Source organism: Pavona decussata, unplaced genomic scaffold (genome assembly GCF_977016875.1).
Source record: "Pavona decussata unplaced genomic scaffold, jaPavDecu1.1 SCAFFOLD_72, whole genome shotgun sequence".
Classification (NCBI taxonomy): Eukaryota; Metazoa; Cnidaria; class Anthozoa; order Scleractinia; family Agariciidae; genus Pavona; species Pavona decussata.
This window is the reverse complement of record NW_028145491.1, coordinates 2,005,483-2,077,316: the sequence shown is the minus strand read 5'-3', so window position 1 is coordinate 2,077,316 and position 71,834 is coordinate 2,005,483. Positions and strand designations below refer to the sequence as shown.

Genomic DNA, 71,834 nt, shown 5'->3' with positions numbered 1-71,834 from the left:
ACCGCTCTACCTGTCCACTGTGAAGTCAATGAGAACAGTGTCACAAAGCCGGATCAATTGTGGATCACGTTGTCTCAATTTTTTCATATTTTTCACTTTCATACATAACCTTTTTAAAATGTCTATACCCCATGGCGTTTCTATGAACTCCCTTTTAACTATCCCTCGATGATCTTTTCTCGTCTCACGCAAACTCTCCCCTTGTTTCTTTCGCTTTCTTGTCATTTAATAATTTTCATAACAGAGAGAATACTTTGCACATACACACATATGTTGTGGTTGAGGCACTTTTATCTTTGGGTCGATTTTGTTTCGCATTTTTTGTGTAATTATAAACAAAGGGAAACAAAAATTGAACCATCACACATACACGCTCACGCAAATTTCTCTTTCTATTTCGTTTTTTCTTTCTTTTTCCCAGCTTTCTTTATTTTTTTCACAAGAAGCTTATGAAACTACAGCAGTTTTTATTTAAAAGCCAGTGTCCTGATTAAATGTGCCCGTAATGTTTCGTCTTAGCTCTAATTTCTCTTTGAGAATCATCTTCATGAGGAGATTGCTTCCATGCGAACGTTTTAAAAAGTTTCTCTTGCACTTCACTGGCTTATTATGAAATAAGGTCTGAAGGATAGAATCAAACCGACTGTTAAAAACAACACCCGTGCTTTTATGGGCTAAACGACAGAAGCACTCCTCACATAAAATAATAAATGGAAGCTGGTTCGAGTGGGTTTATATGAGTGCATAAATGATCATTTCAACTCTGTATTTATTATTGAATCAATGGTAGGACCCGCATTACCACCAAGAGACCGATCGAAAGTTAGTTTGCCCTACAGCTGCTATCGGATTAATTATTGGCATCATCTCACTCTTCAAAGTCGTATACGAATCGCTGAAGGCTTTCACAGCCAGGGTTCGCTCAGTTAGCTTTCATAAGTCTCACGCACCTGTGAACAGTCCATTAATCTCCATAATCACGCGTGAGAGTTGCCCAACTACTGATAATTAACTCACTGTTAGAAAAAATGGTGGCAGATTATCAAACAAATGGTGACAAAATGGTGATAGATAAAAGCATAATAATGGTGTAAATTGATGATAATGGTTCTCTAATAACCTTGGATATCACACTGCCTTTTCGTTAAGTGTTATTTTTTTCTGATTTTTGTTCAGCTGCCCTTCCCTTTCTCTGCTTTGTGTTTAGTGTCAACTGTTTATTCACAATTTTTTTAGGGAAAGGTGAAAAGAAGATAAGAGAGGTTTTATCCCTTTCTAGTTTATTTCCTTCCTTATCATAATAAAAACATTAACAAATAATACATTTCAAACTACAAAATACTAATACTACTACGCTTAACTTAATGTTCACCGGAATCACTCGTTAGATAACTCCTTGGCCTGGTTTAAAAACATTCAAATTTTCCGCCTCAGCAAATTTATTTTGGTTAGTTATGCCGAATATCAATTATGCTTATAAGAAAAGGAATGTTTAAAACTATTCATTGTAGCTGAATAAAGGTTTTATTTTTATTTTTTCTTCAAAATCGAAGTGTTATGTTAGAGGGAATATAGGGTTCAAGTTATCTACGAAAGTGAGACGTTTTAAACACCGAGACTGGTTTATACTGTGCTTTAATTGATTGTTTTCGAAATGTTTGGAATCTCTGATGAAGCACGAAGCACGAGTTGTCGATATAAACTCTCAGCAAATACGCTTCTAGTGATTGGAGAACAGTGATTGATTGCGTGCAAAGAATCTTCGCTGAATAGTTACGTGATTCCAATGATAATTCCCCGTTTCTGAAACCTCCTGGGAACTCAGGAAAAACAGAAAGAGCAGTGCTTGCATGTAGGACGCGTCAAACTAACCTCGTTTACAGTCAGTATGTCCACACAGGAGTGACTTTAAAGCGCCTGTTTCGTAAAGGTATTCGTTCTAAGAAACAATTTAACAGTGTATCATTGCTGGCGGACAAAATGACAAAAGCAGTAATAAAGGTAACATAGGTATAAACTTGAGTACAGTCAAACCTCGTTATTACGGACACCAGGGGGAAAGGAATAAGTGTTCGCATTATAGAGGTGTCCGTTTTAGAGAAGTACGCCTTAGGTGTATCTGGATTTCGGTCTCTCAGGGACCAAGTGAACTGTCCGTTATAGAGAGGTGTCCGTAGTGAAGAGGTGTCCGTGAGGAGAGGTTTCACTGTATAACCAAAATAGAACGAATGTTTGTAGTGAAAGCAATCAGACGAGAGTCTGAAATTGTTTCCTTCTCTTCAAAGTATCAGTCGTAAACATTCAGTTGAAATGTTTTACACATGCTGCAAGTAAACATGTTTCACGGCGAGAGAAGAATACAATCAGATTTGGAAGGTGTTTTGAAGAATAAGATTTTTAAAATGCTAAAACATTTCTATCTTGAGCAAAGAAAGAAGCAAAATAACGACTGGCTATATGTATGGACTAATATGAAACAGTTTACGCTCGAAAGTTTTAACTTTTATACCCTCTTACGGTAGGTAATGACAAGGGGTGACAGGCCACACAATCTTCACTGGTGTGAAACATTTTGAAAACCTTTTATGTTTTAGCTCTAACGAGTATATCTTTTAAGGACTTTCCTTCTTTTAAAAGATATGATTGGTGGATCTTTAAAGATATTTCTGACTACTGGTTGTTTCTGTATTACGTGCCATTTTTCCATTAAAACTTGTCTGATGTTTGGCAGCGATGGCTCGTATTTTGTAATAAGGCAAAATGTCTTTGAGAAGTTTTATTTTCTTGTTTAAGCGCTAGCACCCTTTCACGGCGGGAATTCTATTTGCGATAGTACTTTTTCTGCCAGGTTGTGTGGATAACCTCTTGCCAACAACCTTGTTATACAATTTGAGGTGTTCTCCTCAAAACTAGATTTTGACGAATTTGTTTTTAGGAGCCCGATGGCTTCGCCCTTCACAAGTCCTACTTTAGCACTTGGTGGGTGACAAGACTCGTGAACAGTTCAAATCGTTTAGATTTGAACGTCAGATGATGAAAGAAGGATATCATTAGAAACTTTCAAAGTAGCGCATTTTGACTTCATTTTAACTGCCTTTGTTGGGTGTCAAAAATATTAACTGAGAAGGTGTTTCGTATCCTTGAAGCGTTAATGACGTTAGACAGTATAGCACGTTTTTTTTTTTTTTTTCGCGATCAACAATCTATACGAGCCCGATAATACGGTAACATGGCTCGCACCCTCGATCGTCAACTAACTTGCTGTTTTAACTGTCCTGTTGTTTCTGTTTTTTTCTTGTGTTTTTTTGTATCTTAATGGTCCACTATAATTGGTGAAGCTATTGTGGTCTCCCTGTCTACACGACAATTATTTTTCTTTTTTCTTGGGCCTTTAGGCGAAGCTCGAAGTCATGCTCGTTTAATTCGCATGACTTGTTTATTTTACTATTATTATTATTTTTTTTTTTTTTTTTTGACGGTATTTGGTTTTCCTTTGTTTCGCTTTATACCTCCAGTTCAAACTGAAAAACAAATATGGTTGATGGATCTGCGATCTGCAATGCAAATGGTGAAAACGACTAATTAATTCTTTGGTGACTTTGATCAATAGCTGTTGTTGAAGGACATAATAATTATTAAAAAGAATGAATTATTCATCAAAAAAGAAGTTCGTGTTAAAAAGTAACCATTTTGACAGAAAGGCAGAATTTACACGTGTGGATGATCAGTTGAATGAAAATCTGCTTTTTCCCAAGTACGGTTAAGACTATCTCGTTTACACGATCGCGTTACTGTGTCCCCGGCCACTCAGTTTATTCCAACCTACTGAGTCCACGATCAGTTTTTTTGAACTAACATTAGTATATGATTTTGTTTTATTTTATTTTTTTTAACCTTGAAAATGCTGCTTATCCAAACACAACAACTTGAACTTGCCGTCGGTATTTAAACAGGTATAGCTTCTACTCTTCATTAGTACCAATAGTTCTTTGCGAACGGCCAAAACTTATCATGTAGTTGTAAAAGATTGTGACTCCATAAAATTTTATTGCTAATAATCTTACTATCATTATCTTTATATCTGATGAAGAAACAGGAAAAAGAAAGCATATGAAAGCTGATAGAAACAGGAAGTCGCAGCTGAAAGCAATTTTTTGATAAAAACAAGGAAAGACAAATGTGAAAGAGGATATTCTAGGTTACTTGAAAATCCATTATTGCTAATTCGCCAATGGTTTCTTTGTTATTTCACTACCTGTCCTTTTTTCTGACAGTAGGTGACTAGAATGATTGGAAACAAGTCAGAGATTGGCCATACGTTAATTAGACGTTTTTACGTGTGTACGTCCGTGATGGCGTTATACAAGGGGTGTTTGATGAGTGCAACTGAAGACGAAGTGGAAGTGCTATGGCAACCTCCAGTGATTCCTGTATGGGCTAAAAGGGGGCTGATGATAACCGATGCTGCCACATAAACTGGTAACCTATATCTGTTATAATTGTTCATGTACAAAGCAGTCAGCCATATGACAACTGAACGTGACTCACTCCCGAGCAATTTTTCTCCAGCTCACTGTATTGCCTGTTGACGTCTTCGTCGTTAAACAAAGCTCGTTTATTGACTTTTTAGGCAAAGTTAGTTCATGCCAGACTAACTCTTGACTATTGAAGAAAATATTAAAAACAAAACAAACCGTTCTCAAGGCGGAGTGCGTGTAAATACGTAAAAGATATCGGTCAGTCATGAAACACCATGGGTGGTAAGTGTGAAAAAAAATACGGTTCAGTTGAGAAAGTGAAAACTAAATAAGCTCGCAAATGGTCTACGATACGCAATAGAAAGGGTACAAAGAAAATTCTCCACTGCGCGGCGTAGCTTCAAAGTAAAAGTAAAAAAAAGGAAGAAACTTTCTTTTTGTTCTGTAGCTAAAATTATCACCATATTATTTTCCGTTTTACAACTGACATATCATTAAGTCTTAATTTTTCAAGTGCCATCGTCATCCTTAAATTCGCCTTCAAAGGTGGCTCACATCTTAATTAAACTATGGTCTATGAACAATTAAATTGCCGCAGAGGAAAGAGATATAAACGGACCGAGAATAGTCCAATGACACATCAGTATTGCGACTCAGGGATCCGTGGCTGCCTCAGTGAAAATATCCTGGAATCGGCAAAATGAAATCGCAACTGCTAGCTCTGTTCATTTTCGCATTTTTTTTGGTGTCGATGGTAAAAGAGACTGATTGTCTCTTTTCTACCAATGGGAAGAAATATGAAGACAGTGATAAAGGGAAGAGGATCAAGGTAACAAACACTGAACCATCTGTCTTTAGTTTCGCATTTGTTTTCGTGTTTGTGTTTCAAACACATTGATCCCATCCCATTGCCAGTGCCGACCGGCGTGGCTCTCAAATCGGGAAATTTTACACTACTGAGTTAACTAGTATCGCCCCATTGTTCTTAGCTATATACAGTTTATGTTTGGTGCGGAGTGACATTATTTTTAGATCATTTGCCTTTTTGAATAAAGTAAGCTCAATTGTCAAACTTATTTATTTCCTATAAACATCATCTCCTTTTCAAATCAGTTAACAACTCCAACAGCTTTGAATTAAAATTTAAGAGAACTCACCCCGATGATCTAAAACACAACCGACTCCCCTTCACACAGTACATCACTCCACGCGGTTTACCTACCCATGAACTGGGCCCGCGGCCGTTTTTCGACTAGTTTTCGATACACACTTTTAATGCAACTGTGGAACTCGAGTTGCAGTTTTAAAGCGGTGCGATTTGAACACGATTTATCATCAGGATGACGCAGGGGTGTGCCGTGCTTAATGCTTAATACTGGATTTCTTAGAAAACGTACAGTGATATCGCGCTAATTTAAACCGCACTGAAATCGCAGCTGGTTTACCTGAAGTGGGTTTGAAGTTGTAATCTTTTCTCGAGAATTTTTGCAGTGAAGTGCGACAAAAGTTACATCCAAAGTCGGATTTGTAACGGACCTAAAAATGCATCCCAACAAGGGTGGAGTATTTTCCTGCTAACTGAGTACTGGACTTGTACGGAGACATGTTTCATCTTAATTTATATAGCTTTATGTAAAGCCGTTTTACGGAACACGTTTAGAGAAAAAAATCCCGTTTTTGAAAATTTTACTGAGAAACTTCTGGGTTCAAAATACATCCCTTTTCATCGGTATGATCTATATTATTGCGATGTTATTGTCCTTCGATTATGAAAAATTTTCAGGTTTTTGTTCGCGTTACATTTGAATGAATTATTACAATACAGGTGCACTATTTTATTGAACGGACGTTTAATGACCTGACAAAAATAGGTTTGCGAATTATATTACGTTGGAGAGCAACTTCAGCTATGGTTAATTATCTTGTTTTTACATCCTGGATAGATTATAAAACTTCACGTTTTAAAATTGAGGTTCCATTAGTTTGGTGATTATTAGCGTCAACTGATTATGTTAAGGTTGATCAATTATCACAAAATAAAACCCAACGCCACCAGTAAAATTGAATTTGAGGCTTCCATGTTCCTCTTTCTAAGTTAATGTTTTTTTGGATGTTACCACATGCCTATCACATAATAAAGACAGTAGGTGTGGTAAAGCGTTTTTCCGTTCATCTGTTCATTTTTATTTGTCCCTTTCCTAAAAAGTTGGATTTATTAAGATTATCGGTTGAGGGATAAAATAAAAGGATTTTATTCTAGTCGATGTTTATTGCTTATTTGTTTTTCTTTTAGAAAATGCAGTTGACCACCCGACGCAGTGTGTGCGAAGCCGCGCGCCATCTGGAGTGCGACCGAGAACTGGAAGACGAACCAGAGGACTAGTGACGAAAGTTGACGCCAACTGACTCATCAGAGGGAAATCAAGAAATACAGGAAATATGCAACTCATAATGTAGCTTGTTTAAAAACTGGAAAATAAAATAACTTGCAAGACGTATGAGATTTTCTCTTCATTTCTCTACACCTTTATCTGAACAACAAAGATTTGAAAAATAAGTCTCGTACGCGAAGATAAAGAAAATTCCCCCTTAACTAATCAAAACGAAATTTAAAAGCTTATATACTTTACCAACGCGCAAATGAAAGCACACATGTTTACTTACTTGGAAGAAATCTGAAATTCAAGTCAAAAGATAGAGACAAACTAAAACTGTTTGAACAGCTTTTTTATGTCTTTCCCAAAAGTCCGAGAGCTTCTCGGGCCGAAAATATTTTGGGGTTCTTTTCCCGTGAATTTTTCGGGTCCCGAAAAGTGCTTCTCAAAACACCCGAAAGTGTCCCGAATTGGCATCTGATATTTTCGGAGAACTTTTTGGGTTGGCTGCGATAGTGCGAGCTAGAAGGCTTTTTTTAGAATGCAGCTCTATAATTTAAATTTGCACCTTGTGTTTTGCTAATAAGGTTTCCATATTCTGTCAAACTGTCAAGCCTCATCAAAGTTCCTTGACTCTATTGGCTATTGGCTTAAATGGACTGGAAACGTCGCTGATTCAAAATACTGAGCTGAACTGTATTGGGATTTGTTCTAACAATGAGTTGTTAGCGTCCCCAGATTTTTGTTAAGGAAGGTCATTCAAAGAAATAAGTATCATTGTTTAAAGCTCATATAATGTTCCCAAGGCACTGAGCATTAAAGTGCCGTGTCCGCTGACAATTTTCAAGACCCAGGCACCAGGTGAGCTTTCTGTTTTTTTGTTGTTTCTTTCTTTCTTTCTTTCTTTCTTTCTTTCTTTCTTTCTTTCTTTCTTTCTTTCTTTTTAAGAGGAACATTGAGAGAGTGAAGGACCCCCAACATAGTCATAGTCATACAATGTCAACATAACAAGGGCTCAGTGTAACAAAGATTCCTCCAAAAGATTTTTCCCATCAAATTTTGGCTTTCTTTACTTTTCGTTTCTTTTCTTTATGGCTCTAAAATAAGCATTTAAACAGTTTCTGAAGGAGGGGGATGAAAACCTCGACTTTCGAACAACCGGGCCGTGGTCACAGACTCCTCATTACAACTTGGGATTCAAACCCACTACCATATGACATCAACTGGTCAGCAGTTATCTACGCTTTTTAACGCTCAGGTTGAGATATCATGGAAGATTCGCAAAGTGTCCTCACCAGTGATGTATAAACAAATCGTGGAATACTGACATGCAATTTGGTCAGTGGTCATTCACCCTCCCATGGCCTGGGTAGAGACTTCATGAAATGGTCACATACTACCCCACCTCATGTGATGAAAATATACCAAACTGATGGCAGGGCTGTCACTACGACAAAAAGCAATTTATTTGGGCCAATATTTCAACTAGTATCACTAGGCTTCTTCAGGACCAGAATTACAATGAGAAAATATAACTGAACGGCTCTAAAAAGTTAAAATTTGAACGTTAACATAAACGGTTAAAGGTTAGCTAGTGTATACGACATAGCGTATGCAATTGTTCATAAGATAAATTTAGGTTCAAAAATAACGGCACTAAAAAGTTTAAACGTAAACAAAAATGGTTAACGGCAAATTAGTGTACATGACATGGCGTATATTATGGTTCATAAGATGAAGACGACTAGTGGTACTAGTTGAAATGTTTCCCCAAATAAATTGCCTTTTACGGTTGTGTCAGCCCAGCAAGGAAGAAGGCCTTTACCTGAGAACATGAAGTGAGGTTTTTTTTTAATACATTAATTTTCTGTAAGAAGGTATCATTTGGTATCCAGCACATTGAACTAAAAAGCCTTTTTGAACACGTGTTTGCAAAATATTCTTGATTAAGAAGAGAGCTTTGCTGACAGGCTAGCCCATCTCTGTCATTGGTCACATCAAAGTAGAAGTCTTCCTTCAGAGATTCTTTTCATCGATCACCAAAAAATAAACCCAGTAGAACACATTTAATACAAGGAAGGTGGGCAGGAAGATTAACCGAGACCATTCATCTAAATTTCTGCTTTCATTTTCCATGATGAATTCATGCGACCCGGAGGTAGATGCTTTGCTTTCAACATCAGGCGTAGATGACTCATTGGAAAACTCTCTACTCAATGTCCTGTCAGAAGATGAGATCTCATTACGGCACGGAGATTTCTGCAGATGTAAGAACAATGGAATTATAGTTAAGAAATATAAAAAAGCTTCTATAAAGTCATGGTAAATGGATTTTATCCTAACTGGAACATTCGTAGCTCATTGTCATTTATAAATGAATGAATTGTTTATTAACAAATGCCGAAAGAAACATGCCCAGAGTCATACGTCTAGACTTACAATTTCATATAACTAACTACTATAAAAAAAGAACTAATCACAAACTATTAACAAATGTGTATAAATAAAAAATTAAAAAGTTAAAATTGAAAAGGCATCTATTCACAAAACAGCGTTTATGACGTTCAGTTCTGACACGTGGAAGGATGTAAGGGTGTCCCTTTTTCCTGAGGCTTCTTGATCTCTGGGGTGGAAGCAGTTCATGAAGGGGATGAGTATTATCAGCAGTTATCTTATCCCATAGCATTGATAGTAATTACATCAGTCATAGGTGTATATTTGCTGGTATAGCGATAACCTAGAGCCCACTTGCAAAACCGCTTGTAACACTATTTCCGTTACTCTCTCTGTGTAATGGTGAATGGGGTTGAGCCAATCAGAGCGCGCATTGTATCCTGCTCATGTCATATGAATCAAGTCTCATCTACGTGAAGAGTCACTCTTCTGTTTTTAGAAATTGTATCTGAATTGCCAACTTGACACTTAAGATGTACTCTGGTCAGTTTAGCGAAACGTCAGTCAGTAGGACTGACAGACGTCCTTCTTATACTACTGTACAACCTCGTTCCCAGGGTCTCTCCTCTTCCTAGGGAAGGAAACGAGGCTGACTCTCATCATCACATTATAGAGACTTTGCAATGAATTACTAGTCTAAATAGCACACAATCCAGTCCCCAATTTAAATGACAGTCAATGGGAGTACATGTGTCCTAGCTGCAAATTTGGAGTCGGTCGGCAACCTCGGCCAATTTGGGTGGTGCTTGGAATTGTTGTTATCCACTTATCGCCTCGGTTTTTCTTAAAGTGAGCGACATGTTCTTAAATTACATGTTAAGGTTAGAAAATTGTAACAAATGTCAAAAAATGTTCGAGGCTTTAGAAGAAATCAGACAAACTCAAATTCAGACTCAAATTTATACCAAATACTTACACTGAGGATCTTATTGGGAAGCTTGCTTCTGTAGTTGACCACAGCATACTCAGCAAAGGAGGCAAACACCAGCAAATAACATACGATAAGGTACCAGTCGAGTGCCCTGACGTAAGACACCACGGGTAAGGAACCCTGTCCGAAACCCATTATTAGCGTAGTCATCGTAAGAACTGTCGTGATACCGAGAGATACCCGAGCTGGGGCCGAGTTCTTGTCGACGAAGAACGAAAGCCAGGAGACGACAACTACCAGCATGGCGGGTATGTACACTTTCGTCAAGTAAAAACTCAAGCGTCGAGCAAACACAAAACGAATACCAAGATAAGAAAAGTCACCTAGTATTCAAAGGATTGGGTTAATTTATTTTCCAAGTATCAAAATGTCACATCTTTGACTTGAATTAATAATGTAAGGATTAAGTAAATAAATCATTTTTGCCATCTTCGGAGATGTAAACTCTAATAATACAAAAGAAGGTCAACGGTGTCCCATATCTACAGTCGAAACTGCAAAGAATACATCCGAAAAATGTTTAAAAGTGCTACACTTTTTGAAAACCTCAGAGAACTCTCACTTGAGGCAAGAATTGATCTTCAACAATAAATACACTCTTGACCTTCCATCTTCCCTCTGTGAGTACAGGAGTACAGATGACGTAAAACGAAAGACGGAAACTGACAAAACAACTCCAAACAAGACCTAACCACAATAGGTCGAAAACAATAGAAATACAATGCTCTCCGCTACCTGCAGAAGGACCCAAGATCTTTCGGACGTATTACTGCACCCATTTCCAGTTGTAAACATGCAAAGCCACTAGTGTGTGTGATATAAATGTTAAAAGCTAGAAGAATTTTAAAATCTTAATTAGCATAAATGACAATTGTACAGCAAAAGAACAAACGAAAGTGCTAATGCTTCATACCGCACTGTTCAAGGTCAACTGGAGCTCAGTGGTTATGGCGTTTGAAGATCCCTATTAACTAAAATGCTAATACACAGGCAAGCCAGGCAGTAATGATAAAATTGATTGTTTTCATTGGCGACGGAGCGATCGCTAAGTGAAGGAGGAAAAGCAGTCGATACCATTGACTTTTTTCCTTCCTTTTTGATTGGCCATCCCTTTTTTCCCCGCGAAATTTCCGTTCTTAAAATAACTGTGAATCTCCTGGGTTGTGCTTCTTCCATCCCGCGTACTTCTGTTACTAGCTAATTTCTTTTAATGTGTCAGTAGTGAGGAATCTCTTTGAGTCTGATGGTTTACTGCCTTTATTTTACAAGAGGTACGTTGATGAGCCACTAGCTATAACACCAGACACAACATCAGCGGACTAAGTTTCTTCAGATCCTGAGCCCCTGCCAAATTTGAGTTAAGAGTCTCTATGGCAATAGAGAATAATTAAGTCCTTTTCTGCCCCTGTACACAGCCATTAACAAAAAGCTCCTTGGATATAAGTTAAGGTGTTGGTCTCATTGTTGGTCACGTTGAAAAGCGTTATAAAAGAGGCCTATCGAAAACCATGCATGCTTGGTCGTGCGTATTGCTTATCTACGGCGTGTAATTTCACGCGTACGCCGTTAACGAGTTCAATCAACATTCTTAGAAGTCTTGAGCGAGGATTATGGATCTCGTTTTCGAATTTTTTAATGAGTTCTTACAAAAAGGGCCCTGTATGTAAACTACAAGTGTAAAAGAATTATTAAATTGGCCCTAGTGTCCTGGGAAATGAGCTAATTTGTCTCACCTGTAGCATATGTTCTTGTCCCGTTCAGATAGTGAAACGATTCCACGGAGAACTGAGCACTTTCTTTGTCACGGGCATACGATACAAACTCATCATTCCAACTGTAAATCAAGTCTCTTGTAGTAAAACCATCTGGAAAAAAATGCCCTTTGTATAATCAAAGGAAGTAACGGGCACAGAAAGTGTCATTGTATGGCTTTGACTGAAAAAAAAAGATGATCCAAGGCCAATAGAGTTATGTCAAAGCTAATATATGCCAATTATATGCTTATATGACCAGGTACTGAGAAAATTTTAAAAATATCCAGAGTTCAGTTTAACAGCCCATACTTACAGCTTGCAAAATACAGATCACACATTTGTTTATCCATTGGAAATTTTTTGAAGTTCATGTCACACGAACAGGAAAGAGTCAACCTAAAAATGATAAATTTTCAATCAATATTAAAGTAAGTTTGTTGTTGGACTGACATTCGACCTCCAACTATTGCATATAGCTACTAAGCGGGCGGTTATTTACCCATATCTTTTTCTAAAAATTTCCTTCACTGAGTTTCGAGCTGCCTGTTTTGTAACTCTAGTCTTGTTCATCGTGAATCTTAATGTGAAAAAATAAAAAAGAATAATAAAAAGCCTATCACCAAGAACGGACATCATTAGGCAGTTAAAAGCTATGGTACCAAGGGAGCCCCCTGAAGTTATAAAATTACTGAATGTACAAGATCGGTTTTACAACTTTGGCTTGGTATAAGAGTGGGGAAATCAAGAGATAATATCTAATGGCTTTGAACCTTACACCCGTACACCTATGCACACTTGTATAACACTTGTATAAAAAATGACGCTGTAATGAGGCCGACGTACGAAAACCTGACCACAGATAAATGTAGTAAGTTAATGGTATTCAGATGAGTACAAAATCGACGGAAGTCGAAACCATGTCCTTCTGCTCATCTGTCGGCTGCTCTAATCCACGGAGATAGAAAGAGACTCTAGCTGAGTTATTTCTTCCCAAGTTTCTACAATCTTGACGTATGGCTTTTCTATTTATTAAACATGATTCAAGACAATATCTAATTTTAAGCCGTGTTTTCCAAGCAATGATATGACTTGTTCATGGCTTTTTCAAAAAATTAATTACGGTATGGACTTTCACAGGATAAACTACAGACCTTGTGCTGACCAACACCCTTCCGTCAGGATAAAGGCGCAGATATTTGTTCAGGGTTGTCAAGTGGTGAAGTCTGCCGCTGATGCCATTTTCAAAGTAGGTGTCTGGTTCCCACAGAATGTCTGGAATCTCACCACTGAATGTAACTGATTGGTTTCAACCCGGGAAATACTAGCCTCGGGTCTTTCCAGTACTGTCGGAAATACATCTCAATTGTATACTCCTGGATATCAGATTATGGGAAAGAAACTCACTTTTACATTTTAGCCCGCAACCTTCCACCTTATGAAAGCAAAGATACCAATCACAACGCAAAACGTTTTTGTGCTGATTTAAAACGTTCAGAAGAGTATGCTACTAGCAAAACTTGATTTTTCCTGCTGTCAGTAACAAATCTAATGGAATTCCTAATGGAATCCCAGTACCCTTTGGAGCAGTCCCAATAATTAACGAGATCATTCAATTACTGAGTTACTGACCATTTTCGTATACTATCGAGTTTTACATGTCTTACCATGTCAGACTCTCTAAAGTTTCCAATATAAACAATATGAATTCCAACTCTGACGTGGACTGCCTTACCTGCAAAGAGATAAATTTTACAATATATCAAATGAATATAGTTGATGTTCGCGGGCATAAAGATGTTTTTGGCCCGACTCAGGGGCTCATTTAGGCGAGGGCTAAAATGAGTTCTAGCATCTGAGAAGGGCCAAAAACGTATTTATGCCCAAGAACATCAACTCTATTACTATTATAATAATTTCAGAGGGCATTCAGACAAGGAATCAAAGACAGTACAGTGATCCATATCTTGAACGCTGCCGCCGTCGCATCGGCGTTTATTTTATTGTATAAAAACTTTCATTGCACATCAACTTAAAACTTAGAAGAACACCGCAAAATTTTTCAAAACAACCTTTGCTCCTAAGTTTTCAAAGGAAAATTAAAGAAATCTGTAAACATCGAAGAAATAGTCATTTTTATGTGTTAAAATCAATTTTGCAATCACGACCGTTTTAATAGCATAATTGTTTGACCTGAGGGGGCTTAGAACGACGAAGAAAAACTTAAATTCACTTCGCCGCCGGTCACGGAGCTACTGCATGTATTATTTCCACCAACGGCTTCATTTAAAGAAAACGGACGACTAAGAATGCCAGAAAAAATCACGTCTTCTTGAGCTAGAGCCATCCATTTTGTAGCTCAAAATAATTTCTTTGCAGTTAGCTGCCCTTGCGGTAAACAAGCAAAAAAATGGCGCGAACAGTTGAATGGTTTCCAGTTTTGATTGGCTGGCTACGTTATTTTCTTCTTTCTTATTGGCTCAGAGCAGCGAGCTAAAAAATAATTATTTTAGCCCGCTGAATTTGAACCACTGATTTTAGCCCGCAAAGTACGCCGCAGAATTCCCGACGAAATTATTATAATGTCACATTTTGCACCACGAGATTCTGATAAACCACAGAGGTAAATAGTCAAATAAGCTGTTTTAAACTTACCTCCTGAGAGCGGCCGGATAAGTTTTAAATGAAGATTTCCTTCCATGTTATTCAACAGTTTTGTTAAATCGACGGACACATCAGTGGAATTCATGGCCTTTCTATTTGAGAAGAGAACACTACGTTTTTAAGGATTAACAAACGAAAGGTAGCGAGTGGTTAATTCGAGATCATAGACCTCTGCGAGGCGGCGAGTCTAACTGTTTTTGTGCGAGCCCAATACTTTTCTGGTCTCGCAAAAGAATCGTTACACAAAAAGGGCTTCTTGAAAAGATCGAGACTACAAGACCCCGTGAAATCTCACTAAAATTTTGTGTGTTCTTAGAAGGAAAATCACCCCTTAAACGGCAAATATGCGTACAACGGGCACCCTGCTATCATGGTCTCCCCTTTATTAACTGCGAACAGCTCTTGAAGTCCCGGCAAAAGTTCATTGCAGGAGATTTAAGCCACTATTATATAACAAAATCTGGCTGTACAGCAATTTAAGAAAGTTCTTCAATCAGTATTATGTGGCTGAAATTTCATGGGGTCCAGATGTTAGCAAATCCCTAAACTCTGTAGGTCACTTGATACTAATGTAACTAAAGGTTGATAATTTTTTATAATTTCAAAGAAATTAAATAAAAAAAAAACTCACGATCCTCTCAGTCAAATCTAACAAGATGGTAATTCGGTTACAGATGATGGCTTTTCCATCAGGATTTGTTTCGGAGACTAAAACAAGGTTGGAGCCTAATCCGAATTAAGACCTCACTGGAACATGTTATCATGGCAAGAAAGTCGTTTAATCGAGAACACAAACTGAAAATCATTTTTAAGTATTTATGTTTCTTAACATGTAAAGAGCCATTCATATGGTGCTCTATAGTACGGAAGGCAAAAGTGATGCTGAAAGGTGAATTTATTCACTGATTTCGCCAGGAAGTTAATCGAAATAGCTGTAATAAATCAATGAGCGTTTTGAGCGAGATAGGGGCTGTTTATGTCATTTAAGGTATCTGCTTCAGTATTATTTTACATTATTTATATACGCGTCAACTTCAAACAAGCTAAAGGACTAAAGGATTTCTCAAACTCATTAATAATTCATCAAGAGAAAACAAAGAAAATCACTACCGTGACCGTGGTTTGGATATGTGATCCTAATTACCATAAAATTTTGCCAACTTTAGACTTGTATTTCTCCAAGAATTATTGATCATTTGAGAAGCCAAGTCGTTTAAAAAAACTCGGCTGCGCCTCGTTTTTTCAACCTACTTCTCAGTGTTTGGATATCTGATGAAACACACCTTCTCGTGTTTGATATATTACGTAAAGCATTTTTCATTTAAATAATGTGCTACAAAGTGAATGATGGAACACTTTAAGTAGAATTTTTGTGAACACGTCGACCGGATCTTCCGGAGCAACTCGAACTTCTGATTCTAAGAGATCACCAATCTCTGTTGATTATTCCTGTTACGTAATATACACGATACACGAGTCGAGTCGCGCTTTTAAATTAAAGAGCGATAATCTTGTGACTATGCTAACACCATGATAAAAAAGAAATCTCTTGTTCAAATCCCGAGACAAAGGACTTCATGATCAACAACAAATCTCGTTAAAAAGTTTAAACTTACCCTTTTGCCCAGCCATGGCATTTGAGGACGAGCATTAACGTAATAATTGCACCACAGAAGTCCATAGCTTTGATCAAATGTATTCACCTTTGCTTCGAAATAAAAACAGTAAAGTGTTTTGTTGTAGTTTAAAGATGGAAGAGATGACATCTGGCAAATTTATATTAACAAGGCTTCCGTTCTACTGACATAGCAGGACCTCCAGTATTTGCTGTAAACCTCGGTAAATTGGTCACATTGACAGAGAAAAATATCTTTTTACAGCGTTTCATGACGTATGTAAATAATGTTCCTTTATTTTTCAATTACGAGAACTTATTACATGCACCTGTTTGCGAACGATTTCCTGAAAAAGATTGTAGATATTGTGAAATTTTCTCCATGTTTAGGTGTACAGCAGTGATTGTCTTGTTAAATTAGGGTATAGTTGAATTTCAAGTACCAGCCACTTCCACGCAGTGAAAATCTCTACAAATATTCGGGGTTTTTTTTATATTACCAGTGTTTCAACTTGTTTCTTGTACTACTGCAACGTAATAAAAATAAAATAAATTAAGTTGTCCAATTTGGACTACCCGACCTGTACGGCTTCCTAATATATCTTTTACGTTTTTGTATCGTTTGAGTCCATTCAGTTTAGAGGCCTTTCATAAAACCAGAATCTTCACCATCATATTTATTTATTTATTTATTTGTTTGTTTTTTGTTTATTTATTTAATATTAATGTTATTATTATTGTTAGGGCTTTCCAAACCCTGACCCTTTTTCAGACTTTTGCCCCAATCACACCAGGGCTTAAACACGTTTAAAAGCTGTTTAGTTAAACATAGGTTAAAATTGTTTCCTTCACAAAAGCTGCTTTCGGATTTACTAGTCAACTACAGATTTAGCATGAAAGCATACGTGTAAGTTAAAGTCCAAGTTGAATCCTATGTCAAATTAAACCAATGGTTTTACCTTTCTGTTACCAATTTTCATTTTGTTAAACCTGCATTAATTAAACATGTTTTGTTGGTGTGAATGGGGCTCTAGTTTCTAGAATGCCTACCCATTTTTTAAAATTGTTTCCTTCACAAAAGCTGCTTTCGGATTTAGTCAACTACACATTTGGCATGAAAGCATACGTGTAAGTTAAAGTGCAAGTTGAATCCTATGTCAAATTAGCCAATGGTTTTAGCTTTTCTGTTACAAATTTTCATTTTGTTAAACCCGCTTTAATTAAACATGTTTTGTTGGTGTGAATGGGGCTCTAGTTTCTAGAATCCATACCCATCTCTGTAAAATCCATACCCGTTTTCAGACTTTAAGACTTTTAAAAAACAGTTAAAATCTATTGTTATTATTAACCTGTTATTGTTGTTGTCCTCGTTATTATAAGGTGCCATCATTCGGAAGTTTTAATTGTGTCAGATTAAACGTGAGAAAACTAAGGAAGAAGAACAAGAAGGGTATGTACCATCTAATATATGAATTTCCTAAAATCGTGGCTCTTTTCTAGCGTGAATTAATAGTGCAAAAAGTTCGCCTGAGAACTATATCAAGACAAAATGGTACAGTCAAAACTTCACAGCAACTGCAACAGATCGTAATATACAATGTACGTTTGAAATTGATCTGAAAGTTTGTGCGAACGTTCATGTACAAATCAAATAAAAACAAACTAACTTTTGTCGATAAGGTGCTCAGTCAAATGATAATTCGTCGATCTTATAGGGTACCTTGTTTTTCTGACATCAAGACTACAGACTTTTTATTCAGAGATACTGCAGTCGCTTTTGGGGTTATTTTGTTAACACTGTTTTTTGCTTACCCTTTCCGGTATTGTCACTTTGATCGAAGCATTCTCATTCCAGATTGAAACGACACTGCAGAACTCAGAACCTTTTCAGTGAAGACGACTAAGTGCAAAATAAAACTGCCAAGGGTGGCAGGTGGTGAATTGTTTTAAAAATAATAATTTGTTTTCTAAATGACAATTTCGTACTGCGACCTAGGCATTTATTTCCCTCTAGTCAATAATAACCCCGCAGAAATATTTTGTGTTTCTCTCAAATATCCTGCGAAATAAATTCGTTTTGCATATTCATATCTCTGCGGCGCTTTAAAATTTTAATTTTAAATTTAAAATCAGCCTTGAAGTAAACGATTTATCTATATTGTTTTAATTAACTGTAGTATGAATATACATATGAAAAATGACAGGTTATCTTGGGGCCGAAGGAGAAAATTATTTGACTGAAATTATTCAAGGTAGAAAATAATTATAAATTTTATATTTTGTTATCGACGAGATTCCTAGCACGTTCCTTTTCAGGATGAATCAATCATAAAAAGCCTCACTAATTCAATTTTATAACATGACGGGTGTGTGATGAAAAGTGTCCCTGTTTTCTTTAGCAAATTTACGGTAGCCTTTATAGAAAAGATTCCCATGGATTTCTGTTCTGTAATTACACGCGATTAATAAGATTACCCAATAAATTAGACTCTGGATTCTGCGAAAACTCGGTACAAAAACAGAATTTCCTTCAAGACAAATCTGGATCAATCGCTTATTTAAAAATGTTCCGTTGGTCAAGATTTTAAATTCAAATTACCGAAACATATAAATCATGCTGCAACCTTTATAGAGTCCATCAAAGGTGCTACTTGATGGAATGGTATCAGGGAGAGCGGAATACTAAGCGGACAAAAAAAAATGTGATAATTATTTATAAAAAATAGAAACGCACCTTTCTTGCGCAATTTTCCATGCGTTGCTGTGTTGATTGGTATCGGACCTCCTAAATTTATAAATTTTGAATTGTCACTTCCTCCAAAAAGGCTACGCACAGTATCAAGAATTAGGTAAACAGTAAATTTGTGAGTTTGTAAGTGTTGTATGCTTTACTTATTGAAAGCTCAGTAAAATCTGAATCGAGAAATTTAGGAAAATTGCGAGTAATTATTTAATAATTCTATCTTTCCTTCTACATCTTTCGAGATTAGCTTTTCCTCTTTTCTATTGCTTGTATTGTGTTTTCTCTATGTAAAGTGCTTGAACTTCAAACTTCTCAGATTTTCAGTCAGGTAACCATTGTCACTCGTGGCTCTATCAAACTGGTAAATAAGAACTGAAGCAGGTAGCTTGTCAGTTCTTTTCTGTTCTTACACGTATAAATGTTCGATGGAAAATAATTGGGTATTTGAATAATTTAAAGCACATTTTCGAAGAGTCTGAAGATCCGAAGAGTCACTTTACAGTCACGAGTTAATGATGAGACGTACTTTTTTTCCAGCACTTGTTGGTTGTGTGTAGATTTACATCTGACATGGTGTGGGGTAGTATGTGATTCTTTCATGAAGTCTCTACCCTGTCCATGGGAGGGTGAATAACCACTGACCAAATTGCATGTCAGTATTCCACGATTTGGACAATCATCTGTTTAAAAGTCACTGGTGAGGATACTGAAAAACTAGTCAAAACTTAAGGGCAAAAATCTTTTGGCGGAATCTTTGTTACACTGAGCCCTTGCTATGTTGACATTGTATGACTATGACTATGCTGGGGGTCCTCCACACCCTCAATGTTCCTCTCAAAAAAATAAATAAATAAGTAAGAAAAACTCACCTGGTATCTGAGTCTTGAAAATTGTCAGCGGACACGGCACTTTAATACTCAGTGTCTTGGGAACATTATATGAGTTTCGCGCAATGACACTTATTTCTTTGAATAGCCTTCCTTAACAAAAATCCGAGGATGATGCTCATTGCTATAGCAAACCGGCCCCGATACAGTTAGCTCCGGATTTTGAATCAGCGACGTTTCCAGTCCATTCAAGCCAATAGCAAAAAGAGTCAAGAACCTTCAGATAAGGCTTTACAGTTGGACAGAATATGAAAACCTAATTAGCAAAACACAACTGAAGAAGAATTTAAATAATAGAGCCGCATTCTAAAATGAGCTTTTCTAGCTCGCACTATCACAGCTTACCCGAAAAGTTCCCCGAAAATATCGGATGCCAATTTCGGGTGTTTTGAGAACTCAAGCACTTTTCGGAATACGAAAAATGCACCAGAAAAGAACCTCAAAATGTTATCGGGCCCACGACAAGATCTCGGGACATTTGAGATCCGCACACCAGGAAAGACATAAAAAAGCTCTTCAAAGAGCTTTAGTTTGCTTTTATATTTGACTTGAATTTCAGATTTCTTCCGAGTAAGTTTGCATGTGTGCTTTCACTTGCGCGTTGGTAAAGTATATACAAGCTTCTAAATTTCGCTTTGATTAGATAAGGAGGCATTGTCTTTATCTGCGCGAACAAGACTGACCTAAATGCCAAATCCTCCTGTCCTCCACCCCCTTGTATTTCTGATAACATCAATTAATTGGTCGGTGCCCCTGAGTCCTAAAGATCGCAGAATTTTCTAACAATTCTCTTTTGTTCAGATAAAGGTGTGGAGAAATGAGATGAATATCTCATACGTCTTGCAAGTTATTTTATTTTCCAGTTTTTAAAGAAGCTACATTATGAGTTGCATATTTCCTGTATTTCTTGATTTCCTTCTGGTGGGTCAGTTGGGGTCAACTTTCGTCACTAGTCCTCTGGTTCGTCTTCCAGTTGTCGGCCGCACCCCAGGTGGCGCGCGGCTTCGCACACACTGTTTCGGGCAGTCAACTGCATTTTCTAAAGGAAAAAACAAATAAGCAATAAACATCGACTAGAATAAAATTCTTTAATTTCATCCCTCAACCGATAATCTTAATTCATCCAACTTTTTAGGGGAAGAGCACATTAAAATGAACAGATGAACGGAAAACTCTTTACCACACCTACTGTCTTTATTATGTGGTAGGCATGTGGTAACACCCAAGAAAAAAAAAATCAACTTAGAAAGAGGAACATGGAAACCTTAAATTCAAAATTACTGGTGGCGTTGGGTTTTATATTTTATGTTAATTGATCAAGCTTAGCGTAATCAGTAGAGGCTGATAATCACCAAACTAATGGAACCTCCATTTTAAAACGTGATGTTTTATAATCTATCCAGGGTGTAAAAACAAAATAATTAAACATTACTGAAGTTGCTCGCCAACGTTATATAATTCGCAAACCTAAATTTGTCAGATCATTAAACGCCTGCTCAATAAAATGGTGCACCTGTATTGTAATAATTCATTCCAATGTAACGCGAACAAAAAGTTACAATAACATCGCAAAAACTTAGATCATACCGATGAAAAAAAATGTATTTTGAACCCTGAAGTTTCTCAGTAAAACTCCCAAAAACGAGATTTTTCTCTTCAAACTTGTTCCGTAAAACGGCTTTACATAAAGCTATATAAATTAAGATGAAACATATCTCTGCACAAGCCCAGTACTTAGTTAGCAGGAAAGCACTCCACCCTTCTTGGAATGCATTTTAAGGTCCGTTACAAATCCGACTTTGGATGTAACTTTTGTGGCACTTCGCTGCAAAAATTCTCGCGCAAGACAGCAACTTCCAACGCACTTCAGGTAAACCACCTGCTATTTCAATGCAGTTTATATTAGCGCGATATCGCTGTACATTTTCTAAAAATCCAGTCGCGCACCCCTGCGACATCCTGGTGATAAATCGCGTTCAAATCGCACCGCTCTAAAACTGCACTCGAGTTCTACAGTTGCATTAAAAGTGTGTATCAAAAACTAGTCGAGAATCGCACGTGTAAACGGCCGCGGGCCCAGTTCATGGGTAGGTAAACCGCGTGGAGTGATGTACTGTGTGAAGGGAGGTCGGTTGTGTTTTAGATCATCGGGGTGAGTTCCCTTAAATGTTTAATTCAAAGCTATTGGAGTTGTCAACTGATTTGAAAAGGTGATCATGTTTGTACGATATAAGTAAGTTTGAAAAATGAGCTTATTTTATTCAAAAAGGCAAAATAATCTGAAAATTTTATCTCCCGCACCAAACATAAACTGTATATAGCTAAGAAAAATGGGGCGATACTGGTTAACTCAGTAGTGGAAAATTTTCTAATGTGAGAGCCATCCCGACACCGACAATGGAGCGGGATCAATGTGTTTCAAACACAAACATAAAACAAATGCGAAACTAAAGACAGATTGTCCAGTGTTTGTTACTTTGCTCCTCTTCCCTTCGCTGTCTTCATATTTTTTCCCATTAGTAGATCTGTAACAATCAGTCTCTTTTACCATCGCCACCAACAAAAATGCGAAAATGAACAGAGCTACCAGTTGCGATTTCATTTTGCCGATTCCAAGATTTTTTCACTGAGGCAGCCACGGGTCCCTGAGTCGCAAAACTGATGTGTCATTGGACTATTCTTGGTCCATTTATATCTCTTTCCTCTGCGGCAATTTAATTGTTCATAGACCATAGTTTAATTAAGATGTGAGCCACCTTTGACGGCGAATTTAAGGATGACGATGGCGTTTGAAAAATTAAGACTTAATGATATGTCAGTTGTAAAACGGAAAATGATACGGTCATAATTTTAGCTGCAGAACAGAAAGAAAGTTTCTTCCATTTTTTACTTTCAGTTTGAAGCTACGCCGCGCAATGGAGAATTTTCTTTTTACCGTTTCTATCGCGTATCGTAGACCCGGTCACTTTCTCAAACTGAACTGTTTTTTTTTTCTTTTTCTTTTTCTAACACTTACCACCCATGGTGTTTCATGACTGACCGATATCTTTTACGTATTTAAACGCACCCTGCCATGAGAACGATTTGTTTTGTTTTTAATATTTTCTTCAATAGTCAAGAGTTAGTCTGGCATGAACTTACTTTACCTAAAAAGTCAATAAACTAGCTTTGTTTAACGACGAAGGCGTCAACAGGCAATACAGTGAAGTGGAGAAAAATTGCTTGGGAGTGGGTCACGTTCAGTTGTCACATGGCTGACTGCTTTTTATATGAACAATTATAACAGATATCGGTTACCAGTTTGTGTGGCAGCATCGGTTATCATCAGCCTCTTTTAAGACAAATGATTAGACCATCAACACATTCCTGACCTGATCTTAAACTTTTAGCCAATACAGGAATCACTGGAGGTTGCCATAGCACTACCACTTCATCTTTTGCACTTATGGAACACCCCCTGTATAACGCCATTACGGACCTACACATGCAAAAACGTCTAATTAACGTATGGCCAATTTCTGACTTGTTTCCAATCATTCTAGTCACCTACTGTCAGAAAAAAAGGCGGGTAGTGAAATAACAAAGAAACCAGTGGCGAATTAGCAATAATGGATTTTCAAGTAACCTGGAATATCTTCTTTCACGTTTTTTTTTTCCTTGTTTTTAATAAAAAAAAATTGCTTTCAGCTGCGACTTCCTGTTTTTATCAGCTTTCATATGCTTTCTTTTTCCTGTTTCTTCATCAGATACAAAGATAGTGGTAGTAAGATTATTAGCAATAAAATTTTATGGAGTCACAATCTTTTACAACTATATGATAAGTTTTTGCCGTTCGTAAAGAACTATTGGTACCAATGAAGAGTAGATGCTATACCTGTTTAAATACCGACGGCAAGTTCAAGTTGTTGTTCTATTTATGGAGTGTTTGGATAAGCAGCATTTACAAGGTTAAAAAAAAGATAAAACAAAACCATATTGTAATGTTGGTTCAAAAAAACTGATCGCGGACTCAGTAGGTTGGAATAACAGTGGCTGGGGACTCACGCGATCGTGTAAACAAGATAGTCTTAACCGTACTTGGGAAAAAGCAGATTTTTTTTCAGCTGATCATCCACACGTTCAAATTCTGCCTTTCTGTCAAAACGGTTACGTTTTAACACGAACTTCTTTATTGATGAATAATTCATTCTTTTTAATAACCATTGCGTCCTTGAACAATAACTTCTGATCAAAGTCACCAAAGAATTAATTAGTCGTTTCCACCATTTGCATTGCAGATCGCAGATTCATCGGCCATATTTGTTTCTTCAGTTTGAACTGGAAATATAAAGCGAAACAAACCGTAAAAAAAATAATGAAAATAAACAAGGGATGCGAATTAAAACGAACGTGACTTCGAGCTTCGCCTAAAGGAACAGGAAAAACGACAAAATAATTGTCGTGTAGACAGGGAGACCACAACAGCTCAATCAATTATAGTGGACCCATTGGCCGTGTTTTCACGACGCCGGATGTCTCGCTTAAAATTCCTCAGGGCGCTATGTTTACAGACTTCGTTAAAGTGCCTATCGCCCCTACCCAATTCCTTTCATTCTCAAAGGTAGAGGTAGAAAGTAAGCCAAAACAAGCAAAATAATGAGATTTGAAGTTATTCTCGATTTTTAAAACGCGATCGAAATCACAATTTCCGAAGTTAAATCCGCGCCATTAAAGGACTGGCACTAGTGAGTTGTGACGTCGACGCAGGATCTCGATAACAAGCACACAACAAAACAGCACTCGGGGTGAATTCTTTGCGAGCTGTTTGGGTGTCTGGCCGATTTTTTAGCCCAAAAGCTGAACACTGACACCGAATCGGAGCTAAGCTAAAACTCAGATGATTCAGAATTTAACTGCAACCCGGCTACGTGATTGACGCGACGATCAAGCACGTAAAATAGGAATGGAAGGCTTTCACAACTCCTACTCGCATGTTTAGCGCTTCTATCTCAGTCTTTTGATCAATTTAGCTTCTTGTATGTTAACAGCGGGTTGGCATAACGATTTGAATGATTTGTATGATAATCATAGAACAAAACCATGTGCTTAACTGTAGCTTGCTTTGTATTGTGACCTCAAAGGACATTTCTGGGTTTTATAGAGTTCTGCGTTTAGCGCTAGTCTAGTTTGGCTCGTTTCAGTTCGCGGTCCGGTTACAGTACAGCTTCTAGTTAGGATTGAACCATGTGATAATCTTTAACCTCCGAAAGCGGCTCCTATTGTTGGTATCTTTGTGTAATTACATCAGTTTATCTGACAGTTTTTGTTTTGCGGGGGTTTTGCAAAAATTTTACTTCGCGGCAACATGCGGACCACCGAGGAAACATCAACTTTTTTTTCCTGGCGTAAAGTATAAGCTTGTTCAGTTGATATTTTTATTATTTTTAAATTGTTTACTAGCTGAAATTGGTCTGGTAGTAAGAGAAAGAAAAACCGCACAACATTTGGGAAGCCGTTGTGTGTGTTATTTTTCAAAACATCTCGATTTCCAGGTAAGAAAAGCCGACCTTTTGAGCAGTATTTCGAACATATCAATCGACCGACATGTTCGATTGACTCTTAATCTCGTTCTTCACAGACAAATGCAAGACTAAATCTGTTTTAAAAAGAATGATCCGTTCTTCATGGAAAGCCTACGCCCAAATTTATACACGTGGAATTGAGAAAGAAAGAGAACTAGCTTTATCATTTCACTGTGGCCCTTCATCGGATCGCCAACAGACCCAACACTGAGACAGCAGTCTCAGAAGTAAGACTCCATTCGCTTCTTCGCATTCTTGTGAGTCTAGACCAATTATAAATTAAAATAAGTTTACTATTTCAGTAGGTTTGTTTTGGCTGCACCTATAAGCTTAAAAAAATGGAGACATTTCTTATCGCTCGTTTGCGGCGATGTTTGGCACTAGTTTAAATCAGTACACCTGGACTTGTTGGTCACCGCTTTAGCATGGACAGTTGGCGTCACGTTTAAACCGATATCATCTCGTTTTAGCCTTGGGAGGATTGGCTTGTTTCTCACTTCATCAATAAATCAGAATCGACGCATGAAGTCGTCGTTCGTGAAGTGCTTGGAGCATATTGACGATTTTCCGGGTTAGCATGCTTTTGTTTCATGAAATCGATCTATTTATTTCTGCATTTCCTTGCTTCATCTTTTTCAACAGTATAGCGTGCAGAACTATACCCTTCTACATGTCTGAGAAGGCAGCACATTCACCTGCCACATACCTTCCTAACACATTTCATGTTCAGTATAGAGAATGTAGCGACAAACGAGCAATTGCTCTGTGGCTGAGATACCGGGTCGACGTCACAAGCTTTTTAGTTCCCAGTCTCTCAACTGCTCCTATTTGTATTCAATATGGTGGAAAACGGCCTATTTTGGGCGATTTTGTCGTCTGATACAAACAAAGCGAAACATGGAATACGATTTATTTCTTCGCAAAGCGTCTAAGACAGGCATAAATTTTCGAAATTCATTAAAACTGTGAAAGGGTGATGGGCACTTTAAGCGACTTAAAATTGATGGGTGTTTTCACCAGTACGATTATATTTCACTCTTGTAATTTGAGGAGAGCAGGCGCGCGAAATTCAAAATTCAGGTTGAGGAAGCCACAATTGCTAATTTTGCCGTGCTGGAGTAATAGACGGTCTTAAATGTGTAACATCGGCAACACGGATGGTCACCATAATCACTCACTTGAGATCTTGGCACGGAAAACTGCTCATCTTGTTTTGGGGGAGTCACAAAAATAGAACGCATGTTCTGTTTTTGCTTTGACAGCCTTATCAGATAAATGACCGCAAGTTCCTTCTCATTGGCGGAAATTAATTGCCGAGTCGCTTAAGCTACCTGGTTTGGTGGCTTGAATTTAATGACAATTGCATTGAAGTTTGCCGACTCGCTTAACTTTAAGCGAGTTGGAAAAGCAACTGTTTTCACGAGATTTCCCTTTGTCACTCGCTAAGCAACCTGAAAAATTGCCGATGAAAACACGGCCTTTGTGATACATCAAGTTTTGTTCTAGTAATTTAATTATTACAATTTGATGCTAAATTATGCAAATAATTACTAACCAATAATTTATTAATAATATTCTTGTAAAATTTGGATACAAAATTTATTGCTTATTAATACGATATATCGTTATCCATACCTATGAGCAATGCAAATGGTAATGACCTGTGATAAGTGAGTGCTATATAGAAATTCTCGAGTTTCCTTCAAAACAACTCAGGCAGGAAAGAGTTATTAATGTCTATGGGACTGCCCTTTCAGCAGTTTTGCATTTAATTGACAGTCACAAAGCGGGATCACCACCCTTAGTATGCCAGATGCTCATAGGGGTGTATCAGCCCCGCCCACGAAGTAGTATAATATATTGCTTCCTTGGGTTCAAATACCCACAAAGCGTTTATCTTACAAGCTGGTTGGGTCAGACTTGCTCTTACTGCCCCAGACAGAGCCTCGGGTCTAGCAGCCCGTGATCTACGCTTCAGATACTTTTATCCTGATGGAGTTCAGTTTAAACTCCCAGACCTGACTAAAACTGCCAGACAAGGCCAGGAACCAAAATCTTGTTTTCATGCTAGCTTTCGTGAAAACGAGCTCCTCTGCTTATGTAAGTGTTTGCAAGAATATGAGGCTAGAACACTGCAATGGAGGCCATAGGACCCCTCAAAACCTACCAAGCTTTTCTTATCTCATATTCGTCCTCACAGACCGGTTACCCTTACAACATTAGCTAGGTGGTTGAAAGAGTTGATGAATCTGGCTGGCATTGACACAGACTATCTTTAAGGGTCACTCTATGCGGGGAGCCGTTGCTACGGAGGTGGCTAATCAGAGTTTCTCTATCCCTGAAATTTTGCAATTTGCTGACTGATCTCAAGAGAGCACCTTCACGAGCTCTATTACAGGCCTCAATTTGCGCTACTGCAGGGAGAGCGGTTTTATCAAATGCCACCCAGCTTTAATAAAAGTACGGCTTTGAACATACAGGCTGTTTACAGCGGAAGAATCTTCTGGATTATATGAGAAATATGAGACGAGATTTAACAATGCAATCCTTACCTTGCCCCCCCCCCCCCCCCCCCCCTTGCCACTGTTATATTTTATTCTGCTTTCTTTCAAGTTAGTTTTCGTTCATGAAAAAACGAGAGCCAGAGACGGATCAGCGGCTGACAGTCGTTAGAAGTTACCGCTCTGTTTTGATTTTGTCAATAATTCTCCCTCTAAGCCTTGTCTTCTTTCGTGTTAAAACTGCTCGCCGAAAACATTCAAAAGGAAAGATGAAATTTGAAGTCTCCACTTTCATTTGAGTACGACGTGTTTTGTAATAGATCAGTCTACCATGTCCGGCATACACATTTTTGCATTTCCTAATTCTACAAGAAATATTATATTAAATGTTTCATTCTTCATAAATTTTCTTTATACATTTTGCGTTCGCTTTCTTCGCTTAAGGCTAAAACTACCTGTTTAGTTTCAAAATGAACAAACTTGGACTTGACTTTGTTTACGTTTTATTTTTATTTCACATTTCGTGACCGTAACATAAAGTAGCGAGTATTTTGATCATGTGATCTTAGTGAGTTTTCAGCGAAGCACGTGCTTGAATGTGTGTTGAGAATCTTCGCAGTTTATAAGCAAGTCGTCGTTTAAATCCGCACAAAATGTAAGTTTCTTTGCACCTTTAGTTTGTCTTTCGCCTTTTCTTTAAGTTTATTTTGTATTGTCCTTTATTTTCTTTAGTTTTCACCGGTAGTGACAATGTTGTGAAATCGCTCGCCATGATGCTGTAAACAAGTAAATGCAGAGATACATGAGAATAGAGTGTTAACAACCCAACCGCGTCGAATTATTTGTGCAAACCCAACATTGTGAAAAATTTTTGGTTAGCAAGGCGACGATTTGAAGGACATTGCCGTTTTGCTCGGCTTTTGCGAGAAGTAATGGAACCCTCGAGTGGTGGCATTGGAGAGTCGAAGACTAGTGGACCGGACCGCGGGACTGAGGATCGAGGAACTGGCCGGATTGAATCAGGTGGGGAAATTAATTTAATGGGCCTTGGAACAAACCTAATGGCTAACACAAATGAAGATTTTCCTGTTGACATCGGGGCCGCTGCCTTTGCATTACCTCCTGAGGTCTTAAGGCCCCCGCTAGCTCGAGGAGCCTTTGGTTACTCACTACGTCAAAATCCCCTTCCAAATACTCAAATAGATTTTAGTGAAGTCATCCGTCAGCGAGAAATAAGTGAACAGCACAGACTAGCATCTTCTTGGAACAAAATCGCTGACTATGTTGCAACTGAAACTCAGCAATTACGTACATGTCTCTACACTAATTGGGACGTCCTATCTGCTGGTCGAATGGTAGAAAGTGTCACTCGTGCTTGGAAATCTTTTGAGGAAATTCATTCAAGGTATCTTCCGTGCATAAATCAGAGGAAACGTCTACAAGAGGTCGAGGAAAGGTTCAGATCCCTAAAGGAGACAGTTATAAGCTTATTTGAGCTAGAAGAGCGAATGCGAACGGATCACGAAGCCCCCAAACATGACGATGAAATTTCTGTCAAAAGTGAGAAGTCACAAGGCAGCTCTGTGTCCTCTAAGGCATCATCTCGTAAGAAAGAGAAGCTAAGAGCCGCGCTTCTGGCCAAGAAGAAAGTGGAGCTAGCAAAACGAAGAGCTGAAGAGGATGCTGAGCTGGCCAGGCAAAAGGCACGAATGGAATTGAGGCGATTGGAGGACGAGGCTGCTTTAGCCGAACTGGACTGGAAGATCGAAAGGGACTATGATGAAGACACTGGTCAGCTTGAGACCGTCGACGAAATTGAGAAAACACACCTCAACAGCTGCGAAGGTCCACCCAAAGGTTCCGAGTCAGAAAGGCAAGAGCTTCCAAAGTCAACCCCACGTAAGACAGAGAAAACCTTGGGCATCTCACCTGTAGATCACTCTACCCCCTCTGATAAAATACCAACATCCTCCAAGTCGGTTCATTTGCCCAGTTACTCCACTGTAGAAGAGTCTAAAAGGGAGGTGCCGCATGTCTCCAACCATACACCCATACAACACTCGCCTCAAGGTTTATTTCAGTCCAGGACAAAGCCTGATCCAGACACCAGAAGAGAGGAGACCACCCCAAAGGACCACGTTACAGCCATGTGGAAGGTTCAACTGCTAAATGGCATTACGCCTACACAGTTTAATGGGAATCCAGCCGACTTCCCTTTCTTTCGAGAGCAGACCCGCACTCATCTTGAGAGTGAACTTCTAACCGACGCGCAGCGAATCGAGTACCTGCCAAAGTTTCTGAAAGGTGAAGCTCTGGAAGTCATCGAACGAAACAGAGGCTGCTCCTACAAAGACCTCATAAAGACTCTAGAGGATCGTTTCGGTAAACCCATCCAAGTTTCACAAGCCTGCATTGACGGTTTGGTATCTGGTCCCAAGCTTGCCCCAGGGGACAATGTGAGTTTACTGAACTTTGCTGAGAAGCTGAACACAGCGACAAAGATCCTGAAAGGTGATGTTGAGCATGAGGCTAGTGTGGCTACCAACCTGAGGAGAATTGTAAGCAGACTTCCGAACGACCTTGTTGCAAAGTGGCAAACTGAAAATTATGAGATCGTAAATCGTGGCAGGTCCGCTCGCTTACAGGATATCGCGAAATTTGTTATGAGACAAGCGTCGATAAGAAACGACCCAATCTTTGGGCCACAGAGGCAAAGGAGGGAGAATAGTGAAGACAAGGATACCCGGAACTCATCCAGGATTAAGAAACCACCACCTCCCAGGGACTCTACTATTTCATCAACTAAAATTGAAAGGCCACCAGAACCTCCCAGGGACTCCACAGTACCACCTGCTAAATCTGAAAGGCCCCCAGAGACAGGAAATCACATCAAATGCTCAATCTGCAAATCCACACCCCATCGTCTACAGGATTGCCCAATCATTAAGCAGTGCGATCGTGTAGCAGTAAGGCGACAGTATGCAGCCTCCTACGGGTTCTGCTTTAACTGTGGTTGTCACAACCCAACCCATAGTGGCACTACTTGTCCGGATCCCCCAGCCTGCTCCAAGTGTCCTGGGCATCATCTGACACTTTTACACAAGGAAAACAGCAATGGACGTCGTTTCCGGCCGAGAACCAATAATGGCGTAAGCAGTAATCACAACCAAGCAAATTCCCGTTCTGCTACGGTACCTCCACAGCAACAAAGCATGGGATCTGGTGCAGCACCACAAACCACCAACATCCATCAGGCCTCAGTGAGCACGACAGAGGTTTTTTCCCCGCAAGGTCGAGTCCTGTTAAATGTGGTTCCTGTGACTATCACGGCTGAGGATGGCAATTCCCTCTCCACGTACGGGTTTCTAGATAATGGCTGCACTGACACTCTTATTGATCGTCAGCTTGCGGATCAGCTTAATCTGGAAGGAACTTTGCAACGAATTGGCATCAAGACTATCAGGAGAAGTGAGGAATCAATAGAAAGTGAACGGGTGTCATTCACCCTCGGTCCCGTGGATGGGTGCGGTAGATGTATTGAAGTCAATGAAGCCTACGTACTCCCAGATCTCAATCAGTCAGGGCAGATTTTACCGGATTCTGTTGACGTTTCGAAGTATCCACACCTGCAAGACCTGACATTCCCAGAAGTTGACATTAAGCGAGTATCCATAATCATAGGAAGCAATGTACCTGCTGCCCATTTGCAAGATGAAGTCAGGGTCCCACCAGACAACAACGGTCCTTTTGGTTACCGGTTTCCGCTTGGCTGGAGTATTGCAGGGCCTTTAACTTGCGGCGACAAAGGGAAAACATCAGTCAACTTCCTTTCGGTGGGCATGGAAGATCAGATGGAACGCTTCTGGAAAATTGAGGATTACGGAGCCTCAAAGTCAGATGATAAGCCACTGTCAATCGAGGACAAGCGAGCCTTAAAAATTCTTGAGGACACAACAAGAATCGTAGATGGCCATTATGAAGTCGGTCTCTTGTGGAAAGAAGATCAGCCGCAACTACCAAACAACCGTACTCTGGCTGAAAAACGAGTCGAACTGCTAAGGCGCCGGCTAACAAAACCAGGAAATGAGGAAATGGCTGCAAAGTACAGAGCAGTTATGACTGAGTACATATCAAAGGGATATGCCCGCAAGCTTACCCCTGAAGAAGCAGCTAAAGAGAGCTCACACACCTGGTACTTACCCCATCATCCAGTGATGAACCCGAACAAACCTGGGAAACTTCGCATAGTCTTTGATGCTGCAGCAGAGTATGAAGGCACATCACTTAACAAAAGTCTTCTCCAAGGCCCAGACGTGACCAATAGCCTCGTTGGAGTACTGCTACGTTTTCGCCAAGGGAAGGTTGGCCTAGCTGCCGATGTGGAGGCAATGTTCCATCAGGTGCGCGTCCGCAAAGAAGATCAAGATGCTCTGCGTTTCCTATGGTGGACTAACGACTACAGTCAGCATCCAGACGTTTATGTTATGGAGGTACACATCTTCGGGGCCACTTCATCCCCATGTGTTGCCAACTCTGTCCTGAGGAGAACTGCCACTGATAACTCAAAGAAATTCAGTCCAGAAGTTGCAGCAGTTGTTGAGAAGAACTTCTATGTTGACGACGCGCTACCGTCATTTAGCAGCAACACCTTAGCAACCAGAATGGCAACAGACCTCGCCGAAATGTTAGATCATGGTGGTTTTCGCCTAACGAAGTTCATGTCCAACAGCAAAGAAGTTTTGTCCTCGATTCCTGTCCAAAGAAGAGCTACACCAAACCTGGACCTAAGGCTAGATGAATTGCCGGTGGAGAGGGCACTGGGTGTTCGTTGGTTTGTCGAGACTGATGAACTGGGGTTCGAGATCAAGAACCTGAACCGTCCTGAGACAAAGCGTGGAATCCTGTCTGCTGTCTGTTCATTGTACGACCCACTCGGATTTGCTGCGCCCGTAGCACTCACAGCAAGAGCTCTTATACAGGACATATGGAAGGCAAAGCTAGACTGGGACCAGCCATTGGAAGAACACTTCTTAAAGAGATGGAGATCTTGGACCACACAGCTGCCCTCCTTGTCCGAGCTCCGTATCCCACGCTGCTACTTCCCTCCTGGAGTGGTCCCGAAGAAATGCAGACTTCAGTTACATGTCTTCTCAGATGCCTCCGAAGTTGGATATGGCGCATCAGCATACCTGAGGATTGTAGATCCAGATGACTCCATCCATTGCTCGTTTGTCATGGGAAAGGCAAGAAATGCTCCCATCAAGTTCACTAGCATCCCAAGGCTTGAATTGCAAGCAGCTGTCCTTGCCACGCGCCTAAACAAGATGTTGAGAGAAGAGCTCGATCTGCCCATACAGCAAACTAAGTACTGGACAGATAGCGAAATAGTGCTTCACTACCTGAAGAATGAGAAGCGCCGATTCCAAACCTATGTCGCCAATCGTGTGGAAGAGATTAGAGAAAACTCACATCCTAATGACTGGAATCATGTACCAGGTGCCTTAAACCCAGCTGATGATGTCTCCCGTGGCTTGAACCCTTCAGATCTGAAATTTAACCAACGCTGGTTACGAGGACCAGAATTTCTCTGGCAGCCAGAATCCCTCTGGCCCACTGCAGACTGTAAGGAAGTCCCGGACGAAGCTTTAGAATTGAAGAAAGAAGCGCACGCCAATCATGTTGATGTAAGCATCCATTCTGTCGCTCAACAGACAGACTCCTCTGCATTGAGCCCGCTGAGCGTAACGGCCAAAGATGTCATGGATCGCATATTGAACAGTTGTTCTGATTGGAACCGGCTAAGACGTCGGGTTGCTTGGCTTATCCGCTTCGTCCATTTTCTTCGCAATCGAAAGACTACCCAGAGAGGCCACCTGACCCTTGAAGATTATGATGCAGCTACTATAGCCATCACGAGAATCGTTCAACTTTCTGCCTATCCTCAAGAAATTAAAGACCTAAAGGCCAAAGGTGCAGTGAGGCCGTCCAGCAGTATAGTTGCCCTGGACCCAATGCTTGATGACCATGGCGTTCTGAGAGTTAAAGGCCGCATAGTAAATCCACCCGTCGCTGATGCTGCTAGGAACCAAGCAATTCTACCGAGAGACCATCCCATAACAGCAGTGATTGTTCGCCATGTTCATGAGTCAATTGGCCACTTGGGGCGCGAGCACCTCATATCAAGGGTGCGTGAGAAGCTGTGGATCCCTCAGATTAGAGTTCTTGTTCGTTCCATCCTTGGGCGATGCCTTCGTTGTAAAAGGTTGAATGCCAGACAAATAGTTCAGCAAATGGCACCCCTTCCAAGAAGCCGCATGATGGCTTACCAGCCTCCGTTCTCGTACTCAGGAATGGATCTGTTTGGTCCCCTCCAAGTGAAGCATGGCAGAGGTACAGCAAAGCGCTGGTGTTGTCTGTTCACATGTTTGAATACTCGTGCTGTTCACCTCGAATTAGTCCAGTCAATGAACACAGATGACTTCATAATGTGCCTAAGGAGATTCATCAATCGCCGTGGAGAGGTTTCAGAATTAAGATGTGATAGAGGATCCAACTTTGTAGGAGCGGAACGAGAACTGAGAGAAGAGATCAAGCAGTGGGATCAGCAGAAAATTGACCGTGAGCTACTTCAGCGTGGATGCAAGTGGATTTTCCAGCCGCCAACTGCCTCTAGCATGTCAGGAATTTGGGAACGTCTTGTGCGCAGTGCTAAGACTGTCCTGAAGGCAATCCTTGGAACCCAAATGGTCTCTGAGCCGGTCCTCCAAACCCTTCTGACGGAAGTTGAGCGAGTACTAAATGGTCGGGCTCTGACAGCTAATTCTGATGACCCGAATGACCTCCAGCCACTCACGCCTGCGCACTTCCTGATGCAAAGGAAAACAATCTGCCTTCCTCCAGGTGTGTTTCAACCGGCGGACCAGTACAGAAGGAAATGGAAGCAAGTTCAATTCCTTGCCGACCTGTTTTGGAAGAGGTGGTTGCGCGAATATTTGCCGACACTGCAAGTTCGAGGGAAATGGCACAGAGCCCTACCTAACCTGAAGCCAAACGCCCTGGTTTTGTTGATGGATGACAGTGCACCTAGAGGGTATTGGAGTCTGGGCCGAGTTCTGGAGGTCTACCCTGGCTCTGACGGGATGGTGAGGACGGTTAAGGTCAAGACTAAAGACTCTGTCTATATTCGGCCGATCCAGAAGCTGTGCCTTCTGGAAAATGACCTTGATAGTGCTAAAGCTTTAACTGTGAACTAGAGACGTTGGGCGTCCTAAGTCGGATCGTCCCAAGGCGGGCGGAATGTTTAGTTTCAAAATGAACAAACTTGGACTTGACTTTGTTTACGTTTTATTTTTATTTCACATTTCGTGACCGTAACATAAAGTAGCGAGTATTTTGATCATGTGATCTTAGTGAGTTTTCAGCGAAGCACGTGCTTGAATGTGTGTTGAGAATCTTCGCAGTTTATAAGCAAGTCGTCGTTTAAATCCGCACAAAATGTAAGTTTCTTTGCACCTTTAGTTTGTCTTTCGCCTTTTCTTTAAGTTTATTTTGTATTGTCCTTTATTTTCTTTAGTTTTCACCGGTAGTGACAATGTTGTGAAATCGCTCGCCATGATGCTGTAAACAAGTAAATGCAGAGATACATGAGAATAGAGTGTTAACAACCCAACCGCGTCGAATTATTTGTGCAAACCCAACACTACCACAGGATATAACATTCTCGGGCTCAAATGTCCTGAATTTCTAGTGATGTGTTTTTTGTTATTTCTGTTTTAAGTTTTTCGTTTTCCAGCTTGCATTGAACATTGTTTGAGGCCATCCGTGCACTTTCCTGTAGCTCAGTCCAAATTTTCTAAGCCAGACACAGAAGTTTCTGATGAACTCTCTTACCCAGATGGAATGCAAGTGAAATGCTGTTCTCTGAGCAGAACTTTCCTTTAGCGCTTCTTTGTCTTGATTTTTATCATTTTTCCTCGACATTGAACATTGCTTGAGGCCTAAGCGTGCGTTCTCTTGTAGGTCCACGTTTATGTAAAAACGGGTAAGGAAAACTCTTGTTTAATGTTAACTGGGTGCTTCTGTGCTCTATCATATCATTCCTATCGTCCATAAAATTCAACTGAAGCAAGCGCCATACTCAGTCTAAACAAATAAAACTGACCGCTAAATCCCACAAAGAAACGTTAAAGAAAGTTATGCTCAGAGAACAGCATTTTTCATTTCCATTCCCTAAGGGCCAGTGAAAAGCACGTCCACTGTTCCACTGATTTCTATTCTACCACCCAATATGCAAACTTAAGGCCCGGCTCATACGTCGAACTTTACATGAGCAGAACCTAATACCTATTAAGGTCGACCTAAATAATTAAGTTCGGCAGTTGATTCAGACGTCGAACCTAACTGAAGTCGAACTTAAAGCTAAAGTGTAAAAGTAGATTTTCGAGGTCATCGGCTGTTGTTTTTTCTCAACAAGATTCAAAATGGCGGGAAAAATGAATTGTGACATGCGGGAAGAGCTTGTTTGGTAAAATGGCATTGAGGGTGGTCAATTGTTTATTTTAGTATTAGTTTTTATTGATATTTCTTATAATTCTTTATAGTTATTATATTTTTATATAAAATTTTTAAATTCATGTAAAGCGCTTTTGATCATTTTAATGTTAAAAGGCGCTATATTAAGTGAATAAATTATTATTATTATTATTTTTTATTATTATTATTATTATTATTATTATTATTATTATTATTATTATTATTAAAATAACGAAGACAGGCCAAACACGGCTCCTATTGGTCGAATATGACCTTCAATGCTAATTTGCTCTTACAAGTACGTCTTTCAAAGATCTCCCTTTTCTGTACGACAGTAGGGAAGGGTCTTTGTAGATCTCTCTTAGCAGAGATTGATTTTCTATCAAGTGCCATTTACTCATCTGAATGGTTTTAGGTTAGGCACAGAAGAACGATATTCCGTAACAAGCGGCAAAATGTTTTTAAATGGTTTTTTTTTTTTTTTTGCCGCGACATTCTTTCGCTGAGATTGACTTCTGAGAGAGTTTTATCTATAAGGTTATCGAAGTAACCTCTATAGCGTAACCTCTGTTTGAATAAAGTAATGTTTTCTTCAAATGTTGTTTTTGAAGATTTTGTTCTGAGAAGTTTTGACGCTTCGCCTTTGATATAGCCTGTATTGGAAAGTTTCTGTCGGTTTGAAGTGCGTGTGTACATCAAGAATAGAGTTTTTTTTTTAATCTTTCGCATCTCAGACAAATATATTTAGTTGTTTCTAAACAAGTAGAACAAGCACATTCCTCTTTTCCCGCCATCTTGTTCAGAACGAAATCCTTTGCGCATGCCAAGTCAATGGAACGCGCAGACCTCTGGGATAGGTATAATTTATATTATGTATACGTAAAGTATGCATTTGGTTCGGCACATGTAAAAGTTCGACGTATGAATCGAAGTCGAACTTTTGCCTTTCAGTTAGACTGGCGCAGTCGAATAGAGTGGCGGGTCGACCCAAATACATATCTGTCGATCCTAACTGATTCATACGTCGATCTTTACATGCGCCGAACCAAATGATTAAGTTCGGCTCATGTAAAGTTCGACGTATGAACCGGGCCTAAGTCAGTCACAACGACAAAACGTTCATTGAAATTCTGCTCCCCTAGTAGAGTAGTTTAAAACAAAACTAAACCACATTTAAATCAAAGACTCCTGTGAGTCAACTCGTGAATGCAGAAGTAAATAATGGCAAGGTATAAAACATTGTTCACATCAGTGTGATTGGTTGGCCAGGGACTCGAAATATAAACCATAAAGGCTTACTGAAGGAGCCTCACGGGCATTTGATTCCGCATCCTACGCCGCTTAGATTAATAGCTGTTTCTCTCAGCAAGATTGAGCTCCTTGAATAGTTTTGTATTTTTTAAAACTTTTAATTTTGAAAATTGTTTGGAGCCTTTAGAGTGGTTGGCTTTTAAAGGTGTTTCTGTGAAGGGGGCACAATCAATACAATACCTAGTGTTTCTTGAGTGTGCGTCAGAATTTGTTCTCAGAGATGCGTTTATGATCCTTTTGTAGACCAGAGCACATCGATCGATATATACTTGATTGTAAAAGGGAATCAAATTAAGGTGATTGATTATTGTTACTGTTCGAGTAGTATATCGGCTTCAAGAGTAGTAGTGTAGTAGTACGTGCGGCCCGTTTGTGCATAGGGAGAACTAACTGTGCGTTCGAAAATGGCTAACACCACAGGTCACCAAAGCGTATGTGACATAGGTCACCATGCAAGCGTGATATAAGAGTTGGTATGGCGTCAAAATTAAATCGAAATTTAGACAACCCACAAAGTGCAGTTGCGTGTGTTTTGCGTGTGTTTTGTTCTCCTAAGTCAGATCCCTCTCACTTGTTTGGACTTGTTTGCCTCATAAAAATCTAATTCACTCTATGAATTTGCCTTTATCTTAAATCCTCCAGTGTCTCTGCCGTATCAAATAATCTTTAAACTGACTCTGCTTTCCTGTGGTTTGACTTGAGTCGGATCATCTCGCATCTTTATTGCGTCCATATTGGAGTTTATACTGCACAATTTTTTTAACTAGCTTCTTCCCGACATCATTGATTTCAATTCTTTGGCTACATCCCGCGTATGGAAGAAAGAGAACATTCTAAGTTTGCATTCATTTGTTAATCATAGTGGCTAACCGGTAAAAGGTAGCTTGTACACCTTCGATCCTTCAACATGATGTTTCTAAGCTGCCGTAGTGCTTAGATAGAATGCAAATAAGAAGTCAGTGTTCTCGGAGTAGTATCACTTTCTTTGTTTTGTTTGGCGCCCTTTTTATTTGTTTTGACTTCTTACAACAATGGTTTGGAAGCAATAGCCATGAGAAGCACATATCTATGGCCAGGATGGAAATTGTTCAAATTCAAAAAAGGCGTTGAGCCGAAGGTTCCCACAAAAAAGAACATTACTTAGATTACAATGAATGTTTTGTCTATGTGACTTACTTTTAAGCTCAAAAGCTTGCAATTGGCTGATAAAATAGAAATTGGAACAGTGCACGTGCTTTTCTCTGGCCCTTAGGGAATGGTAATGAGAAAGTGCTGTTCTCTGAGCAGAACTTTCTTTGGCGTTTCTTTGTTTGGTTTAGCGCTTGGTTTTGCTCGTTTACACTGAATATGGCGCTTGTTTCAGTTGTATAGAAACAGAAACACGCGGTTAACATTAAACAAGTGTTTTCCCTATACGTTTTTCCTTATCTATTTTTCATTCCTACATATACATTTTAACGATCGCATTCGGTTTTACAATAATCGTTAATTATAAACTATGAGTTTTGATTTTGTTTATAATTCTCCTTCTACGCCTTGTAATTTTTCGTGTTAAAACTGCCCAAAGAAAGCGCTTAAAAGGTAAGATGGCATTTGAAGTCTCGTGCGTTAAGAATAGTAAGCAATTCTACATACATTGCCCATACTGGCCCTATTTTTAAGGAACTTAAACTCTTAAAATTTCATGATATCCATTCGTTTCAATTAGGTATTTTTATGTTTTCATTTAAGAGCTCTACACTCCCTTCCAAATTAAATAACATTTTTTTTTACTGAATAGTCAAATCCATAATTATAATACTAAGAATGCTCAGTCCTTCCGCTTGCCACTGTGCAGAACGAACACCAGGAAGTTTTCAATTTACTTTCAAGGTCAAAAATTTTATAATTCGCTAAATTCTGACATAACTAGTTCTCCCCCCTCCGCTTCTTTTAAAAGAAAGCTTAAATAATATTTCTTTTCTCTAGGTATTAACTTCTGTAAGGCTGTAATTCTTATGTGTACGCAGTCAAAGTTAATTACCATAAGTCCATATTGTAATATTAATATAAGATTAGTTATTTTAAGTGAGGAAGCCTGACTTGTTATAAGCCTCGTGGTTTCTTTCTGGTTTTCTCGCCATTTATTTTTTTTTTCATCAATTTTCTTCATTTTTTTTTTCACTGATCTGTAAATGTTGTGTATATGGCAAAATAAATATTGTATGAAATAAATATTGTATGAAAGTCTCCACTGTCATTTGTGTACGAGATGTTTTGTAATAGATCAGTCTATACACATTTTTGCATTTCCTAATTCTTCAAGAAATATTGTATTAAATATTTCATCCTTCATACATTTTCATTACACTGTACAGCTATTTCAATTAACTTTGTCGGATCAAAGCATGAAACTACAAGACAAGACCGCAAGGTTACATGGAATTTTTACGAATAAATTAATCAAAATCAGCTATCCTCGCCTGTTCAGTGAAGATCTACGCTGGCGAGCCATTTGGATGAAAGAAATGTTAGGATATCAAGTGGATGAGGTGGCAGCTGCTTTAGGATGCCACCAAGAGCTATAAAACGTTATGTTTCAAAAGTTTTAAATTTCGGAGAAGTGAAAGCAAATACCATTGGAAGACCGACAAAAAGTGTGGCCATGCCCCGCACGTGAAATTTTTTATTATGGAAGCAGTGCTTGAACACGCCGAAAAGAGACAACAGAACTTTTAAAAGCAACGTCAATGGCAACGGCAACTGCCAGGCAATTGCCCTGTACGTGCGTTTTAAATTTCCGTACTGATTTCCTTGCGTCCTCTGCAAAACAACAAACTGAAATGACCAAATTCAAGGTTCTGTGGAGAACGTAAACATACGACAGTGAATTTTTCATTCTCTTTCTTAACTCGCATGACACGCGTACCAGTTTGGTTCCTGGGTAGTTCACAATTTTTGTACAAGTTGGAGGGGTTGAAATAATCGCGAAGTAGCCCAAAATTAATGAAATGAAGTTACATTTTCAAGTGACTTTTTTGTTGATGTCGACGTTGTCGTTGCTTAAATTCCCTACTGTTAGTCTGTGTATGCTGCGAGTCTTTGTTTTTCGCTTTAAAACACGCAAACAAACGTTTATACGGTTTTCTTTCATCCTACTTGTCACAAATAAAAGTTACAAAAAAATAAATAAATAAATAAATAAATAAATAACCGGGCGCTAAACCTCACAAAGAAACGCTAAAGAAAGTTCTGCTCAGAGAACAGCACTTTCTCATTTCCATTCCCTTAGGGCCAAAGAGAAGCACGTCCACTGTTCCAATTTCTATTTTACCAGCCAATATGCAAAATTAAGTCAGTCACAACGACAAAACATTCCTTGTAATTCTCATTGCATATCACAAAACCAGTAATGTCCATACATACCTTATACAGACGTAGGCATGAAATACATACGTGTACATGCATTAGAATAATTGCATTACATGTAACGGAAAGGTGAGCTTATACGATGAAGATTATTTTCTCAGTGGCTTACCGCGAAGTTTGGCACTGTAGAGGTTTGATTTCCTTCACAACAGCTCATCCCGTTTGTTTTTTTTCTTTTTGGAAGAAACTGAGACGATTGTTTAGTACAAGCTACGAAGTTTTCTTTTAAAATTAGTTTTTCTCGGCTTGCAAGCCCTTACACGCGTGATCTTTGGACCCCGGTCAGGCAGTTTGACCAAAGCCAGAAACCGCAATATGACACAAGAAAAGGTTGCGACATCCAGGATATAATTCAGTCTGTTTCTGTTTTTGACGGAGGCATTGATGTCTTGAGGGAGACCAAAGTGTCAAAATCTTCGAAGCGGTCCTTTTATATTCAAACCGACCTGTCAGCGATACCTGGAGTCAGAAAAATAAATCCAATTTACCCTTGGACAAAAATTTAGTTGGTTCTGGCTCCTGGTGCACCAGGGGAAAACATGTTGATCTCCCCTTGAGAAAAATACTCCAGTGATATTTTCCTCTTGTTGAGTGTTCTAGAAACATTTTATGTACAAGGAAAGGTAGCATGGTTTTGACCCAACAGGTAAACGTTCTCATCAGGTAGTCCGGTCAAAAAGATCGACCCTGTGTCAGTTTCGATCTTAAATGCATGAACTTTTTTGTCTGACTTGTTTGCCTCATAAAAATCTAATTCACTCTATGCTATGAATTTGCCATTATCTTAAGTCCTTCAGTGTCTCTGCCGTATCAAATAATCTTTAAACCGATTCTGCTTTCCTGTGGTTTGACTTGAGTCGGATCATCCAGGGGCACCCAACGACAATTTTCTCTCAGATCCTTTAAAACGTTATTTTAGGCGATCTGGAGTGGCTTTAAAGCTCTATAGGTACATTTTAGGCAGCGCTATAACATTTTTATTGGGGCATTTTTGTCTATTAGGTCTTATTTCCTTTCCGAAAATCTTAGCTGACCTTTTTTCGGTACCCGAAACAACATTTTTGTTAATCCGAAAACAATAGGCCTTAAATTTCCCATATCACGAAAGTTCGTGGTGAAAATTCCCTGTAGAAAATTGTAGGGGATTAAGGGCCTTCCGAACAGATAATTTACCGAAGCGATCCGTTGGGTGCCCCTGATCATCTCGCATCTTTATTGCGTCCATATTGGAGTTTATACTGCACATTGTTTTGAACCGGCTTTTTCCCGACGTCATTGATTTCAATTGTTTGGCTACATTCCCCGTATGGAAGAAAGAGAACATTCTAAGTTTGCATTCATTTGTTAATCATAGTGGCTAACCGGTAAAAGGTAGCTTGTACACCATCGATCCTTCAACATGATGTTTCTAAGCTGCCGTAGTGCTTAGATAGAATGCAAATAAGAAGTCGGTTTTCTCGGAGTAGTATCACTTTCTTTGTTTTGTTTGGCGCCTTTTTTATTTGTTTTGACTTCTTACAACAATGGTTTGGCAGCAATAGAAACACGCAGCTATGGCATGGATGGAAATTGTTCAAATTCAAAAAAGGAGTTGAGCCGAAGGTTCCCACAAAAAAAGAACATTACTTAGATTACAATGAATGTTTTGTTCTTGGGACTTACTTTTAAGCTCAAAAGCTTGCTTATTGGCTGGTAAAATAGAAATTGGAACAGTGCATGTGCTTTTCTCTGGCCCTTAGGGAATGGTAATGAGAAAGTGTTGTTCTCTGAGCAGAACTTTCTTTAGCGTTTCTTTGTGACGTTTAGCGCTTGGTTTTGCTCGTTTAGACTGAGTATGGCGCTTGTTTCAGTTGAATTTTACGGACGATAGCAATAGCATGCCAGAAACAGAAGCACGCGGTTAACATTAAACAAGCGTTTTCCCGATACGTTGCTACGTAAACGTGGAGTTACAAGAAATTGCACGCTTAGGCCTGAAGCAATGCGGTTCACTGTCAAGGGAAAATGATAAAAACAAAGACGCGCTAAAGAAAGTTCTGCTCAGAGAACAGCATTTTTCATTTGAAGTCCATTCCATTAGGGTGAGAGAATTCATCAGAAACTTCTTGTGTGGCTTAGCAAAATTGGAGGTACAAAAAAATGCGCGGCTGTCCTCAAACAATGTTCAATGTCAAGGGAAAACGAAAAATTAAAACAGAAATTCCAAAGAAAGAAGTAAAAACTGATGCCATGGATACTGAGAGACATAAAGTGGATAACATCTTTGCTTTGAGTTATCTTATTGCAGAGGACTGCAGAGGATACGGAGATTAAAAACCCGACATCAAGAAGCAGTTACTACAGATCAAGACTTTGTCCTTCATCAAAGTGAGTTTTTTTTTCTAAATTTTGAGGTATTAAGGTTTAGCTATTCAGGTTTTAATACAATATTTTTGACCAAGTTGCTCACTTTCGGTGCTCTATAAAGTCTACGTTTTCTCATTGTTGCCAGTTATGTAGCCGATTGTCCTTTTAAAACAGTTTTTGTTTTCAGCTAGTTTTCCGTTAGCTTCTGTGCATGGGGTTTACCAGCTGAGATGTTTACATTCCTGAACCGTTCGGGTTTTCTCGCTGTTCCTACCAGTTTCTTTCAATTCCCGGGAAGATAGGAATCTTGCCAGCCTTGGTGTGTCTGGTGATGGCCACGAAAACACGGAAACTAACTTATTACCAGCCCGAGCCGGTGAGGGCCGTATTTTGCCTATTCGTTTTCTAATTTCAGATTTCATGTTCGTTCTTGGTTTTTTAGTTTATTTTTTTCCACGGGGGTGCCAATTCCTATCTTCTCACATGCCTCTCAAATTCAATGAACGCTCAGATATTTTTCAAATATGGCAGTAGCGACTATGGAACTTCACATAATTCCCAAAACAGAGCCAGATCAACCGTTGACGCTTCAGCCAAGACTAGAGAGAAGTAATGTCTTTGGCTAATCTCGTACCCTGATCTCAGTCGGTTCGGGAATGTCGAAATGTGAGATCTCCCCTCCGCCTGACCATGGGAGATCTGGGTACGAGATTAGCCTTTGACAAGAGTCGACTTCCAGTCAATTTGTGCTCGGACCAAGGTCTTCCTCCCTCACTTTCAGACATTGTTTTCTCCCAATGAGATGTAGAGGAGACTTAGGCAAATATGGACACTTCGTGCATTTAAAGTAGGACTGTCTGCCTCTCCTTATCTGGTCAAAAATGGAGATATTTGGTTAATTGCAGAAAGTGACTGGGGCCGAAAATAACACTAAAGCAACGTCAAACACATAAGTGTCATTTTGTTCCTTTCCTGGCGTATATTATTGGTGCCAAGTTTGAGCAGCATCAATCCAATATTTGCTGAGATATTCTTGATTCTGTAATTTATTCTTTACCGAAACGATTTGTGACGTCATCAATTTTGAACAAAAACTTGAATATCTGTGGAACGAGAGAAGATATTCAAAAGAAGTAAATGCCATTCTTGTTCTCTTTGAAAGGCCTTACAACTAAGCTTAAGTTATTTTTTTTCCTTCATAGGCTCTTTAAATTACTCTGATATCTATATAAGCCCTCATGACGATTGTTCGAACATTTTTTTCTGAGAGTGATAGCTTTTCGTCAGAAACTGGTAATCACGGGGATATACAATAAAGACGCGCTTAGATTGATGTATTTGTCAATCTTTCTTTTCGAAGTGGAGGTGAAGTGGCTATATTGGTTGTATCAAACATTTCAGTTAAACAGCTTTTGGATGAATTTGCTTAAAACAAATACCATGTCAAATCAGTATTTTCAAAGTATAAAAGAATACACATTTTGCCATGAGATAAGATTCGTTTCCACTACTGCTATTCTTTCATCCTTCAAAATAATCAACACGAGAGCCTTTTAATCTGTTTTCAAAAACTTATATGAACACCGCCGAAATAAGCTTGGGAAGCTAATTCATTCCTCCCTGATCATTCATTTGCAGCAAAACCATTTGCCTGGTGATTGAAAAGCTGATCATGGCTAGCTTGCGTGGCGTCTGGAGCCTAGTTTATGTTGCGCTTATGTTATCCACACTTGGTGCTACTAAAACTCCCAAAAAGTGTAAAGAAATATACGAGGCCGTGCATGCACTACTTCAGGAAGCAAAGAACGAAGTCAAGGAGCTTAGAGAAGAAATCAAGTCTTTAAACAAAACAATCAGTGTTAATAAAGGTATCTAAAGCTTTGTTTCTAAGTTGACTAGTTACCGACCTTTGCCTTTTTTTTAAGAAATTGTACAGGCGGAGGCAAGCTCGGTTTACAGTTAAATACCTTAATGTTGACTACTGCACCTGACATCATTTATTTACCTGGTTTTTGTTGATACGGAAACAAAACTAGCCCACAATATCCTTTCAACTCTCTTAATATGCACTAACAAATATGTGTATTTTATATTGTATTTTAGTTTATAAGAGCTGCTCTGAACTCTACAAAGCTGGTAAACGAACCAGCGGTGTTTACACGATCAACCCCGACAATGGTGGTGCCTTTGATGTGTACTGTGACCAAACAACAGCCGGTGGGGGGTGGACTGTGTTTCAAAAGAGATTGGACGGCTCGGTTAATTTCTACCTCGACTGGGACCACTACAAACGAGGCTTTGGAAATCTCAATGGGGAATTTTGGCTCGGATTGGACAAGATTCATCGTCTGACAAAAGAAACAAGCAAGGTTCGAGTGGATCTTGAAGACTTCAGCGGCAATACAGCATATGCTGAATACAGTTCCTTTGGTGTTAGTGATGAGGGAAGCAATTACATCCTCACTCTTGGTTCATACTCTGGTAGGTATACAATAATAATTGGACAATCAGATAGAAGGCTGTATTCAAATAACGTCCTATGAAACCTTTGTTTAAAAATATGTAAAGGAGAACGCTTATTAATTAAAAATATTTGCTTAAGGTCGTTTAAAGACTAAAGATAGCAATGTTCTGGACGTGAAAAAATGATCATAGACAGTATTCTCGATTTTTTTTAAATTAACATTAATTTTTTGTTATTCATGTTATTTTACGGAGTAAGTAAATCTGACACTTTGATACATTGATTGTTACTTTTTTTCTCAATTCGGAACAAGCTTTGTGTAACAAATTTAACAAAAAATAAGAATAAGCATATGAAATATTATATATTTTACTGCGAATTATAGACATGGTAGCCCAATTCACAGTTATGTACGCAATGTATGCAATTGCAAAAAGAAAGTCTGGGTAACTTCAGGCTTGAATGGGATTCATACCCATGACTTGGAGTGGAGGATAAATAAATAAATGTAAAATATATGAAATATCCGGTATATTGAATTGCTGATGAGAGATTTAATAACTACGTATATGCTGCGACATTTTTAACGCCATACTTTTCTTTTCTGATGTTTTTTTTTTTTTTTTTTCAAGGAACTGCTGGTGACTCGCTTTCTTTACATCGTGGCATGCCGTTCAGCACTAAAGATCGAGACAATGACAAATCTGGCGAGAATTGTGCCGCAGAATACAAGGGAGCCTGGTGGTACGAGTACTGTCACCATTCCAACCTGAACGGCCAATATCTTAAGGGCCAACACTCTTCTCTTGCTGACGGTGTGAACTGGTATCACTGGAAGGGTTATTACTACTCTGTTAAACGAGCTGAGATGAAAATCAAGCCAGTTAATGCTTAATTAAAACTCAGCGCGCTTTCAGTTTTTGTGTTGGTTTTGTTTTAGGCAGTTAAACACAGCATTATTTGGCTTGTCAGTATCTGCAGTTTTTCTTCTTGTTTTTTTTTTTTTTTTTTTTTTTTTTTTTTTTTTCATATACAGCTATTTCAATTAACGTTGTCGGTTCAAAGCATGAAGCTAAAAGACAAGACCGAAAGTTTACGTAGGCTTTTTATGAATAAATTCATCAAAATCAGTCATGCCTGGAGAAAACAATAGGTTGTAATTAGCAGTACAATAACCAGCACGCGCAGGGATAATTTTGATGAAATTATTCGTAAAAAATAATCCCACAAAACATTGCGGTCTTGTCTTTTAGCTTGATTTTAATCCGACAACGTTAATTGAAATAGCTGTATACATAGAAGGGTTATTACTAAATGGGGCTGAAATCTAAAATCAATCCAGTTTTGTAAATGTAACGTTCCTTGCTGAGGTGATTTGGGATGCTAATGGTTTTCCTGAGCAAATGTAACAGTTGCAAGAAGACTTAATAAAAGGTTTTGGTATTTCATTTACTGTCATTCATTTATCATTCAATTATCATTCAATTGTCATTCAATCATTCTTCTCATTTCTAAAATCGTGTAAATTGTTTACATCCCTAAACTATCTGCGGCGTATACACTTGTTTTCAGGTGTGCTAAAAAGATCAGTGGGCCATATATTGGGACTCAGAAAGTTTTTACGGCCAATTCAATTAATTTAGCAAATAGTTGGGGCAACAATTGAACAAAGTTAGAATACAAGCTTTAATGAGAAGAATGGAAACCAATTAACAAAATTACATAGTTGCTCTCCCGCCAAAACTAATCCACCAACATTGACGAGAAACTTTATCCTTACTTCATGATCCCAGGACAAAGACAGAAAATGAACAAAGAGTGCCTCAAAAAAGAAATACAGGCCCCCTGTTAACAGTGATATTGACGAGGCAAAGAAGATTTAAAATTGTTGTGGCGCGTTTAGACGAAACTTCCAGAAGAAATTGCTAGCAGACTGCAGTAACTGCTGCTAACTACGCGAAGCGAGTCTCGTTGAAAGTTCAACGTATAATAAACAGAAAATTTCATTTCAGCAAAGTGCCACTTGCAAAATGCAAATTATTAACCTAAATTCCCGCGCAAATACAGGCCTAGGTTAATACTAATTGAGGCCACTATTGCTATTAGATCCAACAGCCACCTTTGACGGCGAATTTAAGGATGACGATGGCACTTGAAAAATTAAGACTTAATGATATGCCAGTTGGTGATGTGGTGATAATTTTAGCTGCAGAGCAGAAAGAAAGTTTCTTCCCTTTTTTTACGTTCAATGTGAAGCTACGCCGCGCCTCGAAGAATTTTCTCTTTATCTTTTCTATGATCTTCTATTGCGTACCATAGCCTATTTGCGAGCTTATTTAGCTTTTACTTTCTCAAACAACCCATGGCGTTTCATGACTGACCGCGATTTCTTTTACGTATTTACATGCACTCTGCCCTTGAGAGCGGTTTGTTGTGTTACTATTTTTCAGTTTAATGGTCAAAAGTTAGTATGTCGTGGACTTACTTTGCCTAAAAAGCTAATAAACGAGCTTTGTTTAACGACGAAGACGTCAACAGGCAAAACAATGAGCTGGAGAAAAATTTCAAATTGCTTTGATCTAATTCCGCTATTCCATTTCATTGGTATCCATTAGTCAGACAGCATTCTGGCAGACGTAGACCAACAGAACACAGTAAAGGTAATGGGAATATTACGGCGTTCCATGTCTTTAATATATCTGTGCTGGTCGCTGTTAGATTTGTTTCTATTTATTATTATTATTATTATTATTATTATGATTATGATTATGATTATGATTATGATTATGATTATGATTATGATTATGATTATGATTATGATTATGATTATGATTATGATTATGATTATTATTATTATTATTATTATTATTATTATATAAATTTTTTCTTTCATTTTGTACTCATTGTGTGCCTGCAAATACTGATCCAATACAGTCGAACCTCCCGTAAGCGACCATCAAGATGCCAAGATTTAGTGGTCGCCTACGAGAGTCGAACAGTATAGAGTCTCGTCTGGGAACAGGTCTGACACATCCACTTATTCGAAGAGGGTTTATTGCATACATTTTCCTAGTTACAATACGAGCAGTGCTAAGTTGTAATTAAAAGTTCCTCATAAATTCTGAGTAGCATAGTACATACAGCGAACATGGACATCAGACCATGAGTCAAGTGGTCGCTTACAAGAGGTTAAAAACAATGAAGAATTATAATGCCATCACCTCACAAAGTGATACTTACAGTTGGTAGCTGTCAGTGTTCATTGATTATTTTGCGAGACCTGCAAAATAGAAATCTGGTAGTGAGGTTTCTAGCAGATAATGGTTGACTAGGGGCTCCCAGCGGTGTTTTGGGTGTTTAATTGTTAATTTTGATCCTGGAAATTTGGAAAGGTAATCGGCCCTGGAAGCCATATAATCCCTTGGAAGCCATATAACAAATTAGGGAACTTAAGGACAAGTAATTTCCTGTGACGGACGACGACCGGGATTCGTAGAAACGTTTTCGCCCACATTTTGGAGTAAATCGCCTCTATAAGAATAGAGCGATAATTTACAGAATAATTATGATTTCTATCGAAGAAAATACACTAGTTACGAATTACGAATTACCAAAAAAGAAACTTGAACGTAAACATTTTGAACGTTGCGCTGAAATTTGATCGTCGCGTCACATCGGCGAATTTGATCCGCTCGCAAGGACATGTTTGCTCGTATAACATTGCTTAGTTACCTCGTTTCATCAATGAAACGGTCAGTATAAAACACGGATTGCGAACTACGAACTGCGTATAAAACACGAAATGAAGTATAAAAGAAAACAGGGACTTTGGCACAAAATGCTGTCCAGGAAGAAAAAAAACCTATTTTCCTGCCAAGTGAAGGGCAGGAAGGCATGATGGGAATGGTATTTTCGCGCCATGAATGTCACGATGTAGAACTACGCATGTGCTATCAATCACTTAAAATGGCGGTGGAAGACCTGAATAACTCCTATTCGCATTTTTGCCGCAGTCCGTAGTCCGATACTGACCGGCAATGAAAATACAGTGAAAAACAGCCAAAATATTTCCTAAATGAAACATTTATTCAGATAAGTCGCTTTTTACGCCTGAAAAGGAAACGCGTACAATTTTCGCTTTAAGGCAAGCAACACGCAAGCGATTTAAAAGAATTGCGCATGCCATTTTGAAGCGAGTAATCGCCCAGTGCGGAGCGAAAACGGTTAGGAATACAAAGAATCGGTCAGTAAGAATAGTAACAGTTCTTGTGAGGTGGATTCCCAGACTTGGCTCAAACATTTGACAACGTCAACAACGTGTACGTTTGGTTGCAATGATGAAGTTAAAAAAATTATTCTGTTTCCTTTAAGAAGTCCTCTTTCCTAATTTTAGACATTATCATCATTTATGGACGGACAACATATCGCTTTCCTGTTATAAACAATGTAACCGGGAAAGCCGGTTAGTTGACACGTTATGGTAAAATCTGAGTTGTACATCGTAAGGTTGGTTATTTTAAAACCTAAAGTAGACACTCCCATAACCTGCAGGAGGTTGTAACAAGACATTAAATTGTTGGAAACCAAACGACATTAAAGTAAATAGAAAATTACGAGTTACAGTTCGTTCGACCTTTCCCGAGTTATTCCCTGCCATTTAGCACACCAAAAACCAAGGTGTGAAATGCCTTTAATGCCTATTATGGTCCAATCTGCTATCCGGAATATGCTCCTGGCGTTTGTCCTGGGTTGAGCACGTCAAACTCGAAGAAAACGAAGGAAAGGAAATCATTTCTAATACCGAATTATCATCCAGAGTGCTTGTGAGCACGTCTTATTCATGAAAGGCCGTTTATTTTACGATGGTGTCTTCAGCTTTAACTGCATAGCAGAATCCAAGAGCTACAAAATTTCAAGCTGAATTCTACTGAAAGTTATAGTCAAATCGCTTATCAGCTCGCTTGCGGCTCCTTGATATTCCAACCCTGATTGCTCTCTTGTTCACATAAACGACTTTTTGCATCTGATTGCGTTGGATGAGAGTGCACTCAATACTGCATCCTCGTAATATAATCTTCATCTCATTACTAAGACAAAGAGAAATTTGAAGGAAAAGCCAGAAAATATATTGAAAAGAATGAAATAACAATGAACATTTCAACTTACAACTTAGAGATGATTTTATGATCGCAAATGATCCCAAGTGGCCTCCTATCTTAATGAAGCTTACGCGTCAGCTAAAACAATAACTTAAATTTTCTCTTTACACTAACCCTTTTTTCAATACAGCTGAAGCCTGACAACCGTATAACTGAACAGCTTTTCTATCTTTAATTTGTCATAAAAGTAACGAATCACCAACCTAATGCGGGTATCGAAGAAAGATAAAAGAATGTTGTCATGTAAAACAATACGTCAACTACTGCATGTCCGTTGAGTACAGCAAACTAGACAAAATTTGCTTTCTTAGGAGCAACACTCAACTTGGCTATGGCCGCCTGGGAAACGATTCTTTACACTATCATCAACAGCATTTTAATTATGCTGGGCAGTTTTGCTAATTTGCTTGTCATCAGTTCGTTCATACAAGCTTCTTTCTGATCAATTTATCCGTAGCTGATTTCCTGGTTTGTGCACTCTATTAACCACTGTTAGTTTATCGCTTCAATCACTCGGACCAAAGCAATTTGTTCGAGTTACCTCAAAGGTTTCTTGGGTACGGCTTATTGACGGCCTCGTTGAATGGCCTAGTGAGTGTCACGTTCGATCGGTTTGTAGCCATATATTTCCCGTATAAGTACGTGATTTGGATCACAGATAAGAACACTGCACGAATTATCTTAGCTTCGTGCGTGATATCATTTGCTATGGGATTAATCTGTCTTAGCAAAGCTGCCTTAACATTGGCTCATGTGTATAACACTGCAATCATCATCACGGTATACTGTATTGCGTTATCTACAGGGAGGCTAGGAAACAAGCTGGGCGCATGTCGGAGTTTCAGAGAGGACCCCAGAGTATAATAAGCAAAGCTACAACAGGTGTTGGAGCGGTTTTGGTGACAACTCTGCTATGCTGGTTGCCTCTGGTTGATGAGGAAATCCTTAAAGCGCTGCTGTGGTGTATCACTGCTGGGTGTGTCAACTCTTGCATCAATCCATTCATCTACTACTACAAGTTCAATACTTTCGGCGAAATATCACAAAGCTGTTCCAGGGAATTTGGAGAAATGTCGGTGGCAGGCGTTTGCTCAGGATTAGCAGGAAAAACAGGGCGAGCGTCTACCCATCATAAGATTCTAGGCCGAATAAAATACATGAACAAGCGACAGCGCTGCTCAGATTACTATGGACGCCCCATCACGTGAGACATATATTTTCACAATATTACGATAATTATTTAAATGACCTGAAGAAAAAATTTAAAATATGTTTCCAAACTGTCTGCAAAAATTAGCCCGGGGCAAAGTAACTATAACGAATACCACCTTGAAAATTGCCGGACTTCGCTGTGAAATTCAAAATTACATTACAGTTTTAATGAATATAGAACTTTTGCCCACCGCTTGTGAAGCTGTCATGATATTGATGGACTATGTAATCGATGTTTTTTTAAATCAATATAAGCTAATTTAAGTTGCAAATGAGTCCTTTCTGGCAAGATATTTCTGACCCAACAATTTGAACGTTTTGTGCACAGTTTTCCTACCTACGTATGGTTAGGGTCCAAACCTGCAAAATTGGTGAACGATTTTTCTCCCTCATATATTAAATGACATTAAAACATTTATTTAACCGTAAATACTTCTGAATCTTTTTATATTTCAGCTCTCATGGTCATTTATACTGTAACGAATGCAGTTGCAATCATTAAATAACTTTTCTGGGACTTCAAACAGAAACGACGATTATGAGTAAGAGACGTATGATTTTTCTTTATTTTAGCATCATTTTAAGAAGAGATTAGTCGTGTTCATTTTGGTTAGTTAAGTGCGTTTGGAAGCAAATTCTCCGTAACCCAACTAGTTCTTGCAATTAGAAAAAGCGGCCATTATCTTATCGGACTGCAAGAAGAAAAAAGCGAGCCAGCACCTGTGACAATGAATTATATTATTCCGAGACGAAATCGAAATATATTATTCCAAGACGAAATCGAAAGCTTGTTTTTCAAAATAAATTTTCGATCCTGAAAACGAAACTTTTTTTGTTTGATACAATATGACAGAATCAAGAGACAATTTTTTCTCTAAAATAAAACTAATCGTTTCAGTATAAACTTGAAGATATTTTTTAATGAAGATATTTTAATTGTGCAACCCATTTGCTGTACGAAATTAGGTAATTATGTTACTGGTACGTTACAATTTTACAAGGAACTGCAATAAACCAACAAATAACCATAAACAACGAATACAACTACTGATCAAACTGCAAGTTACAATAAGAAAAGCTACAAGTTACAAGTACAGTACAATATTCCCTTAAGGTGGCTACATAGATCCTATTGTTAAAAGACAAAAATAAAATGCCTATTCAAAAGGGACACACCATACCAAAAAATTATCTCAAAAAACCAGCAAAATTACATAAAAGACAACTAGATTGTGTAGGACTGAGAAACAAACTTCAAATTATTCGGCTTCGAGAGGAACCTACCAATCTTTTAATATAGTAAAAAAAAAAAAAAGGACAAGACCGAGTAATAAGAATGACTGAAATAATTTGTGTTTGGATTCGAAACCATGACCTCTGTCATTTCGGTACAGTCCTCTACCAACTGAGCTATCAAGCCAACTGGAAAACAAAGAACATGAAGGCTGTTGGTAAGGGTTACTTGAAATTGGGCAGTGTACATCTTTTTGAAAAATTAAGGGGGCTAACCGTAATTGTAAAGATAAGGGAGTCTGTGTACTTGTGACTTTGGATAGCCATATCTTCGGTATTTGGACGCACAATGCAATCAAATTCCATGTGTTAATTGAACTATGTGTCATTCTGACGTCATCGGTCACGTCTACGATGCACTGAAAAAATTCGATGGGTTGTAAAATTACGTTAAGCTAGATGAATCGACAGTTTATCGTCAGATTTGTGTAGATGTATTTATACACTATTTCAGAAGAATTATTATTTTTCTGGTAAAAAGACGTCAAGACGAGAAAGGTATGAAACTTTAGCTGTCTCCTATTCAAGTAGTTGATTGTTGTAAATGTCTCCGCAAAAAAAGGTTTTCTCGTTAGGGTTCGGACTGTGTTCTCTCCCGTACCATTTGACAGTCCTCTTAGATTATTTTTGCTTCCTACTTAAAAGGAAATTGCACCTATCCGTCAGGGGTTCCTGGATAAAGCTTTGGCAGAGCGGAGCTGTGCACTAAACAGGCTGTAAAATATCGAAAACGAGGCTATTTTCGCGTGCATCTGACGAATGCTACGGGTAACAGACACGCAGAGTTTTACCCAGGCATTTCAGTAGTTTGCGATTTGTTTGCAAGGCTGTTTCCAAAAGTTTTTTGTCTGGCTTTTTTGTGGCATATTTTGTCTCACTACTTTTTGAAAGCTCCTACTTAGCTTTATTTTGTGGTGTAGTTTACAACGGCGAAAAACAGGTCGCAGCAGAGAACATATCGAAGAAGCGTCTAGCTGCATTTTAGGGTGGATGGTTCATTAGCATCAAGGAAAAGTGCACTTCTAGTTTGCTTTGTGGAAACGACTCTTTTGTGCAAAAACGTAACGTTAGTTAAAATGTTTATAACTGGGAAACGAAAGTTTCACTTTGTACGTCACCATACATAACGCACTTTTCCTTTTAACGTCAGTAAGCAAGCACAATGGATAACTAACTTGCAGTTACTTCTGATCAGACAACAAAAACTGTACTACAATTCTACTGAGAGCAAGTGAAATTTGCGAAGGGTTGACTTCTGCTGGGGACAGAAGAACGGACGTTTAATGAGCGTGGTAAGTGTAAATAAGAGGAAACATTTTTTGGCTTTCGTCATTTTAGGCCATTTCTTTTAATTTCTAACATCAAAATTGTGTATTTTAATTGAAAGAGGAGAGAAACTTAAGTGAGCAGTGAGAGTGCCCGATATTTTCTAAAAGAAACATTTTTGGCTTTCGTTGCTTGTAGTTAAATGCTGCGCTATCGATGACCGTGACTATGCACAGGCGTAAAGCTTAATGGCGGATTTAAGTAATGCGACAAACGTACATGAAAAATTAGAAAAATGAATTGAACATTTGCTGAAAGAAACATTTTTGTCTTTTGTTGCTTGTAGTTTCAAGTTCAAGCTATGCACAGGAGTGAAGCTTAATGGCGCATTTAAGTAATGCGACAAACGTATATAAAAATCAGAAAAATGAATTGAACAAGTGATTTTGTATTATGTCTAAAGTTACTTGTTTCTTTGATTTTCATACCTAGAGAATAAGCAGCAGTTTTTCACCAATGTAGCAAAGAAACAACTCTGTGACCGTCCTAATAATTGGTGGTTCAACAGATCCAGGTCGTCACTTTTCACTGTTCGTCACTCACAGTTGCTGGGTGCAGTGTCGTGGCAAGTCCTAGGGATTGTAGTCTGTGTGTCCCAGGATCAACCCGGAGGGAGTCGATCTTTTTGTTTTGATTTTTTTTTTTTTTTCAGACTGAGATGCAATATTTAACCGCATTTATTATTATTAAAATGCAGCGTTCCCTTTTCCGGTATCTAAAAATCCATGTGAAGACCGACGTAGTCCCCGGTGTGGTGGTCAATCTCTATCTCTCATTTCAGCTGCCTTCCATTCATGCGTCGGTTGGGTGGGCGGCAAAGATCAAAATATGGACTGATAGCGGCTGCCAGTGGCACCTTTACACGTTGACATCCAATCTCACCCCACAAAATAATTGTAAACCGCCATTAGACTATGTGATATGTACGGTATATAAATACATTACTTCGGTTTAATCGTTCGAGAGCTTGTGCAGTTCATCGAATCGAGATTCTCAAAATGCCAACAACCTTTTTTTCGGCGGTCGAGTGTTCTTTAGGCCCTTTCTTTTAATTTCGAACTCCAAAAATGTGTATTTTAATTGACGAAAGAGAGAAACTTAAGTGAGCAGTGAGAGTACCCCATATTCAATGAAAGTTTACAGCCCATCGAGCGACCGATGGAGCGCCTGAGCGAATGATATTTTCGTTGATTTGGTATATCGTTCATTTTGCAAGCGCAATTCACGAGTTAAAAATAGTCTACAGAAGTATGAAAAATTAAGAAGTGGAATGTCCAGGGTGGCAGGAGAGAAATGTTAATTTTTTTCGCCTTAGAAAAGGTTTGCAGAGGGAAGAACAGCTAAGGAAGGGAGAGGAACCACAAATAAAAAGTGTGGGAAGCAGGAAGTTCTCATCCCACACTCAGCTATATCAGTTCCCACACACACCCTTGGTGTGGTTAAGGGAAACCTTTCATGAGCATCAAAACCTTAAAGTGAATATACTTCATCTCTTCAGATAACCAGAGCCTTTAGGCTCAGTGTTGGCATGCTGTTGGCATGCTGCTGTGATATTCACCGATCCTCTATAACAATGGATATTAAAATTGAAACTGCAAAGCGCATGTTAAGGCCATTCTCTGGACATCCATTTTTATTTTAGATTCTTTTCAACATTTGTACAACGGTAGATGTAAGGATTACATTAATAATGAACGACACCATTTAGGTTATTCATCCCGATCCCTTACGATTTTTTGTCGTCAATCACTAACAACAGTATTCCTTGCGTCTTTTCGCCAGAACATGTGCATGGATAAGAGTTCCCTTATCTGTAAAAGGTTTGACTTCCCTTTGCGGAAAAGTTTCCTGTTTTGAAAGCCTAGATGGTCATCAAAAGTAAGAATAAATTGAGGATCTTCGAACTCGACTACTTGAGACAAGGCGCCATCTTTTAGTCCAATTTTATTTTTTGGGCGCTCTCGACCCGCCGAGAGACTGTTTCACTGCCCATTCTTTTCTGCGCCCTTGGTAATCTGATTTTCAGCCTCTATCCAAAGCCAATGGTGCATATTTTGTATATTTTGATCTTTGAAATTCTTCCCTGACTTTAGGAAGAATCCATAGCCGTATTTAAAGTGAGCTGAGGAAAAATAAAATTCCATAGTAGTTATTTGCAGTTCTTTCCCAGATGTGAAGTTAAATGTGTCAAGTCACCTCACAAAAATAATGTTGGGTTCCGGAGGCGGCAAGGTATTAGAAAATTTTGTTAGAAAGGTTTGTCTTTATATTAATAACAAAAACATGAAATCCGTCAGAATTTTACTGTGTGACTGCAGAAGCTTTAGTCTAAAGAAAGAGCATCGTTAGAAAATGTTGAAAATACAAATAAAATGCTATTGTACAAATGACGTAACTTTAAGGAAGCGAGTGAGACTAACAATGACAGAGACAGGATTGCGATAAATTATGAACAAATTCTTGTGTCAGCTTAAAAAGATAGAGGCCACTCAATTCAGCTTTAATTGCAGCATCCACATGCCCTTATTCGATTGTATACAAGTATACGTAGCAATTAATGGGACAAGCACAGGAGACTAAGATTGACAAATTTCGTTTACCCCAAAAGTACGCCAGTGAAACGCCGAAATTCGCTTACTGTAATTACCGAAGCGACTGTTACGTGCGTAAGTTTCCCTCACTTCTTTAAAGAAATTAGTTTTCATGTCACCGCGAAAATAAATTTATAACATTTGCTATCTAAGTGTGTTTTCATCTTATTGTTTATTTTTCCTACAAAGAAAACTCATTCCGGAAAGACGCCTCCAAATTCTTCCGACCCCTGGGGCATGTACCACCTTCGTCGAAAAGCCTCAATGAAATGTATCAATTACCTAACTTGCGTTATTTCGCCAATGTTCTTCTTCTCTATTTATAGCAATTACTTTTCAGTATATGGGACGAAAATTTGCTCGGATGCCTGTCCGCGGAAATTGTGTTCCAAGCGAGGAAGAGCCGACAACTGAGCCTTCCGCTTAAGAGAAATTGTAAGCTGTGAGAAACGGATAATTTCTTGCTCATATTTCAAGGCCAAATAAATGTTGTGGTTATACGTAGTAAATTGCGTTATTAGCTTTTATCTTTACCATTTTCAGGTGCTTCTTTGTCATTAAGTGTGTCGATGTTCTCGTCTGTCAGAGCGACAGCGAAATGGTCCTCCCCATTGCGTTTTGAAAATATGTATTTCCTCGCATTGTGGCAGCTAAAGTCTTAGATCTTAGATAGATCGCATAGAGAATGTCAACAGGTAAAAGAAGCTTAAGCAACGACAACCTTCCACAAAACAATTGGTCTAATGGGCCAAACAATCCCTCTGTACGTTTGTTTGGTACATTTTTTGCCGACCTCAGCAAACCACCAACGGGAAAAGACCAGATTCAAGGTTATGGAGGACGCGAGCACATGTTGTCTAAATATTTCATCCTCTTTCTCAAATTGAATGGCGTTGCTATCAGTTAAGTTTTTGGATAGTTCGTACATATTGGACAAGTTGAACAAGGAGGATAACAGAATTCATTCGTATACTAAAAATTAGCATTGTCGATGTTTACCAACTTTGTCGTGAAATCATCTCTCGAACCTTTTTCTGAGATGAAGCTAATCTGATCCGGTGTTTACAAACACAGAATACATGTTCAAGTGTGAAGCAGCCGAGCTAGTAACTTGTAATATATATTTCTGAAAATTACGTGCTCTTTTTTAAACAGTGCCTACCCTTACAATAATGAACATGAGGAATTACCCTTCAAGACCTTTGACTGAATTACCACCCCGGACGTCTTGGGCTAAACGGCCCACTAAATTACGGCGAAGTTTGACAAACATAGTTATTCTTTACACCAATGACATCTAACGGTGCACTATATATATAAGAATGCTGTTTAATCGCAACGGATACACAAAGTTGGTCCCAGTTAAATAGTGTTAAGCTGACAAGACATTCAGGAAAGTATCCAGCTCGTATCTAGAGATGAAATCTGATGCACGATCTGTAGTGTTGATTTTTAGCGTCCTTCTGGCCTCAGTGATTTCAGATTGTGAAGGTGTTATTGGTCCATTCCCGACCGGGGCTAGGCTAAGGCTGAAAAGGGACGTTCAAAACAGCAAGGTAAGCTAATAACGTACACGTGAAAGGACTCGTATGTTCAGGGGTACCCAACTGACAATATCATTTTAGAAAGCCTTAATCGTCTTAGAAATTCGGGTTTAATTCTGAATTGTTTACTGTTTATATTCACACTACAAGACGGGAATAGGTGTGCAGCTTGAGCTATGAACCTGAGTGTTTATTGCCGTCCGAATATCGTTACATCATTCAATATGGTAACCAAACAATATATGAAAAGAATCCTTAACAAACTCACTCGGGCTAAACTAGCCATGTGTGCCGCCTAATACGAAAACCCAAAACACCCAATGGGAAAAAAACTGGGAACGTATTCCCAAACCAAGGGCAGTCGCCCAAACCTTTGGGGGTTAAAGCAAGAAGAGCGGATATGGAAAACAATTAAATAATAAGTTGAAAGTTCGAGAACTGAGATGAATAAATTACAGTCAACAAACCTCATATACTCAACAACAATAGAGCCAGTTTACCGCATAACGGCTCACATGTGTACATACCAATAGGAAATTATTCACATTCTTTGTCACTGCCACTTACAGTTTAGTTCCACAAAGTGTAAACACATACATTTTTGGGGAAGCGTCATGTCAAACTCTCGTAACAGACTTTCATTGATGCAGCTTAACACTACTGGCAAATGATTCCACATAGTGATCACACTTCCTTGTAAAGCATCTCTCGTTAAAGTACGTTTTGCAATATCTCTCATTCAAATGGTTTTCTCGACACTGGCGTCTTAACATTATTTCTCTGTTTTTCCTCTGTAACCTCATTTCAAGCGAAAAAGTTCTCGCGACAATCTCAGTTAATTTTAAAAAAAATGGTTTAAATGACGGAGTTCGCCCGGTTTTTATGTTCTTGATTTAACAGCCATCCATTAGATTTCTCAAAGTATTGAGTTTTCTGACAGTTTCCCTTTCGTCTTACTTTTTGCAGGGGATCTCAGACAGGAATGGAGGGTTGTGCAAAGTGTTAAAGGAAGCATATTGTGAGAAACATTTAGAGGAGAAATTCAAGATGCATTAAAATGAACTTCTCAAGTTTGAGGAAGTAAAACTGTATCAATAACAAATTTATCCAATTAAATGCTGTGATAAACGTTTGTATTATACTGTTTACAAAGTGTCAGTAATTCACTGATTAAACTTTTGAGAGACAATAAAATATTATGGGACTGGCTATGTACTGCTCTGATTTATAGTATGTCAAACTTTACCGCTTATGTTCGGTCTTAGGTGACCCTGTGAACCCTGTGGCAAATAGCTGCTTTGTGGGGCATTGGAACGAACGATATATCAAAGTACCGGAGGTCAATCGCCTTAACCTCCACTATGTCTAAGGTTGCTGACGACATTAATGTTCAGGGTCATTTGTTGGCACATCGCCAATGTTACGACACATCACGCCGGACAATTTTGGTTGGTTCCTTTATTTATCCAACACCCATGCTCAGTTTTAGAAGTCCAAAGCGACCGATGGCACATGTGTTTGAAGGTATATTCGACCATATAGACCCCCATTACTGGTTTATAAAATGCGTCAATACGATATCATCCCTGATATAAAACTTCCTTACAAACAGGAAACGCAGACGACTGCTTTTCTGAGTCGGGTGGTTAAGTAGTTAACCAGGAAAGTCTCGCAATGTACTAAACCAAAACCTTAGTTGTCTATATGGTAAATGATCTAAAACCTCTCCCTTCAAATTTTGTCGTGGTCCGGCAAAAGAAAACAAATGAATACAGCTCGGGCGCCTATAAAGGAGATTCTTTGTGTGCAATGTCAGGGGTAATCATTCAAAGTAATATCCAAAGTGGAATGTGCAACATTCAACATCAATTCACGTTGTTACTCCCGTCTAAAACCTTTCAAAGAGACGATATGTTTTTAACAACTAATTAAAGAGCGCAGATAGTCCTGGCTAAATATCTAACCTCTTTTTGCATTGCAGGATACAATCATTTTGCTCTTTTCCTATCATTACTTTCAAATCAGTTCCCTGGAATTTGTGGGTAATAATTTAAATCAATACAAAAGAGAGCGAATTGTTGATTCGTTGCGGATCCAAGAACTAGAAGCTCCTGAAGATGCTCGGACTCCGCAGTCTTTATAAATGCATAGTTGTGTTTTTTGTTTGTTTGCTTTTTGACAAGGTAATGTAGCATCAAAATGGTTACTAATATCATTTGTTAACACGTAAAATGTTCGCATTCTGTCGTTAATAATCGCATAAAAGTAAGATAAAAATGATGTGGCTTACTAATTCGTTTCATGTGTCAACATTATTGTTTTATGATATAGATAGACATATAAACCACTGTTATTCAGTTTTCTAAACAATTAAATGAAATATTGGTGGTATGACTAGGTAGAAAAAGCTTTTAAAAACCTACACTTCTTTCTTGCTCTCTTCACCTTGCTTGTGGTTTAAGGGGGGACTAACACAAATACCATATTTTTACCATGGATAGTTCCTAATCGTCATTTCTTGGAAACCCCAACTTCCACAGAGAAGTTGTTTGGACCATCTTTTCTGTTTAACGTTTTTCATGACTTCGAGTTACAACCATATTAGGCAATTCACGTGATCAGAAGAGCAAAAAGACCTAAAACTCAAAAAGCGTACTCGTGTGAAAATGTCTAAAGATCGCCAAGGTCCAAAATGTGACGTGTTGACTTTTCGAAATTTGAATTTTTATAGAAGTTATGACGCCATAAGCACGTATACTTTTCCATTTTCTTCAGTAGCAGTTCTATTATTTACAAAAATGGTAAATGCTTGTATCAGGTAATAGAGGAGGCTGGAATATTCCGAGTTGTAAAAAAAATTGGAACTATACCTCTTTTTCTCCGATTTAGTAAGGGATTTTCTTTCTGTTGCATTGTTGGGGACTGGCACTAGTTACATGCGTGTAATGAGGATGTATAAAATCCATCTTTTCAAACTCATACATTTCATCAATAAAAAGCCACAAAAAACTACAAAACAGAGTACCATCTCTACAAATCCCCTAGCAACAACTCTTATTCTGTAGTTAGTTAAGTAAGTTCCCCCTTAAAACAGAACAAAGCACGTACACAAACTTCCAGATAAACGCACAGTAGGCGCTTTTTCTTCTGCATATGTCGAAAGAATTATACAGTACGGTACAGTGCAGTACAGTACAGTGTAGTGTAATTCAGTGCGGTGCAGTGCAGTGCAGTGTAATACAATGTAGTGCAGTGCAATGCAGTACTGTATAGTGCAGTGCGGTGCAGTGTAGTGCAGTACAGTACAAGACAGTGCAAGACAGTACAGGACAGAACAGTGCAGTGCAATGCAGTGCAGTGCAGAACAGAACAGGACAGGACCGGACTGTGCATTTTCAGTACGTACATAGCAAAGCAACACAGTGCACTGGAGTGCAGTGCAATACAGAGCAGGACAGTACAGTGCATTGAATTCTACTGCAGAACAGAGCAGAGCAGTACAGTGCAATACAGTGCAGTGCATTACTCTGTCGATTTAACGACGGTATCAAGTAAAGGCCGGTTTTTAACGTCCCTGGATAGCACAGTTTATTTGAAACCCACCTACTGAGCTATAGTAAGTTATTGCCATCGACCAGAGGTGTGTACCGCACCACAAATGATCCCGACCGGAAAAGATCCCATAAATTGACCCGCAAATTATCCCCAGGGTGGACCACAAATGATCCCGTGAAAAAATAGAGAATGGCGTGGATTGTTGATAACGTATAGTAACGTATGTGACAAAGAGGAACTAAAACTCAAGTTGCGTATTAGTCAAATAAATTTCAGGAGACAGACGCCAAAGATTTTGTCTCCACTTCACTACAAAAGTAATGGCCTGGCAAGAGCCACCCCGGCAAGAACCATGCCGAACTACATTACATGAATCCAGTTAAGCCTATACAGTTACCGAATATATTTCCCTGCTATGTGAAAACACTGAGATCCCACACCTTTGACTGTGTCATGGTAAACTAGAGCCATTTTTGAATCAGTTAACGTACGTGATCGCGTAAGCACGCAAGCTTTACGCCTGGTGGGCTGGAGAGCAAACAGGCACCAAATTACTACGTGCCACTAAGGCTAAAAACTAGCAAACTAAATACACTCTCTGTCAGACTGTCAGTTAGGCTGGGGAGTCTGCTTTGGATCAAAATCCCCCAAATACAAACAGATCACATGTCAATCAGGCAAATAAACTACCAAAACAAACAAACTTCATGTCAAATGGAGAGTCTGGGTTGGACAAAAATCCCCAAAAAAGAAACAAACTTCTAGTAACCTGCGAATAAGGGTACAGAGCAAAACGCTCTTCGCAAACAGCACAAAGGGTCACTAAGGCGAAGTAACGAGATAGGAAATCTCCGATCCCCAGATACTACAGAAGTCGGGAAAGCATAATAATAGAAAAGCCACTACCTAATATCCCCCAAACGGACTTACGTGCACATCCCTGAGCAATATGGGAGAACAGTAACTATAACAGAAAGGGGCAACCCCTCACAATGGAGGTGCGACTATTTAAAACGGACGCCAGAAAACCTGCCACAAAAAGCCCGTGAGGAAAATAACATGTCACTGAGGAATCTGGGTATGAACCATGACTCATGCTCCAGCAATTGGTAAGCCATCCTACAAAGGCTTTACATAAGCAAAACTGGCTGACTGTACAGTGAATATGATCTGAAAAACTAAAAGAAAAAAAAGTAAACCGAGCCCTGAACGGGGTCGATTCAGAGGCCTAGATGACTGATCACGTAGAAAACTCTCCCTTGTATACCCCTAGCTTTCTACCCATAACGCACCGACCTGGAACCCAGGCCCTGTTGTATCTCTTACCGTGAAAATATTTATTTCAGCCTTCGCCGCAAGCTTCATTCGTCAGAAATAACATTTTTTTTTTTTTTTTATCCACTTCACAACAAAAGCAAACACACTGAAAGCTAATAGACAAATAAGTTTATTTAGGGAGGACCTGGCAAGAACAAACCCAAACTACATTAGAGCGCCACAAAGTATTGGGCGCCAGCGATAAATGGAGCCCGAAAGAGGACGTTATTATTGAAATGCTTGAGGAACATGGTGCACTCACTGATAGCATCCTCGGATGCCGTCGATTTCTTAGTGAAATCGAGGCTTGTGATCGCAAGCTTCTCTAGGCCTATTCCGTTTACTCTTTTTTAAACTTTCGTTTGTTGCAAATTCGCGCGTGGAATCTTCGTCCAGGCAAGCCGACCGTCCGTCTTAGGATCTGCAAGTATGTATCCCCGGATATATCAATGGAAAATAAATATGATTCTATGTTTCAAGAGGTCACCGAAGTTATCCACGGAAGTTGTTACGTACCATACTTGCTATAAAGCTACACGACAGGATGCGGTATGGACTTTTTATTCAGCTATTTTTTGATAAATATATTCAATAAAACTTGAGTTTTCACGCAGTCAAAGCGTAGTTAAAGCTAATGCGGACTGGAATAATTTTTCTGAGCCCATGAAACCGACTGGCGAAATCAGTCACAGAATTCTACATGAGCTGACATTCCACTGTCCTCGACATTCTAGTGTCCACACAACTCCATCTCACGTAACAATCCACTGCCCACACCATTACACTGTCTACGACATTTCACTGTCCATGACATAACACCGTCCACTTCACTCCACTGTCCACACACATTTCATTGTCCAAGACAATGGTTCCACTGGCCCCAAAATTCCACTGTTCGTTCCTCGAGTTTTCTCGGGATGATTTCTGGTCGTAGTCTCAACGACGGTTGCGAAGGAGACAATTCTGGTCGGGGATCATTTTTGGTGTGGTACAAGTGCATAAGGTTTACTTACCACCAAGATACTTAGTTCAATTAAATTTCTTTGAGGAAGAATTGGTCACAAAAAACAAAACTCACTAGAAGCAATGAAGGAAATGATACTACAATCTTTCCTTTATCATAACTTGAATCACAGAAAAGTTAAGGGCCATATAAACCCCAGTTCGGGAAACTGTTCAGTTTTTCTTCTTTTTTTTTTTTTTTTTTGGTTGAAAGATGAATTACAAAATATTACTAACCATTGCTTCGTCTGAATCTCCCTGCTTACAATTTACATGTTTATAAATTCGTTGTGCACTCTTTAATGTTGGCCCGTTGACCCTCAGAGACATTTCAAGTCATAAAGAGTTACATATGTAACCTTAGTTTGTCAGGAATTTAAACGCACACAACATATTTTATTAAAATCGTCAAAAAAGATATTGGTTTAAGTCACATTGCCGAAACAAGATTTTGCCAAAAATAATTATTTTGGGATTACTCAGCGAAAAAAATAAAGCGGAACCGACTATCATTAATTTAAATTTTCTCTTTCGCTAATGCCTTGTTAAAAGCCGATATAGTGTTGCGACTTCCTTGGTAGTGACTCGTCATAAATTTGTCTTGTATTTAAATTCGAAATCATAATGCGCCCTTTCATTATATTTGTTTTTAATCAGTTGAACGTGTTGAATGAGTACAAAGCAAACAGACTGAGAAAACGCTCCCGTTGAACCAAGCCAATAGAAATTCGCTTAAAAATACATCAGTGGCTTTGACAGACATTTGAGAAAAATATAGATAAAATTTAAATTACTAGCAACTAACTTTCACGCTTTCACATTTTTGGTAGGCCGTGTGTTCTTGAGGGGGAAAAAAAAGCTTATTGCTTTTCTTGATTTGAACTTTAGATTTAAAAAAATATGTAAAATTGAACCGTGTGAAAACTACAGATGTCTAAGTTGAATGGATGTCAAACCAGCGTGAATGTTAATCATTTTATAAGTAAACATCTATTTTCTCCTTACAGATTCAGTGCATTGTCAAATGGTCAGGTTGAGAGGATATAGAAATTGGTCGTGAAATGGGGGAGGTTGGTGGCACCTGCAAGTTGTCTGAGTTAGCATTAAAATAGTAGACTAAGCTTCGACTTTCAAAAGCTTAATCGAAAATTTCAATTTTTCGTTTCAGAAATAACTTATGGGCATTTTTCAGAAGGAAAGCAGGTCTCAGCAAATATGGAAATTTCCAAATGAAAAGCTTTCACTGGCATTAAAAGAAAGTAAACATACTACCCAAAGACGTCAAAATATGTCGTCAGACGCATGCGTAATGAATATGCTAAACTTACAGCTTTAGCGATGTTTACCCAAGCGTTCTACAAAGTGTTCTTTTTTTACAGAAGTAAAACAAATTAATAAACCAGTAGAAATAATCCGAAATCTTCAGATTCTGTGGTCGGTATATCGATTGTCTGTTTCAGCTGGGAAATTTGAGCCCGTGCTTTCTGCAATTAATTTCCATCTTCCGTCAATTGACCACTCAATATATCGGCATCATGTGAAGAATGAAAAATCAGCGTCGCTGCTTCATCACTGTGTACGTGATGCAGCGCTTGTCGCTTCAAATTTATAGACGTGATCACTAAAAGGATTTGGCATATTATAACTGCGGCAGCGAACCACAGCATATAGCATGGAAACTAATTCTACGGACAACGATTCCATGCAGTGGGAGAAAAGCAACGACGACGAAAAGACGAATGTTGATTTTGGTACACCTGCTAGAGGAAGCCTTATGCTATTGAACATCAGCCTCGCCATCTTGGGAAACTTCTTCATCATACTAACGTACTGCCGTAACTTCAAGATGCGGACTGTCACCAACACACTTGTGGTCAGCTTGTGTATTTCTGACATGCTTTCCGCCTTAGCAGACACGCCACTTTGGATATCCATTCTCGCTCAACAACCGCTTTACGCGAACTTTGTTGTCTGTCGAATTATGCTCTCCTTTGGAGACTTTTTCTTGGTCGCAGCTCTTTTGAACATGTGCGGAATCGCCTTGGATCGATTTATAACTCTCGTTAAAGGACTAAGGAGAAAAATGACGCGAAAACGAGCGCGTGTTATTGTTTTATGGTCGTGGTTACAAGCACTTGTCTCGGCTATTCCATGGTGCTTAGCAAGCCAGACGTGTCAAAAGAGGTGTTTTTCATTTTTCCCTCATATCTACGAGCCTGAAATAACACCACGACTTATCAACATCATCTTTAAGCTGAGTCATTTAGTGTTGCCCATTTTCAGTATATACTACGTGTTCCTTCGCGTTTTAAACTCCGTAAGAAGCAGCCGTAAAGTGAACTTGGAGAACAGCTACATTTCCCGTAACAGCAGCGCCGAAAAGTTCGCCGTGGACGCTTACAAGCGCTCATCAAAAACAGCTATAATCCTATTCACCATGTTTCTGTTTTGTACATTGCCCTATTTGGGGGTTGCGTTTTACTCTATGGTAACTGGAAACCCGCTAACTAACTTCAAAGCTGGTTTCGCTATTTATTGTATTTTCTCGCTCAAACGCTCCCTTTTTCCCGCAATTTACATATTCAGGAACAGAATGATCCTGAGTTATTTGCAAGAAACGTTTCGTTGTGGAATCTGTGGGGAAAACTCAAAACCCAGCGCGCAAAATTCGTTTATTTACACTGCTAACAACACCAGTTCGTGTTTTGTGTTGTTTTATAGAAGTTCATGCCGATCGCGTATACACCCCACCGTTTATGATGGAGATCATCAGCATTTTCCCAAGCATCTTGATGTATATTTCGTCGGCAACGTCAAAGAACCTAAATCTATCATTGAAGAACAGTTTGTTAATATTGTGGCAATGGAGCGAAAAGACACCGAGCCACGCATTGATGCAGTCACCAAAAATTTCTGAAAAAGTCCCGAGACAAATTTATCTTAGCTATGGTAGATTCACAGTAGTAATTACACTGCGTTTACGTTCGCGTTTTATGATAGTTTTTGTGATCAAAATGCTAAATGACTTCCTCAAAGCATTTGAAATTCGTTCAGCACCTAACTAATAACCTGGCAAGTTGTATTGCAACGGTTAATAAACTTAAATTGTTAAGCACGAGTAATTTGCTTTTTCATTACGTGTATATTTCTAAATTATATGTTTCGTCTTTAGAACAACCATGCAGCATTTATAATTTTTATTTTAATTAACACTGCATTGCACTGACGTTCAATGTTTTATAACCTGCTTTATTTTTCAGATTATTTCAATTTAGAGGCCCTTGAATTTTTCTTTGTATAAGAGAAGGGTGTTCGGGCCATAGATAACAAACTCAGTCCGTGTAGTTGAGTTTGTAGTTCTCTCATGTGGGTTTTGTTCACTAGTGGTGCTATAATAAGACTGAACATAGAAAATCTTATCTCGCCAAGGAGTCCTTTTTGAATAACAAGTATGGCGGAAAGTGACAGCCGGACGAACAAAGCACAAAAGAGTGTCATTCTTTAATTTAACTTACAAAAAATTTTCGCAATGCGGTATTTTAAAGAGTTTTTCTCTAGATACGAGATTCTCAACCGTATCCCAAAACGATCCGAATAATAACTTACTGGGATTAACTTGTCGAGCTTTTGTACGTTATGTTCTCCGATGGTTCAGATTTTTCCTCACACGCTCGGTACTTGACAACATGGCGTCGGTGCACCAATATTGTAATTGTCGTGCCATATATATAATGGAGGTAACTACTTTCAAGGGAACTTCAAACCATTTCTTTTTTCTTTTTCAAAAAATATTTGTAGCTGATTGTAAAACTGATTTAGGTTAGCTATTCAGTGATCGATCTTTTGACTATTCAATACTACGATATCATTTTAGTGCCGGAGTCGAAATGATGCTAACATGAAACCGACACAACCTTAGCAGTTCAGGAATAACAGGAATTACTGAAATCATTTGATACTTTTTACTAGTTACAAGTCAAGCGACATTCTGCTTGAAGCATTCAACATCAGATGCGTTCATGATGCAAAACAGTTTAATGTATTCATGGTGGATTCATTGTGGAGAAGCTGCACCTGCAGGCGCATCAAAAACAATGTCGTTCTCTTTCAGTGTGCTTTTTGCGCCAAATTTTCAAAGAATTAAATATAAAATAAATAACCTGCTTACCAAGAAGTGCTCTTATATGATTGGCAACTTGTGTCAAAATGATTAAAGACTTAAGCCTAACTGAATTTATGCATCATATTTCACTAGCCTTGGATGCAATTCAAACTGCAGATAAGAATCGAATCTCTATTCCGTTCTGTGTACTGCCAGTAAAGTGTATTATTTGTTGTTTTACCGCCACGTTTGGCACTTTTTTATGGGGTTTTCATTATGTTCGAGGCACGTCCAAGGCGACTTATACATTGTGAATAAGGAATCCATGACAACCCGTTCACCAAGATGATTTCGTAGGTGATTTTGGACCTGATTTTAGCAGAGAGGACGGGAGCCGACTAAAACTGAACGTATAGAGTCAAGCATGGTATAAGACCTCTGTTGTAGTGGTCGCAACAGTGGTTGTAACTGACTAATTTTCCTAACTTAAGTTACGTACTACACAAGTAACTTTTCAGCATGAAATTGAGATAGAGCTTCACTTTAAATTCTTTTAAAGATATATATCTTTTTTGCGCTTTCTTTTGGGTGTACAGATAATATTTAGTAAAGAGGAGGGTACAATTTAATTTTTTTGTAGTCGGATCGGTCTCGAAGGGGGCTTTGCCGAATAGAATTTCCGTTGGAGATAGCGAGAAATAGGCGGCATTTTCTTTATTAAACCATTTAATAACTTCCAAGTAAAATTCCTTAGACTAGTAGCAGTTACAAAATGTATGAATAATGGGGTCGTTCTCTCGACAGTAGACGCAAAGCGTGTCTTTTTCGAGACCGAAGAAATGTAGTTCTCGTTTTGTAACAATTGTTCTTCGCAAAAGCTTGAAATAAAATTCTCTCAGTTTGTTATCTCTTAAGATATACTTTACACGGCTCAATAAGGGATCAATCACCATGACTGTAAATCTCTCTTCCGTTTTTCGCTTCCCTTCAATATGTGCTTCAGTCCTTCGCATTCTTTATCGGAAGCCAAAAATAATCCCTATTGTTCATTTTAAGTATATTTATAGTGATATCTGTAGAAAGCTGGAACTCGTTCACTGAAAAAAGGGGGAACTTATTCAGTCTTTTTTTTTTCTTTCCTTATTAATAAGGGACGAAGGATTGCCGATAGAGCATGCGTGTAGGTTTAGAAGTTGCAGTTCAATTCATTCGAACGAACTCAACGTAAGAGAAAAATTTCCAGCCGCCTTCAGAAGATCTTTAATAAGAACAACATTCCTATTAAAACCAGCTCTCACAAAAAATTGTTTGACTGTTGATTGGAACTTCTTTATTGTTGGATAATATCAGTTTCTGGTCACTTTGTTGAAGAGTGTTAAAAGATTCATGTTCAAGGAAATAATTTAAAAGCAATACGTACGTACTTATGACAATTTTGTTGAAATTCAGGAATTTTACGGGCTCGGGAAACTTTTTGGTCGCAATCAATACAGCGGAACAAAAATTTAAGCCACCGTACTTATCAAAGTAGTACTTTGGGATTACCTCCCAGGATTCATTGCTTTGGTCATTTATTAAAAATTTCGAGATCCATGCCAAATTTAGTGATTTAGTTTCTACGCTGGATGCGCGAAAACCCCCTTGGTCCTAATCTGGGAACATGACTTTGCGCTTGATTTTGTCTTTCTATTTATTTATTTTTATTTATTTTTTTTTTTCAAATGAATTTAAAAATTTCGGAGTCAGTAGCCTTAATATATTCTTTACAGATCGCTAGGCTTTCAGTTATATAAGACATCTTCCCGGCAATGTAAGGTTTTGGGAATGCCAGATATTATAGATGGTTTCAATTTCAGTTTGCAGTCAGTTTGCTTCCGTTTTGCATCATATGAGATAAGGATCCTCAAGGCTCTAATCCGCCTTTCTAGTCATTTGAATTCGAAAGGTCTTTTCCTTAAAATGCCTCCAGAAAAATCCTGTTTTAATCAAGCATATCCTGTTATTTTTCTTTGATTTCATCAGCTTTTGAATTCTGGGGAAGAAAGTTGTCTGAGCTAGTTCCTCCAATCGGTCATCGTGGTTTTATTCCTTTTCATGAAAATGTTTACTTTATGTTTTGAATAAGAGATGGTGAGCGTTCTTGTTTCCACTGATTTTGAAAAGTTATATTTGGCCCTTTGTTTTCCAAGGAGGATATCTGTTACTTATGATAGGGTAGTTTTCATTAAACAAAAAGTTCCGCTATAAAAGGTAAGCCTCTCCTTCCTCCCACACTTTTGTGGGCGTGAAATGAAATTTTAGACGCCGTTCAGTCGTGGCACGTTGTTGAGTGGATCGTCCTCCGAAAAAATATGCCCCGTAATATCACCACAGCAATACAAGACATCGGTTTCTAATTTGGCTAAAAGGGTTTACTCCGAAAACTAAACCAATTTTATCAGTAAGGGTCGTAGAAAAAGACGCACGTTGTTTGTTAGCTGATTACGCTCTAGATGGTTGATTGACAACTGAAGATGAGAATGGCCAGGCTAAGTTCCTTTTTTACCGGAATTTCCCGTTTGATCAGTTTAATACATTCCTCGTCTTCCACGAGGGAATTATTGAATTTCCAACGACCCGGTCCGCGTCTTTCTTTTACAGCTATTAATTACTTTTTACTTCCTTGTGGTCTGCAACAGTAGAGACTTTGGGTCCTATCTGAGAAACACAATT

The 71,834-nt window shown here is 38.8% G+C and overlaps 4 protein-coding genes and 3 long non-coding RNA genes across 7 annotated transcripts; 5 read left to right on the top strand and 2 right to left on the bottom strand.

Moving 5' to 3' along the window:
• Positions 1–5,069: 5,069 nt before the first annotated feature.
• On the top strand, positions 5,070–6,976 carry LOC146476918 (uncharacterized). Its single transcript, XR_014865448.1, has 2 exons — positions 5,070–5,307; positions 6,772–6,976. It is a non-coding gene; the product is annotated as an uncharacterized LOC146476918 (long non-coding RNA).
• A 1,776-nt stretch (positions 6,977–8,752) lies between these two features.
• Positions 8,753–10,576, bottom strand: LOC146476917 (glycine receptor subunit alpha-1-like). The gene is made up of 2 exons (XM_085113857.1): positions 10,224–10,576; positions 8,753–9,112 (listed from the first exon to the last, which is right to left on the bottom strand). Exons 1-2 carry the CDS (start codon positions 10,479–10,481, stop codon positions 8,870–8,872), a joined length of 501 nt encoding a protein of 166 aa, XP_084969983.1. The 5' UTR covers positions 10,482–10,576; the 3' UTR covers positions 8,753–8,869.
• A 10,156-nt stretch (positions 10,577–20,732) lies between these two features.
• LOC146476916 (uncharacterized) lies at positions 20,733–22,661 on the bottom strand. Its single transcript, XR_014865447.1, has 2 exons — positions 22,375–22,661; positions 20,733–20,937 (listed from the first exon to the last, which is right to left on the bottom strand). It is a non-coding gene; the product is annotated as an uncharacterized LOC146476916 (long non-coding RNA).
• A 5,762-nt stretch (positions 22,662–28,423) lies between these two features.
• On the top strand, positions 28,424–35,629 carry LOC146476915 (uncharacterized). The gene is made up of 3 exons (XM_085113847.1): positions 28,424–28,615; positions 28,693–35,456; positions 35,534–35,629. Exon 2 carries the CDS (start codon positions 28,893–28,895, stop codon positions 35,211–35,213), a length of 6,321 nt encoding a protein of 2,106 aa, XP_084969973.1. The 5' UTR covers positions 28,424–28,615; positions 28,693–28,892; the 3' UTR covers positions 35,214–35,456; positions 35,534–35,629.
• A 9,910-nt stretch (positions 35,630–45,539) lies between these two features.
• LOC146476914 (ryncolin-1-like) lies at positions 45,540–47,461 on the top strand. The gene is made up of 2 exons (XM_085113854.1): positions 45,540–46,038; positions 46,654–47,461. Exons 1-2 carry the CDS (start codon positions 45,636–45,638, stop codon positions 46,914–46,916), a joined length of 666 nt encoding a protein of 221 aa, XP_084969980.1. The 5' UTR covers positions 45,540–45,635; the 3' UTR covers positions 46,917–47,461.
• An 11,492-nt stretch (positions 47,462–58,953) lies between these two features.
• On the top strand, positions 58,954–60,347 carry LOC146476913 (uncharacterized). Its single transcript, XR_014865468.1, has 2 exons — positions 58,954–59,158; positions 60,113–60,347. It is a non-coding gene; the product is annotated as an uncharacterized LOC146476913 (long non-coding RNA).
• Positions 60,348–65,715: 5,368 nt separating this feature from the next.
• On the top strand, positions 65,716–68,197 carry LOC146476912 (octopamine receptor beta-1R-like). The gene has a single exon (XM_085114027.1). It carries the CDS (start codon positions 66,693–66,695, stop codon positions 67,935–67,937), a length of 1,245 nt encoding a protein of 414 aa, XP_084970153.1. The 5' UTR covers positions 65,716–66,692; the 3' UTR covers positions 67,938–68,197.
• Positions 68,198–71,834: the final 3,637 nt, after the last annotated feature.

Bases quoted from the DNA above. Each gene is read 5' to 3' on its own strand.
- LOC146476917 (XM_085113857.1), bottom strand. From the start codon at position 10,481: ATGCTGGTAGTTGTCGTCTCCTGGCTTTCGTTCTTCGTCGACAAGAAC. The intron at 9,113-10,223 runs GTAAGTATTTGG...TTACATCTGCAG, and splicing joins TTCCCAATAAGATCCTCAGT to AAATCTCCGTGCCGTAATGA.
- LOC146476915 (XM_085113847.1), top strand. From the start codon at position 28,893: ATGGAACCCTCGAGTGGTGGCATTGGAGAGTCGAAGACTAGTGGACCG.
- LOC146476914 (XM_085113854.1), top strand. From the start codon at position 45,636: ATGTGTATTTTATATTGTATTTTAGTTTATAAGAGCTGCTCTGAACTC. The intron at 46,039-46,653 runs GTAGGTATACAA...TTTTTTTTCAAG, and splicing joins CACTCTTGGTTCATACTCTG to GAACTGCTGGTGACTCGCTT.
- LOC146476912 (XM_085114027.1), top strand. From the start codon at position 66,693: ATGGAAACTAATTCTACGGACAACGATTCCATGCAGTGGGAGAAAAGC.